The following is a 70,465-nucleotide window of genomic DNA, read 5'->3' on the forward strand; positions in this document are numbered from 1 at the left end:
ACAGAGACATGTCTCACCCGCTAACTCAGCAGCCCTGGGCCTGGCCCGGTAATACTGCCAGGCATTCCAACACCACAAGAAACACACTGTCTTAGCCTGGGAGGAGGGCAGTCCTTGAAATTCTATGTATCCCTTCCATTATCTGGGAAAGGGAGCCTTTGAAACTGTGCTTTCATCCCAAGGCTGGGATGAAAGAGGGCCCACAGCCCCCAAAGGGAAAAGACCCATAAAACAGCTTGGGTTCATTGCCTGCCTCTGGTCACTAACTATCTTACCTGGCTTACAAGGGAGTCCCTAACGTTTACAGCCAAGAGCCCGTAAGTAACTCTGGATAACTGCCCCAACTTGAATTAGCTGCCTCCTGCCGCCTATCTGTTTTACCACCAGATGAACAAATGGAGCCTGGAGCAAGATAAGGATGCAGGCTAGCAGACCCCCACATACACTGAAGTTTGGGTCGTCATGCCCCGCCCCCTCAAGAAAAGCTGGCTCCAGCTTTATCTCCCAATCAAAATGTAACTTCTTCACCCCTATCCCGCCAACTATATAAGTCCTCAGAACAAAGGACTCACTTGCTCTCTTGGCTCTCTGGCCCCCCCGCTAGGGTGAGTTGCCCCTCCAGCCTTTGGCTACCCTTGCTTTTGCTGTTCTGTTCACTAATAAACTTTGCTTGTACGCTAATAGATTTGCTGATCTTTAACTCTTTACATGTATCAGCAAGAAGAACCAAGTCTCTCCCGTTGACAGAATCACAATAACAATAAAAAAAGAAAATATTATCAATGCACAAAAAATATTGAGAAAGGAAAATTTGAATTTACTGTGTACCTCTGGGCTTTGCTCTGGAAGGCCCTGGAGGGTGTGGCTGAATCCCTGGATTGACAACTGTGTCCCTGGTTTAAGCCCCTTCGGGTTGTGGCACAGCGAGGCCTGGCCCAGTGGGTCCCATCCCCTGGCCCCGCTGCCTTTCTCCGGGCACTTTCTCACCAGCTGCTGTTCTTCTGTTCGGCTCACAGGCCGGGGAGGAAGAGACGCCGCAGCGTGGGAGTCAAGTTGGAGCTGTTTTCAGAATACCTCTGGCCTGCTTGCATTTCCTCACCTAATTTTCTCAAAATAGCTTGGGAAGTCTTGGGGCAAATCACTTAAAAATTTTGTGCCAGATTTAGCATACAGAGGCATTGTCCTCACCGTGAGCAAACGAGTCTCAGCAGGAGAATCATTTCCTTCTCTGGGGTTTGCCTCCAGTGAACATTAAACCAGCATCCACGAGTGGATGTCTTCAGAGGAAGGATAAGCCAAGACTTGGGCCAGGACCCTGCCTGAGTCCCATGTGATTCTTTCTGTCCTTTTCATTTATAATAATATCCTGTGGCTGCTGCTAACAAATCACTACAAAATGTATGGCTTAAAACAAGAGAAATGTATTCCCTTGCCATTCTGGAAGCCAGAAGTTTGGAATCCAGCTGTGGGTAGAGCCTCACTCCCTCCGAAGGCCCCAGGCAACTATCCTTCCTGCCTCCTCCGGCTCCAGGTGGTGCCAGTGTCCTTGACCTTCCTGGGCTTGTGGCTGCCTCACTCCAGCATCTGCCCTGTGTGTGTCTTCTGCCGCCTCCTACGGACTCTGGGCTCAGCCTGAACCAGGATGATCGCATCCTGCAGCTCCACCTTAATTACATCTGCAGAGGTCTTAATTCCACACAGTCACATTCTGAATTTCTGGGTGGACATGAATGGTGGGGAGACACTATTCAACCTACCACAACTACTAGTCTTGCTTGCATCTCTTTCTTCTCGGATGCCCCTGACTGGTTCCTTTGCTCTTCAGACACTCTTGGGACACTTACAGGAAGCAGTGGCCTCAGACGCTGAAGATATGGTTTCTCCCTAACTCATTCAGCAGATCCCCGAAGTGGAGCTGGAAATGCTGCATTGCCTTTTTTCTTTAGGGATGGAAAAATGTTCTCTGTGGCTCCACCGGCCCGGGAGACATTCCAAGCACTGTGTTGTGAGGCTGTCACGGGTCTGAATGCCCAGCCATGGTTCCCCCGTGGGTCCTCTTGCTTGCCAGGCACAGCCCCCCTGTAGCGTCCACCATACCCTGAGGCTCTCTCAATGTCAACTGCCTGGAAAATCAGACAGGCCAGCGATGAATGGAAAAGGTTCACTTGCCAGCCATGGTCTGCCCTGTGGCGTGATGCTCTGTCTTTTCTTGGTCAATGATTTGGAAAATGGTCCGAATTAGACGTGGCTGCTGCCCTCATAAGAGTGTTAAATATATAACATTAGATGTAAAAATACTCCCAAGACCAAGTGCGCCATTTCTCCCCTGGGACTACTTCCTCTCACTCTCGGATTCCCTTGCCAAGAAGTCAGCGGAGAAAGCTGCCAAGAAAGTAACTTTGCCCATTGGTGACCTCTGTGGGAAAGGGGATGCCACCACCTGAGCCATCAACACCAGAAAGAAGCATTTTCCTGATGGCTCGTGCATATTTTGGAAAGTGCAGCTGTCATTCTGTGAGGCTGGTGATTTACCCAAAAAATGAGGTGTCCTCAGGCAGGGGGCGGGGCAGGCTGGCAGTGGAGGCACTCGTCTGGGTACTTGGCTTGCAGAGGTCCTGATCCCACCGCTGCCATACGTATTGGGTCTGCTGCATGGGCAACAGCAGACCCTCCATATCACCCTGCCCAGGCTCTGTAGCTTCAGCTTCACTGGAGAGGACACTCCAGCGTCATCGCAAGATGTCGATTCAACACGGGAGGAGACAGATACCGTGTCACTCCCGAGTCGGACTGCACAGCCATTCTCGGCGGTGCAGATAGACTCTTAAGAAGCTACACCATCGTCTCTCGAGACGGACGGCTGCCGACGACGACGACGACATGCACGCGGCCTGCCCCAGGCCATTCAGACAACACGCACTTATTGAGCACCTCCTGTATGCCAGACACTGGGCTGGGTACCAGGAAGGACAGCTTAGTCATGATTCTTCCTGTTGTGTTGACCAGTGTCTATCAAGGAAGAGGATCCCTTTGCTTGAATGGATATAAAAAAATAAAGGGGCCAAAGAGGTCAGAGGGCAGAGGGACAGAGTTGGGTGAGGGCAGGGTGGCACAGGGATAAATTAGTATTTGAGCCAGGGCTGACTGGACCAGTATTTGTTTTGCTGTTGGTCCCATTCTGACCGATGGCCCTTGTGTTCTTCCTAAGCATTAACCTCTCAGACCAAGTCCAGTTGTGATACTTGACCTTGGCCTTTGACCTCAGGCTGGCTTGGACTCTGGGCCCAGCTCCTTTGCTCAGCTCAGCCTCTGTTTGTGTTCCGGTAGAGGTGGTCTGCTCAGGGCCTGCCCAGTCCACAATGGCCCTTAGCGTTACCCCTCTAGGGTCTGGAGTTGCAGGAGCTGAGGGTCTGTCTATTCACTCTCCGCTCAAGCCACCCACCTGGGGAGGACCCCTTGCTCTGAAGCTGTGACCTCAGACACAAAGGCTGGATGGGGTGTGGGTGGGGAGCCCCACCTGCCTCTGGCAGGGTCACCCAATGCCAGGTTTTCCTCGTCACAGAGCTCTAGATAAGGCATTCCAGCCCTTAACAGCCCTCATTATCTGACCCAAATACCTCCTGCTGCAATTGAAGTTGACCTCTGTGGACGCAGCCCAGGTGTAGGAGGTGACCAGGGCCCACTTTCACTGGCGCGCTGCCTTGATGCCCGCTTCAAGAAAGACTCAGCCCTCAGATAGCCTGCTGCCCTGAGCTGTGGCTGGAAGGATGGGGTGGGGCCACATCTTGCTCTCTCTGAGCCTCAGGATCCCTCCCCTCCATCAGTTTCTTGAGGAACCAAGCACCTGGCTCCAGTGCCCTCTCCTTTCAGGTCCCAGCTTTTATCCGTGGACCCTATTGTTAGAATCAGCTGTGAAATTACGTTTAATGCCTGTCTTCTCCGTTGCATTCTGTTAGATTTCTCGGGCCGCTGTAACCAAGTACCACAGACTGGCAGGCTTAAAACAACAGAAATTTGTTCTCTCACAGTCTGGAGGCCAGAAGTCTGAGATCCAGGGGTCAGCAGAGTCACTGTCCCTTCTGGGGTGGCCGGTACGACTTGGCAGCCCTTGCCTGGCACCTGTTAGCACTCCAATCTCTGTCTCACGTTCATATGGCCTTGTCTTTCAGTGTGTCTGCATCCAAACTTCCCTCTTATACGGAGCCAAGGCGTATTGGATTTGGGGCCAGGGTAACACATCCTGAGTGTGTCAACCTGCAAAGGCCCCGGGAGGCACATGTGAATGTGTTGGAGTAGACCCCTGAGCAGGCTGAGAGCCGACCCTGTCAACAGGTGGGAAAGGAAAAGACCCGACAGCCAAGAAAAGTCCGGGTTGTGCTGTTGACGTTTCTGTTTTCCTCTACTTTCTTGTGTGTTTTGATTCTTCTTCCTCAATGGTGAGGTCTCTGTGTTCTCCCCCCCTTCACCGCCCCTCCTCCACTCACTTCCTGTTTCCTGCCTCTCTTCTGAGCTGTTTCAGAAGTTGAAACCATCAGGGCTGCTCTTGCCAGCGAGAGGAGGCTCGCTTCTTCCGAAATAAGAAGCAGTGACGGGGCTTTCTCCTGTGCCCTGACCCCACACATGTCCCCAGCAGTTTCCCGTGTCATCCAGGGTCATCCTGGGGTATGGCCCTTGAACATTGCTTGCGGGGAGGTCTCCACGGGTATAACACAGAGAGAGCCACCTTGATCCTCAGAAGCCAGGCAGCCCTTCTCAGGCCCTGTTTTATTTCCATTTGCCTGCAGGGTGAAATCCCACACAGGCTCTTGCAAGGATGGCTCTGGCTTTGATCTTGGGCACTTTCTCCTTCCCCCAAGAGGCTCTGAGCTCATCTCTGACCTCGCCTCAGAAAACCAGAAGGACTGATAATGCTGGGTGCTCACTGCCACCAACTCCGAGTATACTAAGTACGTTGGGCCCGCCATGACCCAGTACCGACTACTGCACGACTTACAACAGAAACTTATTCCGTACAGTTCTAGAGGCTGGAAGTCCCAGATCAAGGTTTTAGTGTGGTCAGCTTGATGATGAGGGTTCTTCTTACCTTTCCAATGGTCATGTTACAGAAACAGGGGAGTCCAAAAACAAACCCCAGAGTTTGCCGCTGGGAGATAGGCAACAGGAAGCAGCTTTCAGGATGCCCTTGCATGCCTGGAGCTAGCGGCTGGAAACATTGTTGCAAAGATCCGCTTTACTTCCAAGACTCAGGAAGATGGGAGGGATCTTGGACTGTGGGCTGGTACGGAAGAAGCAGACAGAGCCTGCGTGGGTTCTGTGAATGGTCAGGACTGTTTGCAACACCCACTGCGTGAGATGACGCAGGGAGAGAGAGGAGGCAGGGAGGAAGAGAGAAGCAGCTGCGGACATTTTGGGCTGGCTCTGGCTCTAGGAGGCTCTCTCTCTCAGGCTCTCTCTGGCCCTCACGCCCTCACTCTCTGGCTCTTGTGGGCTCCCTCCATCTGGCTTGGAGCAGGGGTCTCCAGGCGGCTTTAAGAAGAGACTCTTGCCAGACTGCTTTGGGAAGGAGAGGAGATCCATGCGGTTTGCAGGAAGAAGGCAGTTTGCAAGGAGGCTGAGAATCCAGGCGGTCCTGCATTGAGAGCTGGAGGGCACCGCAGCACAGAAAGGACCTCCCCAATCAGAACTGAGTGATTGGCAGCTACTGGTAAAGCTGAACTGTGCCTAGGAAGTAGGGAAACGGTGTTTCTGACTTCGTAAGACTGGCCAGGTCTGGGAGGGGGAGGCAGAACTATGTGTAAATAAACAATCCTTTTCCTTTTCACCAAACTCTGGTATTCAGAGTTATGATTCTGGCGGCGGGCAGTCGGGCCCCTCACTAAACAGCCCGTGGGTTCTGTCTCCATCGGAGCAGCCCAGGGGTTCTGTTACAGTCACCTTCTTACTGAGTCCCCACATGGAGGAGAGAGAGCAAGAGAGCGACAGAAAGAGAGGGAGAGAAGGGGGGGTGCTCTGGTGTCTCCTCATATTAAGAGTACCAATCCTATGAGGTCAGGACTCCAACCTTATGACCTCATTTAACCTTAATAACTTCCTTATCCCTAATAGAACCCCACTGGGCGTGGGTAGAGTAGGGCTTTAGCTTAGGAGTTTAGAGAGGACACCAACATTCAGTCCAAAGCACACACACTAGTCTTTTTCAGGACAAATCTCCTTTTCTTGCGTGAAGCACGGAGAGAAATGCTCTGTGGACAGCAGGACAGGCAGAGGCAGAGGGGGCAGAGTTTGGGTTGGGGCCCTGGACACCCCGGTGCTGGGTGTTCCGGCACTTTCCCCCTCGGTCCTGCTAAGACTGGCGTGCTGGAGCCTGGAACTGTCTAGCCACAATAAAGAAAGCCCTCAGGACAGAAACAGAGCTCTCTGCAACCCACTCGCTGTGGACCGAAGAAGAAACAGAGAACGCGGGACAATTCTCGGGTGAAAGCGGGGGAAGTCTGCCAGGAATTCAGGCTGGGCTGTGCAGGCCAGCGGTCAGCAGACCGCGAGGGCAGCCACCAGATGTGGCAGAGGTACCACAGCCAACTCCCAGCACGGCTCCCTCTTGCCAGAGGAGGAAAAGCACCCCCCCTCCTTTTTTTAGTGGGACAAAGACATTACAGACCCATTAGGCCAAGGGCAGGATCTCCTAGGGCGGCTGGCAGAGAATGTGGGCTGGGCTGTGGACGAAAACGCCAAGACATCTGACTTCTCAGTTCCCAGTGGCGATGGCTCTGGAAGGCCTTCCTCGCTCCTGTTGTTACCGCGATTTGGTTCAGATACAGCTGTCTTTCCCCTTGGATCCTTCAGCTGCGAAGAGAGGGGGGGTCTGCTGCATGGGCAACAGCAGACCCTCCATATCACCCTGCCCAGGCTTTGTAGCTTCACTGGAGAGGACACTCCAGCGTCATCGCAAGATGTCGACTCAACACAGGAGGAGACAGATACCGGGTTGGTTCAGATGGAGGCTTATTTGTCCTCCGGAGAAAGCCATTTAGCTAACAGATGGTCACCCCCATTTCCAGAGTGAATTTAGGGTGAACATGTGTGACCCATGGTGCTGGCAAGTCCTCATACATGGGGGCTGGGTGTCATTTATCTGGAGAACCCAGATGTAAGGGGCCATGTCTGCTCGGTTATAGGAAAGGTGAGATCCTGTCTCTGCAAAGGCTAGAATGTGACTGCGAACTCTGGGCTGGGCACTATCCCAGCTGGCGTGCCTCAACAGGAGGGAGAAAGCCACCTTAATTTGGCCCAGCGTAACATGATCATCTTTAATATACAGTCCCAACTGCAAATTGTTTGTGATCTTGACCTACGTGGCTTGGAAGATACATACATGGCTTTCCCCAAAAACGTGTTATTGGAAGTGGCTACCACCTCGCTTCTGGCCAGTCCTGTTACTTAATGGTGCAAAGGCTGGGAGATCACCCATGAAGCTGTCAAGGATGGGTCCTTGGTGAACATGGAGACTTTGGTAGTGTGCCTGTGTGGCGTGGAGTCTCCCTAAAGACACTGTCCCCTGATTTAGGCACTGATGCATGCAGATAAGGAACAGGGGAAAGAGGTTCACAAACCGGTGGTTGACAGTGCTTGTGAGGTGATCTAACTGAAAGGCCACTGGACTCTCTGTGGCAGATGTAGCAGAAAGTATAATGAAGAATCTTAGGCAGGTGCATCCAGTTTCCACCAGGAGCAAGGGTCCCTATGGGATACAAGAAGACGACTTCCTTTGTTTCTTGCATCCTGGGACAGAATGGAATCTCAGAGGCTGTAAAGGTGGTCCTGACACCCGAGGAGGAGCCCCGTTTGAGGAAGAGAGCAGATACCCTTTGGGGGATCCAGAAGGAGCTGCAGTTGTAAAGTCTCCTAATGAACCACCTCAAACTGTCTGGGCTGCAACAGGATTTTAGTTGGAGTTGGTGCATCTTGTCCCTTTTTTCTGATCTGTGACTAAAAACATCAATTTCCTAAAGATAGACACTGTCATGGGCCATAAAACCCTGCGTCTGTTCCCTGATGCTGGATGGTACTTATCTTGTGGGGTCCTAACCTGGTCAGTGTGAAATAGTTCCACCTCCTCGAAGGCACTACTGCCACCATTGCACACACTACAGCCACCCTTCAAACTACACGTGTTCACTGTGTGTTACATAACCTGTGGTTCCTTTACCCAACGTGCCTAGGCCAACTTTTCTTTCTCCAATCACATCCTGGGACCCAATGTATAAGTCCAATATGGCATGTCTTGTGCATAACTATTCTCGAGGACCTTATTTTGTGTACCATATGAATCAGGTTAGGGTCGTTGCCATATCATGTAAAAAGAAAAGTCTACACAGAAATAATGCATCCAGCTATCCAAGTGTCACACCAACTAAAACACCAAATAGACCTTAAACAGTGAAAATAACATAAAATGAGTTATATCCTTTGATTTCACCTTCGTTTTTTATAGAAATGGTAATACATTATAGAAGCAAAAAATTCTAAGAGGTGATGCAATAGAATATCATAATACAGATTCATCTCACGTTGTTAAACATTCAGGTTTACCTAAATTATGTTTTCTGTTTACTCTGTCAGTGCTAATTAAATTTTATTTTCTTGAATATTATATTGTAGCTTTAAAATGTATTCTTTCCTTAGTGAAAAAAAAAAATCTTTTTTAACGTCCATTCTGGCATAGTCAGTGAGTTGATCCTGCTTTCCTAGGTCTCTAAAAAGGGCGCTGTCTTCTAGAAGATTCCTGCTGAGCCCCATAACTGCACGATTATTTATTTCTAGCTCTGTTTTTTTGGTATTTTTGTCCTAGCATGTGCCCTTTAGCCATTAACCAACCCTGCAAATGCAGCAGTTAATCATCGCAGAGGGTAATCCACTGGGAATAAAGGACATAGCAACGCTGTTGCGGGCGCTAGGCTATAAGCTCCCTCCTGGAAGAGCTGTTTAGTGTTTCAAACCCAAGGGACTTAGACTTCTGAACCATCAGCCACGATGGGTCTTTGTTGCCCCATTTAGAAGTTCTCTCAGCAGAATTCATAAGATGTTCATCTCGTGTTAAAAATTGTGCCTCTGTTTTCAGTACTGAGCATTGAAAGACAACCCGACAGGGGAATAAGAAGACAGCATCCACTAGACAGAATTTCATACAAAACTTTAAACTCCACCTTACATACAATATGACAGCTACTGAAATAACAGAAATCAGCTACCCCTGTGCTGGTTCTATTCCTGCGGCCTTCCAGGGTCATGCCCATTGTTACAGTCATACAGAGTCGTGGTCTTGATGCGGACAGAACTGTAGGAGCCACTGCTTTGGCTTGATTGTGAAGCTGGGTTTTCCTGCTGCTAGGAATCTTCAGGTGAGCCTGCTACTGCCTGCGGGATGCAACCGCCAGATGCTCCGCATAATTTACTTCCCCGTACTCCCGCGATGGCTCACTCGGGGCCTTTTCACTTTTAAGTCCCGACAGCCTATGAGCAGCTCTGGCAGATTCTCAGGAGCGATCACTGGGTTACGGTGTAGGGGACGTGTTTATGGCTTTTGATCTGCACTGTCCACTTGTGGGAAGGATGCTTTTCTGCATCTGATGGACCACTTTGATTTGACGCTGTTTTCTCCTGCCAGTTCACAACGATAAGGTTCAGAGAATACTTTGGACTGGATGGAGGGAGTCAGATTCGGGCCTGAAATGTGTTTTCTGCGTAAGAACGAGATGGGGCCCAGAGATGCAGCCTGGCGGCTGGGTACTCACCTTTCCTCAGAGATGCCATCTGCCTGGAGTGAGAATGGGCTGTGACATGCAGGTGCCCCCCGGGGACACGGCCGTGGCAGTGGCAGGTGTTAACGAGCAGGCATAAGGGACTGCTCCCTGAGAGCGTACCCTCTGAAGCCATTGCCACTGTCGGCGGCACAGGGAACAAACGGGAGGGCCCTTTCTCCTGCCCGGGCAGCCCAAGTCCCTTTGTGCTTCCGCTCAGGAGAGGCCCAGAGCTGCCACCACGGCCCAGCCATGCTCAGGACCCTCGGGCTGGCCCTGCTGCCTCTGCTCAGTGCGGTGGGCTCCAGCCAGGCCAGCGGCTTCACAGGTGAGGGGTCCGGGCCCAGTGTGGGTGACGCTGGGGGCGGGGGGCTTCCTAGGCGGTAGTCTCAGGGAGTAAGGGCAGCAGCCCTGCAGGCAAAGGCGCCTCTGCGCTGAGAGGCAGCATCTGTTCCTTCTGAGCAAACTTTCTTGTGACCACAAAAGACAGGGCGCGCGTGCTTCTGAATCACCTGGGGGGGTCTGTGGGGTTCAAATGCAAAGCCTGAGTCTACGTGTCTGTGTGGGGCCCGGAGCTGCGAGCATTGCTGCTGGTGGTGTGTGGGTGGTGCAGGTCCACAGGCCACACTGAGTAAATGCAGAATTGAGGTCTCCCAGACTTAGTGTCCTCAACTTAAAGAGAAGGAGACGCAGGCCCAGGTGGTCAGGAATGCGCCCAACGCCACACAGCCGGCTGAGGGCAGAGTTGCCACCAGCGCCACCCTGACAAGGAGGCTCTCTGTCCAGGTGCCCCTCCACCTGGGCTCTGCCAGTCCCCATTCCCTCAGCGGTAAATGAGGACAGAAGTGGTCGGGGGTGGGGGAGTGAGGGGCTGAGCAAGGGCACCTGTGCAAGGCCTTTTTGAGGCACATGGTCAGCTGCTAAAAAGATCACTGGGTTTCTGAATCCCCAGGTGTCCAGGGATTGAGATTGGAAAACTTTACATCATTTTTCTCCTGAAAGGTGTCTTATTCGGTCAGGAACTCGAACAGATCCATTCTGTTCTAATAATCAACTTCAGTTTTGTTCTGGATTAAAGGTTTTTCACCCGCAAGTAGGATCTTGGCTTAACTGTGATTGTTTCTACGTGCTTTTCCTTTGGAATGGGTGTGTGTGAAGCCCACAGCTCAGTCGCAGAACTGATGGGACCACCGTGAAGCTAGGGAGACCTTAGCCGATATTTCCTGGGCCCCTCCCTATACAGGCGAGGACACAGGGAACAGAAGCTTAGGGATGCTCGGGGTCACGCTCTTCTTCGGTCCTACGGGCTGGGCACTGCCTTTTTAGGCTTTATTTCGGTGAATCCCACGACCCAGGACATAGCTAGTATGTGCAAATGACAAGGCTGGGGCACTGCAGGGGCACGGAATGGGCTCAGAATAACACAGCTGGTGTTTGCGAAGCTGGTGTGAACTTGGGTCTTCCGACCCTAGGGCCCAGGTTTGCTATGAAGTGTGCCAATGTCCCACTTCTGAGACTGGAGCCCGGGACCCCCGACTCCCCCGCTGAGAGCTCTTGAAGGGGTTTATTGAATGGCAGGATCTGCTAAGAGGGTTGTACTCTGGCCTCTGCCAAGAAGCCAGGCTTGCAGAGAGGCCGGTGGCCTCTGGGACAATGTAAAAAACAAAACAAAACAAGTTGCTCCCAAATGCAATCTCACAGGAGATGTGTGGGGTGTGTGTGTTAATGATCACCTGGGACCTTGTCACAGTCAGATGGTGACCGGTGACTCTCTAGAGACAGGGACGTGTAACCTTCATTAGTGGTTGGCATCTCATCTTAGGTTAAGATGGAAAACAAAATCTAGGTCCACTTGGTAAAATTCTCCATGCGGGAAGTCCTTGCGCTTTGTCCTGTCAGCTGATCACTCAATTATTGACCACTTTCATGGTGGCCATTGTCCCTAGACCTCCATCCAAGTCACCTCTAAGCTCTGAGGCAAGTGACTCTGGTCATGGAGGCTGGTTTCTCCTGCCCCACCCACATAAGGAGGGGCCTCCCCTTCCTTCCCAAAGCTTATTGTCACCTGCCCCTTTGGTGGAGACGGACAGCAGGTGTCTCTGTTTCCAGAGGCCCTGCCACCCACAATGGTGATGGGGAGGCAGCCCGGTGGCTGTGGAGTGGGCTTGCTCTGGAGTGGGGTGGTTCTGCACTCTATTCATCCCAGAGAAAGGCTGCAGGCTTTCCTATTAGCCCTAGATTGAGGGCCAGCTCAGTCCATTTCTTCCTGGGGATCACTAGCCCCCATGAATCTCGCTTCCTGCACACTTGGGACCTGCTGTAAGGCCAAAGGAGAGGCTCTTCAGGGGGTCATGCCTGGTGCTGGGGACAAAGGTGATTTCTGCTGCCATCCCGGAGATCCTCTGCCCCAGAAGCCCAGCTTCTCACTATAAGTTATGCACTATAAATTGGGTGCCTACTCATTGGCTGTCCAGTCTCAAAGCTTGGAGCCTAGAGGTTGAGAATCTGAAGATGTGAAGTACGTTCAGACCATGCATTCATCCATCCTGCACCAAGAGCCCTGAGTTCAGAGGGCCTCATGCCAGCTGCGTGAGGTCCCTGGGGTCACCTGGACAAGTGTGACAAGCTGGGGGCTTACACAGCAGTGATTTATCCCCTTAAAGTTCTGGAGGCCAGAAGTCCAAGATCAAGGTGTCAGCAGGACTGGTTCCTCCTGACAGAGAGACTCTGTCCCGTCCTCTCCCCTAGCTCCTGCTGGCTTGCGGGCCATCTTAGGGTTTGCAGAAGTATCACCCCAAACTCTGCCTTCATCTTCACACGGCTTTCCCCCGGGGTACATTCCTGCCTCTGTGTCCAACTTCCTCCTTTTATAAGGACATTTGTCCTATTGGATGGGGGCCACCCTATAACCTCATCTTAGCTACTTACATCTGCAAAATCCCTATTTATGAATAAGCTCACATTCTAAGGTACTGGGAGTAAGGACTTCAACAGATGGATTTTGAGTGGGTGGGGGTCACAATTTAGCCCATAACAGTCCCTGCTACCTGAGACAACAGAAGCTCCCAGGCAGATGGGATGCCCCAGGGCCACAGGGTCCATGACAAAGAGGCACAGGGCTGGTGACGGCAGCGGGTATCACAGGAGCCTGCAGTGCCATCCTAGGCCCTCATCTCTCGATGGCGACAGTAAGAGCTGGACTGCATGTTACTATCCATGACCCCTCCTGGTTGCTTGAGATTTGTGTTTATTTACCTTCCATTCATTCCAGAAAGGGTGCCATTGCCACGGAGCCTGGCACACAGTAGGCCTGCAATATATAGTCATGTGGGCATTGTTCCTGATGCATTTCCCATGTGACAAACTGTGGCTCATGGAGATTAAGAGATGTGCACTCTGGCTGCAGAATCACAGAGCACGAAGCAGAAAACGGGGACCCGAGCCGCAGAAGTGTGACTCCTTGGTGTCTCCCTTCCGTGTACCACCCCCCCAAGGCGGGCGCTGTGGGCAGCGTGGCTTGGCCTGGTGGCAGCTCCGCGTTCCGTACAGGAGGGTTTCTTCATGGACAGGTCTCTGTGGGCACTTTTCCCTTCGAGCTTACATTGCTGCACTGACCTCTCAGTGGGCTGGTGGGCAGATTCTGCGGGACTGCCCCAGTGCAGGGGGCTTGCTTGGTTCCCGCGCTTCTGCAGAAGCGAAGAGAACCCTTCGCAGCCATTTGATTCTGGTGTTGGTTCTTTTCTTGGTTCCTCTGTCCTCTTCCTCCCTCCTAGAGAAGGGTCTGTCCTTGCTGAGTTACCAGCTGTGCAACTACAGCGTGACCCAAAATGTCCAGAAAGTGGAGACTGTCCGGGTGTCCCACGTGACCTACGCCCCCTGCGGCGGATGGATCCCGTGGAGGCGGTGCCCCAAGACCACGTACAGGACCCGGTACCTGGCAGTGGACGCCCCCGAGTCCAGGAACGTGACCGACTGCTGCGAGGGCTTCGAGCAGCTGGGCCTCTACTGCGTCCTGCGTGAGTCCGGGGCGGTGGGGAGTCTGTGGGGGGCCACTCCCCGATCTCCTCCCTGGGAGTCCTGATGAGGCTCAGGATAGTCACCGTTCACGCCTATTAGCTCTGAACTTACTAGATCCTTCTGGAATGCTGTTCTTAACCTTGAGCATCAGGATCATGTGGAGGACTTGTCTAAGCACAGATCATGCACCCCACCCCCAGACTTCAGATCCAGTGGGTCAAGGGTGACGTACAAGTTCCTACGTGGTGCTAATGCTGCTGGCCCCGGGGGGACCGACTGAGACCTAACCACACACCGCAGGCCCCTGAACAGCTTTAAAAACACTGATGCCCAGGTCCTGCCCTCCGATACTGCAATGGACTTGGTCTGGGGCATAGCTTGGGTGTTGGGGAACTTTTAAATCTCCCCAGGCCACTAACCCGTGGCTGCATTGGAGAACCGATGCTGCATCTCCTCTGCTGGCAGCCCCCCTTTTCTTTTTAAAAGTTGCTGTGGGTGCTTTCTTTATCCAAAATCCTAATCTGAGCTCCACTATGTGAAAGAAGTGGAAGGGGTCCCCTCCGTGCCCCCTCGCTGCCTAGAGGCCCTCCAGTCCTCTTATTTCCTCAGGTGGTTTGGAAGATGCTTGGGGCGGTTACCAGGGTGACTGGTGTGGCTGGGCGGGGCCAGTGTCTGAGGCTGTGCTGTGTGTGGGTTCAGGGCTCAGCCTCTCAAGGGGCAGAGAACTTTCCGGAAGACCTCTTCCAGGGAAAGGGTGAGCGTGTGTGGGTAGTGGTGATTGTTACATCTGAGTCAATACCAGATCTCAAATGAGTTTCTGAGCCGTCAGAAGGTCCCCCTGTCCCCACTCCGTCATGGAGGGGAAGTGGGAAGGGTGTGGCTCCAGTGAGTGTCAGCGGGTCACCCTGAGTTGTGAGAGCTGCTGCCTCCGGAGGGCAGAAGGCACCAGCCCAGGGGGCCAGGGGGGGACCCCACGTGACCCATACCTGGGGCCCGAGGCCCAGGTGTAGACATCGCACACCGGGGTGCTGACCTCCTTCCCGCACCCGCACCGAGGGCGACAGGATGTAGCCTTGTCCTGCAGACCCTGCAGGAGGCTGCGTGGGCTTGGCACACTGAGTCATCCCGAGCCTGCCTTCCTCAAGTCCCCCCAACGACTCAGCCACCAACGGCCTAAAACGGGAAGAGCATTACGAGAACACGTGCGATAGTGCTTTCAGTCTGAATGCCTTCTTCAATTTTTAAAAAAGTCAGCGTTTGGAATGCCATGGTAACTCATTACACATTATTTTACTTAACAAGGTACCTTTTTACTGTAATTCCAAATAGGAACACATGAGCCCTGCAGAAAATCTACAAGCTGAGCACACTCCCACAGAGGACAGGGACACCTGCCACTTCCCGTGGACCCCGTGCACAGGGCTGGGCACAGAGCTGTCCCGTTGGCTCAGGGTCCCCTATTAAAATGATACCATTAGCACTATCACCGCCCCCACCAATAAAAACCAGGGAGGGCCAGCTGTCTATCCCCGCTGGCTCTCTAAAGGGGCGCTTGAAGGGGGGCGCTGTCCTCTGGAGGGGCTGCCCAGGTGCAGGGTAAAAGGAGTCCCTTCCTGTGCTATAACAGCCCCCTCTCGGCTTTCCCCGTCTTCAAGGGCCACATGCGTGAAGGGGCGGCCACCTCAGCTGCTGCCCCTGCCCTGGGGGCACCTCTCTTCCAGAGGATCCAGGGTCCCATTGTTTGTGGGGACCTTGGGGGGCCCTTGGCACCTTGGTATGGAACACCAGAATCCAGTAAAAGAAGACAGGTGTGGCCCTGCTCCATTTGTCTTCACCTGTGAAGGCTACTCACGTGACCACCTGCTGGCTGTGGCCGGGGTTGGTGAGGCTGCAGGTCCAGCCGCCCGGAGCAGGAACCAGGACTGGCTGAGCCCCACCAGCCCCACCCATCAAAGGGTGACCTTTCAGCAAGGGCTGCTGACCTGCTGAGCCAAACAAGTCAAGTCCCTAAGGAGAGGTGGCAGGAGGGCTGGTGTCTCTTCCTTCCTGTCAAACCAATCTTTAAGAAACGCCTCTTTTAAAAGGGGTAGCAGTTTTAATTAGGAACTCACTGGGTAGGGAGAGGGCCAGAACATTCTAGTTAGAGTCCCGTGGGCAGGGCTGCGCTGGGGAGCTGCAGTGGGGGAGTGGCTGGAGTGGGAAGAGTGGGGACATGAGGGGAGCCCCTCTTCCCACCTCTGCATTCAGGGCCAGTGTGGCGGCAGCTGAAACTGCCCATGGTCGAAGCATTTGCACCACGGTCACTGGCAGCACAACCTTCTCCACGCCGGTGCTGCTCCTCCTTCAGGGTCTGACTGTTTGATCAGAGCTTGTCTAGAGAAGCCTGGTGACCCTCTGGCTCTCTGGGACCTGAAGAGAGACATCTCTGAAAGTGAGCCCCTGACCCGCTGGTCGTTTGGCACAGAATGGGATAGAGGCCACCCCCTGGATGTGGTAGCTACGGGGACAGCCTAGGACCCCGGGGAGGACAGGAAGGCCTTCAGGTACCCCTGGGCGTGGGGTGACTTGTGTCTCGGCAACTTGGTGCTCTCTGCTTGGAGGCCTCTTCTCCAGGCAGCAGCGAGACCTCAGATTAGCTTCTTCCTCCCCTCCCACTCAACAACTGATTAACTAAAAAGGGAAGAATGTCATGAGAACACAAGTGACATGCCCTTCAGTCTAAATGACTTTCAATTTCTAAATGTCCGGCATTTAGAACACCATAACTCATACGTGATTTCCTTTAAATGGATCTGTGTACTCTGATTACAAAAACAAATACACAAACCAGGCAAAAATCTGGAGACGCAGAAATGAACTCAGGAACATCACCCATAAACTGCCCCCCTGCCCCAAGCTTAGCCGTTGTGAACATTTTCTTCTAGCTTCATTCAGGGTAGGCGGTTTACAAAAGCATGGTCACCCTGTTCAAGAATTTTCTGTAGCGCGCTTTTACCACTTGGCAATGTATCTGGACCGCGTTTCATGCAATAAATATTGTCCTGCAGCGGGATTTCACGGCCACGTGGCATTAGCTCATATGGATGTATCAGCACGAAGGAATCTCCTACCATTTAACATCTAGTTGCCTCCAAGTGTTCATTTTTATACATAATGCTGTGAGGAGCGCCCTGTGGTACAAACCCTGCTATGCACAAGCGGGGTTATTTTCTCAGGAGGAATTCCTCGGGGTGGACCTAACTGAGCACCTTAGCTGACTCTCACAGGTGTGGTGACAGTGACTCCCTGGATTCCACTGAGCCCATCTTTGCCACAGGCCCATCATCATAGCAGAAGGACCCCACTGCACTCGGAGACTACCCCGAACTCCTCATTCCCCCCAGGTTGAGACCAGGGCCCCTTTGGGGAAGGAGGCAGGAGCAGGAATGCTATTCCAGAAGGATTCCTTTTCTGAGCCCGGGAGACCTCAGTGTTGCTGCTCACAGAAATCTCTGGTGGGTTGTCCGCTAGAATAGGGACTAACCTTGGGTTGCCAGGTACCGGACAGCCGTGTTTCGTTGTTTCTGTTGAGCTAGTGGAAGAAGCAGATCTCGGACTTTCTACCAAGTTGGAATTGTTGACTGTTCTCTTGGGCTCTTAGTGAGCGCCAGCCCTGAGGGAAGGAGTAGGGGACAAGGCAAGGGAGGGGGCTGCAGCAGTCATGTCAAGGTGAACTTGAATTTGAAAACATGTCTGTTGTGATTGACAACCATTTTTGGAAGCCGATTTTTCTTGGTGGCCTGCACTTTCTTTTCATTTAAATAAGCCTTTTAGTTTAGAATAGTTTAAACTGACAGACAAGTGGCAAAGATGGTAGAGGGAGTTCCCCCGTACCCTTCAACAGTGTCCCCCAGTTAGTGTCCTATGTCACCATGGTGCCCATGTCCCTACTGAAGAACCCATGTTGGTGCATTGCTGATAGTTCAACTGAACACTCTACTTGGATTTCACTTTTCTCCTAAAGTCACTTTTCTGTCCCAGGAGCCACCTCACCTTTACTCTCCTGTCTCCTTAACCCTGAGGGCATTGGTTTTTTGTTTTTGTTTTTTTGTGATGGGGGAGGAAACAAAGACCTTTGGATCTTTCTTTGCTTGGTGGCCCCACGGGCACTTTCTTCCCGGTGGTTCACCAGGCTGTACCACTCACCCATTTTTTTATGTCCCCAAAACCAGTTCCTGTATGGCAATTTCTCTAGGACATTGGGCACTGGAATGGTGCTGCTCAGGCCTGGCCATGGCCTTTGAGCGGCCACACTGCACACCCCCGGGGACCTGCAGGAGGAGTTGGCATCAGGAGGCATGCAGATGGGATGCTGAGCAGCTCACCCGGGTCTTTATTGCTAACATCACTAACTGCTTATGACTTCCCCCCAGCCCTGAATCGGTCTGAGGAGTTTGCATCAAGACCTGGGGTCTGCCCGAACGTGGGGCAGGAAGCATTCACCTCGCCCTGTACCCTGGACACTGACTGCCCGGGACTTCAGAAATGCTGTCCCTTATCGTGGGGCCACCGCTGTGTGGCTCCTGCACCCCAAGGTAGGACTGAGACCTGCAGCAAAGGAGGTGTCCAGTTAGGCAGCCATCTGTGGGCTGGAGTCCCACCCTGATCTGGTGGGGGAGGGAGATGGAGTGAGTTTCAGGAACCTCCACCAGTGTCACGATGTCATGGGGAGCCCAAAGCTGTGTGCAAAGCACATCTTGCTCAATACAGTGTCTCTGTCCAAGTCTGGCCACTGATGTCTCAGGGGGAGAGGAGTGCTCACAGGCACTGTGGGTGGGGAACATGTTCCTGGTGGAACGGTAACCCAACATTCCCAAGTTTGCGGGGGGACCCCTAGAGCTCTGGTTGGCGCTTGTTGGAAGCTGACCTGTCTCGTAGTCAGAAGGTGTTCAGCTGCTCCTGAAACACCACAGGGTCCCAAATCCTGCTCATGGCACCTACTTGGCAGGTCCGTGGCCCAGCCCTCAGGGCATGTCTGTCTGGCCTGGACGGTTCTGGTCTTGACCGTGGCTGTCCCAGGAAGAATGGGTTGGTCACAGTGTAGAGCCGTGGAAAAAAATATCATACATATGTATTATAATATATTCTAGTGTTATTATAAATAATGTAAAGTATTAGATATCACATATATTATGCAAGTTTACTATAAACAACACAGTATACATATTCTATAACATATATTACATACAATATTATCTAGTATACATTATTTACGGTACTATATAGCATATGAGAGGGAACCTCCCCAAAACGGAATTTATTTATAAAAAATTGTGTATTCTTGCCTGTTTAAACTTTAGTCACCTTCAAAGTACTCTTCATTTGATGCAATACACCTATTGAGACATTTTTTCCACTGCTCAAAACAGTTTTTGAACACATCGATTTTGATGCCTTTTACCGCTTCCACATCAGCAAAATGTTTCCCTTTGAGGACTTCTTTTTATCAGGGAAACAAAAGAATGTCACTCGGGGCGAGATGGCTGAACAGGGAGGTGGGGCATGGGGGTCATGCTCTTTTTGGTCAAAAACTGCTGAACACTCAGCACAGTGTGGGCAGGTGCGCTTGTAAATTATCTATCGTGAAATGGGCAAATGCACTGAAAGTCTCCAAAAAAATTCACTGAAGCTGAACACAGCCTCTCACAACAACACCAGCTGGTACACTGATACAGATGGGTCCGTAGAACACTCACCTGGCGTGAGAAGCCTGTACTACCAGGGGACCTTCCCTCCAGAAGACAATTCTGGGGTTTTTTTTGCCCACCCTTGTATAAAGAATTACATATATAATATTATAAGAGAAGTGTGGGACAGGAAGTGGGGGAGGTGTCTCACATGGGCCAGGCAGCAGCCCCTCTTATGTAGGAGGATAAATGCAGAAGGGCCAGCCATCTGCCTCCCAGGTCTCCTGTTCCCCTTCTCACCCCAGGGCCTCTGGTGGCCCCACCTGGTCCTGGGCCTGTAGCTCATCTGCATGTGCCCTCCTGCAGCCTTAGAGAGGACCTTAACCAGATCCTGGTACAACGTGACCGTCCTGGTGAAAATGGACTTCCGGGAACTCCAGCAAGTGGACCCCAGGCTCCTGAACCACATGCGACTTCTGCACTCGATGGTGGGTGAGGAGGGAGCGAGCCACAGGCCATACTGCTCGTGCACGGGGTGGGGCACAGCGGGAACGGGAGGTTGGGGAGGGGGTCCACAGGTGACTTTAGAATGCCTAACTCTGAAGCCAATGTGAATTCTTATTTTAAAAGAGGTATGATTTACATGCAAATAAAATTTACGCACGCAAGTGTGCAGTTTGGAGTTTGACGAACCCAGCGCTGTAAGCCCCACCCATCACAGTACAGAACAGGGAACCCCTAATCCTTCTACAGGGCCACCTCATGGGCGAGTGTCCTACGGAGTCACCCCAGGCTCAGAAGGGTCCCACACTTTATGTTCTGCTGTCGCCTCTTGAAATGCTTTATGCTTTTTAAATAAGGCCCCCCATTTTCCTTCTGTGCTGCGCTCCATACACAATGTGGCTGGGTCCCTTCTCCGCAGGACAAATGGCACACCTTGCTCCGGGCTGTGCACTAAAACAGCTTGAGAGACATTCCGAAAGGTCCCCGTCCCCTGGAAGCCCTCCTAGCTGCCCCAGCTGGAGATGATTTATCTCCTTTGAGCTTGTTGGGGGCAAAGGAAGATGGTCCAGTTGGCCAGTGAGAGCATGGCTTGGGAGCCAGACTGCCTGGGTTCAAATCTCAGTGCTGCCACTCATCAGTTGTGTGGCCTTTGGCAAGTTGCTTAACCTCTCTGTGCTTTAGATACCACTTCCATTAACTAGAAGCAGTTATAATCTTACTGGAGCCAGTGGCTATAAAGTTTAAACAGTCCATGAAAAGAACTTAAAGAGATAGTAGGCTGGAACAAAAAGGATTCATATGAAATGAGATAAGGGATCACTGAAGCTAAAAAAAATATCAGCTGTGCAACATGCGACCATGGCTTGATGTCTAGTTCTCTAATTTCTGATCTAATTCTGTTAAGAGCTGTGAGGGTGGGGACTCAGGGACCCAGAGGCTGACTGGTGTTTTTTCTGGGGGTGGCTGTGATAGCGCTGATAGCCTTAAAGAGCAGACAGATGTGTGCCCACAGGTCTGGGGGCCAAGGACCTGAGATCGAGGTGTGAGAAGCACTGCTCCTCTTCAGACTGTGAGGGAAGGGCCCCTGTGGGCCCCTGTCCTTGGCTTGTAGGTGGCTGTCTTCTCCCTGTGTCCCCACAGCATTTCCTTCTATCAGTGTCTGTCTCTGCGTCCAAATTTCTTCTTTGTGTAAGAACACCAATCAGACCAGGCAAAGGCCCATCCAAATGACCTCATTTTTTATTATATCTGCAACGACCCTCTTTCCAAATCTGGGCCCATTCTGAAGTCCTGGGGGTAGGACTTCAACGTAAGGATTTGGGGGGTGGACATTATTCTGCCCATGACAACTGGCGTTGCAGAAGTATTTGTCCTCTGGTTTGCAGGACTTGTCCTGGGGCAATGACTGAAATAAACTATCACCACGGTTCTAGCCTGCAGACTGGAATGGCGTGTTCGCAATTAACTCGCTAGTCCAGGCTCAGTCTCCCTGTCTGTCCGAGGGGGGTGCTTTCACTGAGTGAAGCTCTACCTCTGGCTTCACAGGTCACCAGTGCCCTGCAGCCGATGGACGCTGCTGTCTACCACCTTCGCTCGGCCTGTGGGGACACCTCGACCACTGTGTCAAGGCTGCTGCTGGGCCTGCCGCGGCTGGTGCCTGTGGCGAATGTCTCTGCGGTGCTGGACGGCATCGTGAAGCGTGTCTATGAAGTGATCAACATCCAGGTGCAAGGTGGTGCTTTCCCCTGGTCCTCTCCTTGGGGGGAGGGAGAAGGAGTGGAAAACCAGTCTGGCAGGGGAGGGGTGGCTGACCCATTTTAGCTCATTCTGGCCCAAACTGAATTTAACCTCCAAGTTCACACCCCCATGTCACCGCCACACCCCCACGCCTGGGTGTCTCCTCCCACGCAAGTGAGTGCCGGTGAACGGATCCCAGAACAACACAAGAATTTCTTTCTTCAGTTCTCAGTTCCTATATTTTCCTCATGCCTCCCTCCTGCCCCCACCAAGGACATCCTTGTACCTAGAAGGCTTTGTCAGCAGGATTTGTACAAAGATGAATTTGGTAAAGCACACAGATGGGGCCTTGTTTCTGGAAGAAATTACCTGGTCCATCTCGTCTTTTCTTTTGTCTTTTCTCTTTTCTTTTCTTTCCTTTTCTTTTCCTTCTCTCCTCTCTTCTCCTCTCCTCCTCCCTCCCCATGCATTCCCTTCCTTCCTTTCTTTCTCTATGTCAGGGGTCAGCAAACTTTTTCTAAAAAGTGTCAGACAGTAAATACTTCGGCTGTGGGCCCTGGCTGCCTAGTTCAGTTGTTCAAGTGTTGTCCCTGATACCCCAAGGTTGCGGGTTCGAGATCCCCAGTCAGGGAACATACAAGAAGCAACCAATGAATGCATAAATAAGTGGAACAACAAATCAATGTTTCTGTCTTCCTTATTCTCCTTTCTCTCTCAACTCAATAAATAAAAAAATATTTAAACTTACAAAAAACATGTTGGGCTGTGGGCCACGTAGCCTCTGTCTCAAGTGTGCAGCTGCTATGTGACATGGGAGGACCCCAGGATGTGGGACTGGAGCAGGCAGTTGGAGAGAATCTGTTATGGGATGTGGGCGTTGGGCAGCTTGGGGGCCGGGGAGCTCTGACCCAGGGCTTTGCTCTGGACTGGATGCTATTAGGAAGTGAAGCTTCTGTAATTGGGTCTCTCAAGAAATTTATTTATGGAGAAAGGCAAACTCACCTGAAGATAAGCTCTAATTAGTGAAACACCAAGTCACTCATTTTGCCCAAGGTGGGTGGTGATATTTTGTGGGTGACACAGGGGTCTTCTTTTCTGTCCGGCTTCTGTAAAATCGTGCAGTGGCACGGCTCTGTTTCACTTTGTCCCGGTTGGGGAGTCGCCTTGCATGCTCTGTGAGGCTGCTTCTGTGGGCAGGAGAGTGACAGGGCCCGGCTGTGAGTGACAGGCCACTTCTGAAGGTCCGGGGCTGCACTGCTCTCCCTCTCAGCCCAGAAAGATGCCCATCCACCAGATTAATTCTTGGTCAGGATGTTTGGACTCTCTCATTTCATGACCCTTCAGGCTCCATACAGCCCCCAAAACGACTGACTCGGGCAGCAGTGGCCACCGAAGAACATGCGACGGCTGTGGACAAGTGCCCCGTGGGCCTTGAGACGCGGACCCGGAGGCGGCCAGTGGGCCCGCGCGCAGTCTGAGTCAGGGCTTCGGGAGGCACCTGGGGACCGCTGCCAGTCCGCTCCCTCAGCTCACGGGACACACATTCGGAGGTTAATGAGAATGACCAGGGGGTTACAACTTACCTGTTCTTTGCAACAGACGCAAATGAATGTTCCCACGAGGAACTCAACGCCTGCTCTGAGAGGGAACTGTGCCGAAACGTGGAGGGCTCCTACCAGTGTGTCCGTCACCCGGAGTCGCCGGCCTCGTCTCCCCAGACGCTGAACTGCACGTGTGAAGGTAAGGTGGCCTAAGGGACCTTTTCAGGCTGGACAGCCCGTAGCCCGCAGAGACCCTCTCTTCTTGCAAAGAGGAAAGGGCTGGCTCGCGGGCAGAGAATAGTCACCTAGTTCTGTAGATGGTTCTCGATCTCATGCCGGACTCCTTTCGCCATCGTTCTTTGATTGAACCGATGTTGATTTACGTGCCGCCCACTGTGCAAGACGCTGGCGATAGCACGCATGGAAAGATCACCATCGCTGCTCTTGGAGAGCTCAGAAAACAGACTGATGGATGCTTATTAGGCTGATGTGTATATAAGTAAGGGGCCAGTGTAATCCATTACTTAAATCGGGAGACCTTTGAGAGTGAAAGGGGCCCGATGAACACTTACCTTGGGACCAGGACTAACCTGAACCGTCCCCAGGATGATTGGTTAATCAGACGCAAAAGAGAAAGAGGGAACTGAGGCAGCGTGCAGAGGTCATGGCCGAACAGTGGAATAGATGGTGATTCCTGAATGAGTGGGGGAGGACTAGGGTTGTTACGCTTTTTGAGAATAATAGTTTAAGTTGGAAAAGGGGTTGAAATGGCGCGGAGAGGCCAGGATGCTGACTGAGCTGGATATTGGGTGCTGGAGCAGATACCACTTATTCAATTTGGCCACTAAAAGTTTCTCCTGTCATTGCAGAATCTGCTTCATTACTTTAGCAGCGTTCTAACAACAGTGAAAAGATAAGTCACCCCGTTCTCAATGCACTGGCAACCTGCTTTCTGTTCCCCGTTCCCTTCCAGGTTTTCTACCCTGTTTTTAAAATCCCACCGTGCATGCAATTGTGTAGGCTGCTTTCTTTGCTCACCATTATGTCACCTAAAGGGTTCCAAGAAACAACCTGGTCTTCATAATTCCAGTTTTCGATGGTTGAGTAATAATGTTGTAGAGCAGTGATGTAATGTCTTAGCTATTTGCCTCATGGGGGGCATCGAGGGGGCTTGCAACAGTTTGCTACAAAAACTAGAACTTGTGTTAACATGGTGAGGTGCTTTCGGAGAGTTTTGTTAGAATCATATTTGATCAGTTATTTTAATTCACATGCCCTAGCTCCACTTTAAAGGAACTTCATAGTGAGGGCCCTCCCTTTGTTCCTAATAATACGGCCAAGAGCTGCTTAGCACTGAAGTCATCAGGCTGAGCAATAAGCACTTCTACAGTATCATCTATTTAATCCTGAGAACGACCCCCACACTGCGTCCCCCGGGGGCTGCCCCTTGTCACAGCGGGGTGCCCTTTCCTCCCCCACCCGTGAGAAGGATCAGGAGCTGGCCAGAGGTCTAGAGCCAAGGACTGTTTGCCTTGGTGATCCAGAGCTCAGCGGGATACTGAGTACAAGGTCCTTACCGATTCTTCTTGCTCTGCTGTGGGGGGCGAGGGTGGAGGCTGTGGGACGACCCTGGGGAGGAGCTGGGTCCCAGCACCACTTGAGGACTCGGAGGGGTCCGCGGTCAGCCTTCATCCACTGGAATGTTCTGCCTCCCTCAGCATGAAGCTCCACGGGGCAGGTCCCCCGGTCACTGCCGATGAGTCCCTGTACTTGGCAAATAAACACTCAACACGTACTTGATATCAGTGAATCAAAAGGGAGATTTGAGTGCGGCACCTACCAGCCCACCTCTACAACAAGACATTCTGCTAGGCAGCTCGTGGCTTTGAGGGTCTGTTTAGGACTGTGGCCACAAAGCTTTGCACAGACCCCCTTCCAGACCCCCCTTAGATCTCCTGTATTGTCGGCTCCTGGGGGAGAATCCTGTTCGCTACCAAGAATAGATTGGAATACAGTTATTGAAAACACTCTGCCCGGATACTACGAGGTTCCCTCCAGATAAAGGGCCATTCCACAGGTGAACATAGGGAAAGCTGCCCCACTGACTTCTCTCCTTCTAGGGCAGAAAAGGCAAATCCAATGTCACCAGCTCAGAAACTTAAGAGCGGGTCCCAGTCGTATATTGCTAAGGGGAGCAGCACATGTTTTGAATTTGGAAGCTAATATAAATGAGCAATCTGCTGGAATGGTTTAGAGGTACAAACCCGTGGAAAATACAGCACAAATTTCACATGCTTTTCTTGTGAAATTAGTCATTCAATTAATGACACACGGGGCAGCTCGATTCTTGCACAAAACAGAAACCATAAGAAATATTGCCCAGTTGGCATGTAGTGTTCCAGGAACATATTCTGCTTTTAGGACTGAGTGGCACTGCATTTAAGGGTCATCCTAACTCCTTCTGACATCGACCCCTTCCTTAGCTGGAACCAAATAGCTGTATAAAGAAACATCTCCTGAACTTGGGCTTGGCCAGGGCAGGGCTGCCCACTCGAGAGGCGGCCAGGCTGGCAGGAAGTGGCCTCTCAAGTTCCCCCGAGCCAAGACGCCTCATCCCTAACTGGATGCTCAGACTCTGGGCTCAAATCCTCGGCATTGCTACCTTTACAAGGGTCAGGTGTCAGGGTGACAGGCCCAAGGGAAAAGAAGAACAGCCTGACACAGGATATCCTGGGAAAGGCAGCTTCCCCAGCAGGTCCCTTCCTTCTTCACCAGAGACGGGACAGGGCCACCCAGAAGAAACAAAGCCCAGACCCACGGACACAGGGAACCCACTGTGCTGCACCGAGATAAAGGTCAAGTTCCTAAGCGAAGGATGGGGAGGGCCACATGACAGTGGTGTCCTCGGACCACAGAGCCAAGAATTGGGTGTTATTTCCTAGGAGGAAATTTTAAGAGGGCCATAAAAAAGCAAAAAGAGCCATGAGAGCAGGGTTTCCTGGCTAATACAGGAAGACTAAAATCCAAGTTCAGGTGTGAGGGGCAGAAGGACTGTTTCCAGTTGAAGATGTCTCAAGCTCTGCCCTCCAAAAGAGGGACTAGGCTTAGGGTGTCAGAAGCTGGCTGGTTTTGTGCCAATACGAAGAACTTCCCAAGTTGCTGTCTGGCCCACAGCTGCCTTGAAAACTACTTAAAGGACGCAGGGTGGTGGATTCATTTCCTATGGCTGCCCTGCACCTGGTGTAAAACAACAGGGGAAAAAAAAGTAAAAAGGTAAAAGAAAAAGATGATCAACTTAATTTTTTTAAAGAGAAGGGAAGGAGTCTGAAAAGGACAGATGTGTCTTTTTCAAATACGCTCTATGTCCCCATCCTGGGAGAGTTATCAGGAGCAGTGAGAATTTAGATGGCAGGGGTGGGAGGGCTGGGCTTCCTGTTCTCAGGAGCCTCCAGTCATTTACCTCCACCTGCTTGGAGGGGGTCCCACCAGGATTCACAGTAGGGAAGCATGCATACACAGGGCACCCCCATTTATAAAAGGCAGCTCAGGGCTCAGTGGGAGGAGGACACGGAAGGGCTGAGTAGCAGGACCAGGGGGAGGCACGGAACTTATTCTGAGCCTCTTGACAACCAAGGCAAAAAAGGAAATGGGTTGGGTCAGACAGGTTTTTATTTTGTTACTGAAAGGAAACATACACATTTGTCTGGAAGGATAGAATTTTTTCATGCTACTAGAAAACCTGTTTTATGAATTATTACATGAAGAGTTTTGGGAAACTTCAGACAGTTTTTAACTGCTTTTTGCTGTGGGTTTTGCAAAAAGATTTTTAAAAAATATCCTCATGGCTAGCCTTTTTATAGAACTCAAATTCTGATGTAAAAATTAGTATACCTGGAATGAGGGCCAACCTACTTTTTACATAATTCATATTACCCGGGTGCCTGTTGTATGCCAGAATTTTCTTTCCAAAAAGAGAGATTTAATTATACTTGAGTATTAAAATATAGATTAATTGTTGTATTAGAATATTATATACTAGAGTGGTCTATTGGAGTATTGCTCCCCAAGACATGGGTTTCAGTATGAAAACATAAGAAGCCGCCACCTATTACCTAACTTTAGCTTAGCTGTTCCCAATACTGTTTCCCAATACTGTCACACTCGGATGTACTGGGAGTGAAGACTTCCACCCATGAATATTGGGAGACAGAGGTTAGCCCCCGGCACCCCATGGCAGCCACAGCTGCAGAAATGACTTAGGTTGTTCCCACGTGTCTTGGCTGCTGTGAATAATGCAGCAGTGAACATGGAAGTGCAGAAATCACTTGGAGGCAGTGATTCCATTTCCTGCAGATGAATGCCCAGAAGTGGAATCGCTGGATCCTCTGGCAGCTCTAGTTTTCATTTTCTGGGGGACGTCCTTGCTGTTTTCCACAGTGACTGTGCTGACAGTGCCCAGGGCTTCCTCTTTCCCACGCCCTCACCGGTACTTGTCCCGTCTTATTGACAGCAGCCACTCTGACAGGTGTGAGGTGACACCTCGTTGTGGTTTGGTGATTAGTGATGTTGAGCATCTTTTCATGTGCTTGTTGGCCATCGGTACATCTTAGGCAAAACGTCAGTTGAATTATTTGGGGTTTTTTTTGCTATTGAGTTGTATGAGTCCCATACGTATTTTGGATACTAACCTCTTAGCAGGTATATGACCTGCAAATACCTTCTCCCACTCTGTAGGTTGCCTTTTCGCCTCGCTGGTGGTTCCCTTCGTCGCGCAGACGCTTTTTGATTTGTGGAGTGCCATTGTTGAGGCTTGCTTATGTTGCCTGTCTCCAATGCCCGCTGAACTGTCTCTTTCTGTGCATCCGCAGGCAGCCCTCCCATCAGAGACTACATGATCCTCAACGTCACCAGCAGCAGCTTCCAAGTGTCCTGGAGTTCAAATGCCACCCAGAACCGCACCTTCCACGTGCAGGTTTACAGAGGTGAGGAGCTGCTCAGGAGTGCCAGGACCCAGGGGATGACCCTGGAGGTGACTGGGCTGGAGGCTGGAGTGCTGTATGGAGTGAAGACCAGCTACCAGGCATGTGGGACCAACGTCACCGCCACACTGACCGTCAGAACCGGTAAGACACTCGTCTGAACGCTGCATGTTAGCTGTGAGCTGGTCTTTTTATTCTGGTTCTGCTGGCCCCAGATCCAAATTGTTGCTCTTATAACTGGGCAGGGGCAGCCGTGAACCTGCCTCCTCCCCGACCCCCCACACCCTAATGAGGTCGTGGGCTCTGTGTGTCCTCTGAGCAGTGTCATGGCCATCAGAGGCTCCCACGATCCTCTCCACTGCGTCCTGCTGGGGCCGAGTCAGACACCTGAGGGGCTGAGGGCTCCATGGGGACCCCACCCTTCTGCAGTTTGAAGGACTTGCAAAGCGGTCAGAGAGTGGGCAGCAAGGGTAATGAAGTAGAGGCTGGTGGCGATTTGCACACATTGGAAGACCTCTGTCACACTCAAGTCCGCAGGGCTGGGTGTGGTATAACCCCCAAACCAAGGCCTGAGCACCATGCCACATCTCAACGAAGCACGCTTCATTTCTCACACGTGTGCCGGACATGCTAAGGCCATGCCCACGTGTCAGTGCCATGAGGGAACTTTTCCCTGAGCAGACACCACATCGGAAGGAGCCGGGAGTCCTGGTGTCCAGAAGGCAGCTGGCGTGGCCCGCGTGACTGCGCCAGGCGGCCCGCTTTTGCCCTGCCCCATGGCTCCCGCTCCCCTTTGCCAGCTCACGGTGGCACCTGGGTTGTGCAGGCCTCCAGCTATTTCTTTAAACTTTCCCCTCAAAGAGTGGGCTTGAGGAAAAGCATTAACAGTAAATCGTGTGACGTGGGATCCCTGGATTTCAGCTAATCTGCGTGATTGTCTGTCTCAGATGCCCGCGTGTTTGAAGTCACGGTGAGGATCCTGAACCGCACTGTGAGTGGGTCACTGCTGGACCGCGGCAGCCCCGAGTACCGGGACTTTTCCCAGCAGCTGCTGCACGAGGTACAGCCGAGGGCGGGCGCAGTGCTTCCCCACCTCTGACTACGGGGAAATTAACCCAGATTTAAGGCCAAACCGTCTTGAAATATGTGTCTTTGATTCAAACGGCCTACGCCATTTGATCCTGTAGCCTGCTTTTCTGTTAAACTTCCATCCGGGGGGCTAGAGGGACCTAGAGGACTGGTCCTCCCACTTTGGAGCAGCTTTATTGAGGTAGTGCTTACCAGTGGGCGGGCGTCCATGCCTCCCTGTGGGTAAAGGGGGCCATCAGCATGCAACCTGGGAGAGCCAGGCTGGTGGCAAATATTACTATCCTCAGATGATAACTTGGAGAAAAAAGCGACTTGATAAACTGTCAAGCACCCTGAAAGGTCTAAGATTTTACCCTTCTTGCGAACTAATAAGTTAGCCTATTCCTGTTGCCTGGCTGCTGGTAGAAGACACGAAATGTCTGGATCAGAGACAAAGGACTTTATTCCAGCAGAGCAGGCAGCATGACCATCAGCGCCAGTCCCCCTTCTGGCCCCCAAGTCCCTCAGGGGTGGCTCAGAGGGGCCCAGGGGGGGCACTGCACACACAGTGGGTCTGCATCACAGCAGAGAATCCCCGGTCTTAGGGAACCCGAACCTTCGTAACGGGCTGTGAGCAAACCTGCCTAAACCTTCCTCATAAAGAGACATTATCTTTATTATGTCAGACAGTGAACATATCTGCCCTGTGCTCGGGAGGGGGCCGCAATCTCTCCCCCCCAAGGCTGTTCATCATACAGATGTCTTGGAAAGCTATTCTGGAACAAAAGAGTTGTTAGTCCTTCTACTTGCAAAATGTGTAGAAACGTGAGAGACAAAAAGAAGGTCATCTCTCTGCCTTCACTTACAGGGAAAACTGGTTTTTAAACTTTCGTAGAGACTCTCCTCTTCTTTTCCATGGTATTCATGAGTGTGCAGGAATGGCATGACAGGAATGTAGGGCAAGGTGGGTGTCTCCCTTGCTCCAGTAGAGCCAACCCTGAGCCTCTGGCTCTGCCCATGTGTTTCCTGGAGGGCACAGATCTGTAAGTGGGGGACCGCACCAAATAGCCACGAGATTGTTCCTCAGTGGCTCCTCTTGGACAATCCATCCATCTATCAGTCAATCCACCCGTCCCTTTGTCTCTCTCTCACACCAATGACCTTCACACCGATTTTCAAGGTACCCAAAGTGCATTGCAAATCTATCTCAGGCTGCGTGACAGGGCAGCTAACAGTGGTGGTCACTGTGCGTTCTCACAAACACCCAGTCTACTGTCCCGGGGAAGCCTGGCTGGGGAACAGTGAGCCGGGGGCATCTCTGCTTGCCCTAAGAGGCTAGTTGCTAGGTGCCTGTTCTTGGTCATGAAGGGGACATGTGGATTCTGTGCACCATCTGTCAGACACGTGTGGGGCCCTGTTTAATGGTTTTAAAGATGTTGATGGAAAATTGCCTCTAACGGGTGGCTGTTGCCTCTCCTTGGCCAGGTCGAAAGCGCCTTCCCGCCGGCTGTGTCTGACTTGTACAGAAGGGGAAAGCTGAGGCTGCAGATAGTGTCTCTCCAGGCAGGAAGCGTGGTCGTGAAGCTCAGAGTGACGGTGCAGGACCCCGAGTTCCCAGTGGGGGTCTCCACGCTGGCCCCCATGCTCCCGCAGCTCTGGGCGAGCAGAGTGTTCCAGATTGACCAGAAGGGGACGCTAGTGCAAGGTAGGTTGCCTCCCCACATCCCAAGTGTGCCGCCAACATGCTTTCTAACATCCCTGCCGCAATATGGGGGGTCAATATTGACTTTATTCAAAAAAAATGGGGCAAATGAAGTTCAAATCCTTATTCTGTATTATTCCACGGAAACTGGGACCTAGGACCGCAGCCCCCAAACCGTGAGCACCTCTGTCTTTCACACCTGCTGCTCCAAAAGGGGGAAGTGACCCAAAGGGTGCAGGGCACTTATCCCCGCAGAAGGTGTCCCTCGGTTGCCCCAGTCCTGGAGCTCGGGGCAGCGGGTGGGAGAGGATGAGAGCTCATTGCGTCTGTGTCGGGGCCCGAGCACCGCCTGGCCGCTGTGTGACCACTGTCACGGGGGTCTGTGTCATTAGGCCAAACCTTATGTAGTTTGCCATGGTGCTGCCTTAAGGCAGGAAGTCACAGGTCAGAGAGGAGGAAAAGAGACTAGCAGACAGAGAGAGAGATACAAAGCCATAGAAAAAGACAGAGAGATGAGGGGGGAGGGGGAGGTGCGAAAGAGAGAGAGGCAGAGTAAGGAAGGATTTGTCTTTCAAACACAGGGATAAAGTTCCCTCGTGCATCGAGGACGCCTGCAGTCTCTACATCAACGAGCATGTTTGGGGCTCAATCTGTGGAGTGGGCGTCCCTCTGACCCCTCAGTGGAGCGGGTCCAAGAATGAGCCCTGTCATCTTTGAGCTCTGTCCTGGGCTGGCTCTCTATCCCATCCTCCCCTCACCCAGGAATGCAGGGATGGCCACCTGTGTGCTACACCTGAGGTCAGACCTGCTGCTTAGCCTGGGGGTGGCCCTTGTCACTCAGCCCCCCAGGGATGGAGATCACAGTGGCTCTTTGCACCTGGCAGGCACTGGGTGTGCTGTGGGTGAGTCCTAGGCCTGTGACCCCGGGGCCCACCTGAGACCAAATAGGAGACCCCTGTAGGTGATCCAGCAGGGCTTCTGCCACCACTGCCCAGAGGTGGCCTCATTCCCCTGGGCTTGGGTTATTTCACATCTTTACCCAATGATGCAGCATGTTGAATGGTGGCCCCCCAAAGTTATGCCCCCACACAACTTCAGAATGGGCCCTTATTTGGAAGAAAGGTATTTGGATCAGGATGGGCCCTAAATCCAGTGACAAGTGTCCTTAGAAGAGACAGAAAAGGAGACACAGGGGTACAGGGAGGAGGCCACATGAAGATGGAGCGGTGTGCTCACAAACCGAGGAACCCGTGAACTCCCAGAGGAGGAGGAAAGACCCTCTCTGGAAGCCTTCCGGGGGCTTTCTGCCAGCACCTGGGATTTGGGCTGTGGCCTCCAGAGCTGTGAGCCATGATGTCATCATTGTCATTGTTGTTTAGAGAGAGGGGAAGGGAAGGAGAAACAGAGAGAGACATTGATGTGAGAGAGAAACATCGATCAGTTGCCTCTTGTACGCACCCTGACCAGGGACCAAACCTGCAACCCAGGCATGTGCCGTGACTGGGAATTAAACCGGTGGCCTTTAGTGCCCAACCCACTGAGCCACACCGGTCAGGGCTGAATTGTGTTGTTCCAAGCCAGCATAAAGCCTCAGAAAACTCCTACAGAGGAAGAAGAGGCACCTTGCTTTGCTGACATTCCAGGGGTCCCAGCAAATTGTTTAGAAGCCTCCTCATGGAATCGCAGAGGCTCCGCAGAAGCAAAGAGCCCAGAGAAGACTCGCCCTGCAGCATTCCTGACAAACAGTGGGCGCCTTGTGGAACGTTTTAGAGCTGACGGGAGGCTGGGGGAAGGCCCACCCCACGCCTGTGCAGGCAGCTGCCCTTGGCCCCGGACCAAGACGCCTTGGGCTGATGGGGGACTCATGTCCCAGAGCCCATCTTTCCCTCTCAGTGCAGGCAGAGGTTTTTTCTTACGAGGAGGAAGAGGGAAAGCAGAACAAAGAGATCAAGGGAGGGGGTTAAAAAGTCCTCTACATGCCGCTGAGCACAGTCCGTTCCGATAAGGACCTTGAAACTGGTTAAGCAGTTGCCTGGTGTGCATCATTCTGGTTTTACATCACCCTGGTTTTACAGTTGAAGGTCAGCAAATCCGCTGGAGCTGGGATGCCTGAAGGTCAGAGTCTGTGCTTTTGGGAGTTAGTTCCTAGGGTTTTTATACAAAAGTGCTATTGGTCCATCCATAAGCTCCACGTCAGAGTCAGCCCTTAACAGAAACAATGGCAAAAGAATGGTGGGCTGGGCTGCAATTTCTCACCATTACCCCCCCCCCCCCCATTACACAGACAGTTGGGGAGGCACAGGAGCAGGGGGAGCCTGGCCCTGAGACTGTCACTGTCTGCCTGGTCTGCTGGGTGGGCTTTCTGCCCTTACGTTCAATGGTGCTGCCTTTTGTCCAGGTCTGGGTGTGGTACCGTTAGAACCAGGTTTCTTTGTGCCCACATTTCCCCTCAAGTGTGCATCTGATGCTGGTCCCCAGGGGACACGAGGGTCTGGCCCACACTTCCCCTCCAGAGGGTACCTGGGCCCCGGTGTGAACCCTTGTGAGGAGCCTGCCCCCTCCAGGCCCCAGGGGCCTGGTTTTAGGCTCCCTGACTCATTCCTGGGTCAGAGGGCACCTGTATCAGGAGTTAAAGCTTTGAGGTGGCTGTCCCCCTCTTGTGGGAGGTGGGCCACACCCTTGTCCCAGCTTCAGGGCCCGCAGGAGCAGAGCACAGCTTCCTCCATGAGACTCCTGCCTGTGTCCTCATCTGCCCAGTCCAGGAGGGGCAGAGGCCACCTGGCAGCTCTGACTGCTCACAGACCCGCCGCCCCCCTCTCAAGCAGAGAACCGCCTGGCCTTGGGCTTTAATACAAGGCCAAATAAAGCTGCAGCTGCCTCGCTCAGGCTTGCTGGTGAGCTGTGTGCTGGGGGAGCCACCAGCACTAAAAATAGCCACGAGGTGCTCCAGCCAGTTTGAGCCCAGTGTGTGTGTGTGTGTGTGTGTGTGTGTGTGTGTGTGTGTATAAGTGTTGCATCAGCTGATGAGCGCTTGCCAGTCTCCGGGGAACTGCTTTCAATGATGAACGCATGAAGCAAGACTGAAAACTCTGCACTCAGCTGCAGAGTTTGCTCTGCATGGAACTGCACGTGTCCCTCATCTTGACTTGAATCCCAGCCAACCCTGGCTCCTCTGGCTCAGTGGGCATGGATCGGGCACGCTGCCCCAGGCTCCAGCGAGGCATGTGGAGTAAGACCTCCCAGCCCACCCCCACGCAGGGAATCCAGTCCCTTCCTGGGGCCCCAGTTTGATTCTGTTCAGAGTCACCTATTCCCCTGGGGTGTAGGGGAGGTGGGCCAGGTAGTGACCCAAAGAGCTGGGTCTGAGCTGAAGGATGAAATTCTAAGGGTTGGGAAAATTGGCCCCCATCCCAGCTCCTCCCAGCCTGACAGAGTTTGAGATGTTCCTTTAGGGTTATCATACTTATTTCATGTAGCACTTTATTCATTAGTCATAGGTCAAAATGCACAAGACCATCTGATTCTTTCTTAAAGCAGGTACAGAAGTAGGGGTGACTGTCCCAGGGGCCCAAAAGAGGGGAGAGGAGAGGGTGAGAGAAAGAGAAGGGAGTGGTGCCCGTGATGAATTTTGTTTCCCAGTTTGGTCTAATGCAAGACCTAGCTGCCTGCTGATTAAAATAGGCAGGGCTGGACTGGGTGCAGGTGGATGAGCCAAGGCTGGGGGGGTCCCTGGGGCATTTTACAGGGATGGGGGCTTATCTAACATTCTTCTTTGCCCACATCAGAAGGGTCAGGGCTTCCTGGTGACATGGAGTCTGTGGGACTTCACAGTCATTTCCCAGAGGAGGGGCTCAAGGACCACTCCTATCCATGTCACAGAAAGCTCATGTAGGGGACCACTCCTTGTGGTTTTGGGAATTGTAGCCCAAGCCATGAGCCAGGCCTCCTCGGGAGGCCTTTAAGTCTCAACAAAAAACCAGAAAGGCTAAGAGGCAGACAGGATCGAAGGCCACTCAGAGGGTTCCCATGGGAATTGGGTTTAAAGAATGCATATTATGCTTTGAAGCTTGCTCTGCTTTTCTTATCTCTCAGTTAACTATAAACAATCTGTAGCTAAAAATGTACGAAGCCTTGCACCTAATGCCAGTGTGGCGTCAAGATGTTTAATAGACCCTGACACAGACTGGTCACTGTATTTTCTATATTGATATCTGTAATCAGTAACTGTCAACTGTAACCCAAGTGCCTGAAAGCTTATTGAAGATTCATAAGTCTTGACCTTGTATCTCCCCAATCCCCTCCTCAATAAAAGGCATGGGAGATGGAAGTTCTGTGCTCTTCTCCCCTAGAGAGGTTAGTCACCTCCCATCCCTCCAGACAAAATAGTGTCCTGGATAAACCTGTTTCTCCATCGTGGTCCTGAAACCTCTGCGGGACAGGGAGTTTCCAACCGAGCCGGGGCGTTGGAGGCAGGGCAGCCTTAGCTCATGCTATACTTAACTGGACCCCTGGCTCAGTCATTTTCCTATTTTCTTTCTTGAAACACTCTATATTGGGGGCGTTGACACATCAGAAAGATGTGTGTCTTGGAACAAAGAATAAACTAGAGAGAAACATATTCACCTGTGGTGCTAATACCTCCAGAAGTAACCAACGTTCCCTAATCCTTACTCTCAAGTCAGCCAGCCGACGGTGAGGGCCAGCGCAGGCAGGTGCTTAGCTCATGGCCTTGGTTCTAGTTCACGCTTTTGCAGAAGGGTCTGACCATGGGCACTTCTCTCAGTCCTGGCCTCGTCCTCTGGGCCATTCGCTGCAAGGACAGGAAGAACTCTGCTCCATTCCCATGCATTTTCTGAGCAGCCTCTGGCCCTTGTCACTGGTTCCTGTCCCGTCTCTCTCCCCGCTGGCAGACTGGGACGAGTGTGAGGACAGCCGGGAGCATGACTGCTCTCCTGCTGCCCAGTGCCTGAACCTCGAGGGCTCCTACACTTGCCGGTGCCTGACGGCCAGGGACGCCAACCCCTCCCGCGCTGGCCGGGCCTGTGCAGGTGCGTCCTCCACCCCATCCCTGCCCCCAGCACTGGGCCGGGCCCTCACCCAGAGGACCTGCATGTCGGGTAGGGCCCACTTCTTCATCCGACACAAGAGGCACGGTGCCCGGGGCCCACCATACTGTTAGGAATCCGTGGAAATGTGTTTAATTTCTTTTAAAATCAAAGGAAAGAAATTAATAGAATAGTACTATCAATAACAAATCCAATCTTTACACCAATGCAGTTTTAAAAGATAATTTTTAATTTTATTTTTATGGATGAAAGGGATCACAAAAAGTCATCATGCAGCCCCCGGGAGGGGGTCCTCCCCAGGTGGCCTGGGGCCCGAGAGGCTGCAGAAGCCCAGGCAGGAGTGGAGAAGGCCCTGATGTGGGCCCCAAAAGCTCTGCCCTGAGTTTTTTGGGGGGCCAGTTCTGATCGGTTGGTGGGGCTACCTGGAGGGCTGAGGTGAGAGGCAGGGGGAGACCCATACAGACATGCCATGCTGGGATGGACCAGCCATGTCTGCTCTGGGCGCGGGGCGGGCTGCGGAGGCGCTCAGCTGGAAGCAGTGGCTGAGACTGGTTCCCTGGAAAGGACCCCTGCCGTGTACATGGTCCCGCCTCCTGACACCCGCAAAGCTTCTCTTCTCCCGTCTTCTGCTTAGTCATGTGATGTCCAGCAGGTAGATGACAGTGTCCAGCACCATGCCCCACTCTGAGCACACATTTGGGGACATTGCCCCATTTCCCAAAGGCTGGTTGGATTCACTCAAGGCCTGCAGGAACCAAGGCCTGCATCCCTGTCCTGGTTCTGCAGCCCCCTCAGGGGACCCCCACTCTTGAGGTCTCAGTGTCCTCATTTATTAAGTGGAGAGGCTCCTCCTCGTTCTCCACGAGAGTCACTTGGGTGACAGCCACACTAAACATTGATAGTCACCAACTGAGACAGCCTGTGTTCTCACTTGGGGCCCACCTGGGAGGCTCTTGCTTGTGGGTGGCACCCGGTGGGCTTTGCTCAGCTGTTTTTGGAAAAGACACCCCATCTGAGAGTGGATATGTCCCAGCAGGTGATGTGGTGAGCCCCATGGAGGGCGCACTGTCCCTGGGGACAGTGGCAACAGCCTCAGCTCTCAGCACAGAAACAGCAGCCCTTGGTGTGGAGACCCCTGCCTGGTCATCCAGCCCCGGGCTCCCGTCGGGCACCCCTGCAGCAGGCCAGGCCCAGACCCCAAGGCCTCTGCCCGGGAGATGGGACAGTGACCTGGTTGAGCAGGACAGAAACAACACGGGGCAAGGCATGGAGGAGAGAGTGCCCAGCAAGGCCCCAGGCCTGGGGACAAGCCAGTGGACGGCCAGCAGGTTACCCAGGCCAACCTACAGCTCCCTTCCCGGGGCCACGGATGGCCTATTGGACCCCGCTGGATGGCTGCTGAGAAACTCCACGACAGAGCCACACGCCTGGCCCACCCCTGCGGAGGGCCCCATGTGGGGCACGTCGCCAGCACCTCTAGACCCCACGTGGCCACAGAACGCAGACCCTGGACGCTCCCGCTCCCCAGACCTGGCCTTGGCCTCCACCCCTGTGCTTCTGAAGCCCCCGGCCTGTGGTAAGTGCCCGGGATCCTGGGGGTAAACGGGACTATGTGGTCAGCTTGAGTTCCAGGGGCAAAGACTTTTCAGGAATACTCAGGTGGATTTCTCATTTTAAGGCTCTGCAAACCAGGGTTCAGAGCAGCCCTGGCCCTGGGCGGCTGACTTCCGGTCTAGTTAGGAAGAGAACTCCGTCTGAATTCTTTCTAGCCCTTCTTCCCTGTTCAGAAGCCTCCGGTTTGCCAACCACTGGGGCAGGAATTCAGGCATCTGGAGGAGACTGTGGGGCACATGTGTCACCCTAAGCACTAGGACACATCCCGCAGCAGTGTTGGACCCCCCAACATTTCTGCACCTCTCCAGCCATGCCGCCCCCCATGGTGCTGATCCCAGCTGTGCTGTCCCCACTGGGCTGGCCCCAGTAGCTCCACATTATACATCACACATAGAAGGTTGAGCCATTGCCAAGGCCCCTGGGTGACAGCTCAGGAGACAGGTGACACCTCTCTGCAGGGGATGGCCCGGCCTCATCGGCTCCCACGGGGGAGGCTGCACTGGCATGTCTGTGAGCCCAGCACTGGGTGGCATCCCAGCGGAAGTAGCTGTTAAATGCATTTCCTCTGCTGAGCGGTGCAGGTTCCAAGACTGAATTGTTAAGCCTGCACACACCAGGGCTGTCGGGTGCCCTGGGGTCCCCTTGTAAGACTGGCTCTGTAACCAGCAATGGCTACTCTGCTGACTCCTCGGAGTCTGCCCAGGGGTTGAGGGGAACAACCTCTCTGGAAGAGCCGCCCACAACCTGCTCAAGAGGTCTTCGTTTTGGGAAATCCAGGGACCTCAGAGACAGACACCAAACCGAAAGCTTAGCGGTGCCGTCCAGGGGTTCTGCACTCAGATGCCCTGATTGCAGCAAGGAGACTGCACAGGACTCCTCTGGGCTGGTGTCCCCTGCCTGGTGCATTTGATTTAAGCACTGGGTGCAGCTTCTTCTTCCCTCTCTTCTCCAAATGTGTTTTTAATCTCAGCATTTATATCCACTTCTCAGTTCCTGCCCCCATCGGAAGGGTCACCGTCTCCAACGTGACCAGCACCAGCTTCCACATGGCGTGGGTGGCGGATCTCGCCCTGCGCCCCACTTTCCGGCTCACCCTGATGTCCCCGCGAAGCCCCACTGTGCACCTGGTGACCCAGAACACAAGTCTGCAGCTGCGGGGCCTGCAGCCTGGCGTCTTGCACCTGGTTGAGATAGCGGCCCAAGCATGTGGGAAGGAAAGCGCTGGGGCACACCTGAAAGTGAGGACAGGTAAAGGTTCTGGAAACGCTAATCGCCATTGGTTCTTAAAGGGAGGGAGAGTGCATGACACAGATTTCCGGTGGGTTAAGGTTGGAAAGAGCTGGATTTACTTGCAGGCTGCCAGGTGTCCATTGGCTCCTCTGCATAGACACATCTGGCTCAGGTTGTACTCGGCTGGCACGGGAGGGCCAGACAGAAGGTGGCTCATTTCAGGAAAAAGTGTGGGGTGAGGGTGGGCAAAGAGCTCCAGACTCTGTCCGCGAGGTTGTGTTCTCCATGTGGGAAGATGGGGGCGGTGCAGGTCTATGGAGCGTCACCCATTCCTTCGGGTCACTCACTCTCAGTGGACCCAGAATTGGTTTTCAGAAAGCCTGACAGTAGGCAGTTGGACCCACAGCGGATCTATGAGTGCCCTCCTGCCACCCCCTGAGCCCAGGGCTGCAGAGTAAGGGGCATGGGAATGGAACTGAGCAGATCACATGTGGACTCTGATGAGGAGCAGCTGATGGTTGACCATAGTTATATGTCCAGATAAAATTGCTCTTTTTTCCTCATTAACATTGGTCACCCAGGTATTTTCTTGAGTGTCTACCTTACCTGAACAGCCAAAGGGCGGGCCTGATGTTGCCAGTTAGTCCTCAAATCTGGGCAACTGTCTGGGAGTTGATGGCGGTGGTCTCCAAAGTGGGGTGCACACCCCTTGGGAGAGGCCTATGGGGACCTGTAAGGAAGCAGTCAGAAAAGTATAGAGTTCTTGTTTCTTAAAGTTCTGCTTAGCCATGACTGGGGAATAGAGAGAGGTGTTCTACGTGCTGTAGTGCACGTTTGTGGGAGCTGGAGAAGGGGGGGGCTGTGTTTGTGAGTGTCAGGTGCTGCTCCTTCTCAGTAGAGTCCAGGTCAGCCTCGGTTTGATGTCCTTCCTGGCAGCGTAAACCTACTATTATTAAGATAGACGTGATCATCTGTTCCCAATTCATTCCTGTTCCAAACGTGTGTGTTCTTCCTCCTGCAGCCGCCCAGAAGCTCAGCGGGAAAGTCAGGGTAGCCAACGTGAAGTATTCCGAATCCTTCCGCAATGTGAGCAGCAAGGAGTCCCAGGACTTCCTAGCGCTGTTCTTTAGGATGGTAAGTTGGTGAAATCGCCCTTATTTCCTTGCAGGATGTGAAGGAGGGAGGCAGGGGGGGTGGGTCCTGGCTGCAGCCGAGCAGGACTTAGACTGGAAGGTGCGGTGGACGCCTCTTTTCCGAAGGAAGCTGGGGCTTCTGGCTCTGCCGTGGTGCCTGGGTGTCCCTGGGTCTGCCGCTGGTGTCAGTAGATGGGGGACACGCCTTCCCTCTGCTGCATCCTTGCCTCACGTGGTTCCCTGTTCAGTGAAACACTATGGAGGTGGGGCCCCTTGAAGTAGGAAGCCCCGCCCCTGCCTTAAAAGAACACTTAAAAAAAAAATCGAGATTGATTTTACAAACCACAGAACTCAGTTTTGTATTCACAAAATGGTGCAACTGTCACCACCTTCTCATTCCAGAAAATTTCATCACCCCCCCAATATAACCCCTACCCATTGGTAGTTACTCTCCATTGCTGCTTCTCTCTGCCCCTGGCAACCACCAATGTGCTTTCTGTGACTCTGCCTGTTCTGGACATTTCCTAGGAATTAAATCACACAATATGTGATCTTTTGCGTCTGGATTTTTTTTTCACAGAGCATCATGTCCCCAAGGTGTATCCCCACCGTAGCAGTATCAGAACCTCATTCCTTTTAGTGGCTGAATAGTAGTCCATCCTTTCACTCATTGATGGACACTCGGGTTGTCTCCAGTTCGGGGCTGTTGTGAATAGTGCTGCCATAATCCCTTGCCTAAAAAAGCTACTTCTCCTACTCTTCCTTGTGCTGTCCTCTGCCATTCCTTTAGCATTCTTTGGGGTGGTGTCTTGCTACGATTTAGTCAGGATAACAATCTCAATATTCTTTTTGATGGAGGTTAGATTTGGATGAATTGAGAACATACCGGTCATGACCTAGTGATCTTATGTGCACGGGGGAGATCTCACGTGTTTTAGCCTCTCCTTATTCTGGGAGTTCACGCCACAGAGGGGAGAGAGTTTGGCAGCACTGTGTAGTGGTGGAATGCCATGACATGAGACGCCTTAGCAATGCAGGTGGCCCCACTGTTGGCTCTGTTCACCCCTGCCTGCATTCCTGAGTAATGAAACAGTCACACTGCCTCCAGGGACTGTCCCCTTGGGACCTGGGATTCCACATGATTTGTCCTGGCCCAGTGCATGGGTTCCAGAGTTGCAAATGGTTGGATACCCTCACGTATCCATCTTCTTCAGGTTAAATGATGGTGACACATAATATTAAGCAAACACTGAAATCAGTCCTCACCGCTCTAGCAGTCCCATGGCAGAGCTCCGTTTCCACCCTGGGTTTCCTGATTAATCTTTCCTCTTTAAACCATTTCCGCTTTTGCCTATTTTTGGGGACAGTTTTTTTTGGGGGGGGTTGTTTGTCTGTCTAGAATTTCAGGATAGCGAGTAACTAGGCCACTTATATGCAGGATTTGAAGGCAAATTTTGAGAAGTTGGGGCTTAATTCAGCGCCTTGTTCTTTGTAGGTTCCTAGCAAGGAGCCTGGAACTTGGTTTGAGATTGGTTTGGAAAGCTAAAGGTGACATTAATCTAAGACTGTGACAGATTGCTCTTAGGAAGTCCCAGAAGAGCAAAAGAGACACAGAGGGAGGGAGGGAAGGAGAGATCGGTGATAGGTAAGAGCTGACTGTTCAAAATGGTAATAACGTCAGCCACAGGACTGCAGGCAGCTCCTGTGGGCCTCTGCAGCCTTTCATGGGTGACAATAGACTTGCTTGGGCTGACCGTCCCAAGGCTGTGCCTTAAGCACTTCCCACAGTGCAGAGGAGGCTAAGGTTTTCTCTCTGAAGGCAGAACTTGGAGGTGCACTTTCCCATGGGAGGTTTCCATCACACAGGCTCCTGATAGCACATGCCCGTATTGTGTGCCTCTGGGGCACCTCGGCCATGATGGTCTAGACTGGAGTGATATTCGGGGGGTGTCAGGCGCTGCCCAAAGTGACAGAATGTAAAGCAAGCCGTTAGGAGGCAGCAACAGCCTGTCCCAAAAGGGTGCTCATGGGGGAGCAGTTTTTGGAAATACAGAGAGGAAGAATAGAGGGGGAATGTTCTAGACCAGCGGTTCTCAACCTGTGGGTCGTGACCCCTTTGGGGGTTGAATGACCCTTTCACGGGGTCGCCTAAGACCATCGGAAAACACATATGTAATTACATATTATTTTTGTGATTAATCACTGTGCTTTAATTATGTTCAATTTGTAACAATGAAAATACATCCTGCCTATCAGATATTTACATTACGATTCATAACAGTAGCAAAATTACAGTTATGAAGTAGCAACAAAAATAATTTTATGGTAGGGAGTCACCACAACATGAGGAGCTGTATTAAAGGGTCACGGCATGAGGAAGGTTGAGAACCACTGTTCTAGATTGTTCTACAAAAGACAAAGTGAGAGAGGTGGTGTTCCTCCCTCGACTGCTCATTCAGCTCCCTGTCCCCCATGACTCTGAGCTGATGGCAGCAGATCCTAAGTGCCTGTTGGGGACCCCCGACCCGCAGAGATCCCCTGGTGTTGCAGATGAAATGAAGACTTCCCAGGCAGCCTGTGCTAGGGGAGAGAAGGCCTGCAAACGTTGGAGAGACAAATTCCTCCATTGCCTTCCTCCAAGGTCTTTTATGAGTGCAGTCAGCTTAAGGGCATATAGCAGGTATGTAAAGCTCATCAGTCAATGCTAAACAGTGCTGACTACAGAAATACTTTTCAAGGATAACTATTGAAGGAATGTAGAGATCTCCCTCAGGCCAGGGTGTGCGGGACACCAAGACTCCAGATGGCCATAAAATACGGTGGGTGAGTTCTTTTTGAGTTAAAGTTAACATCTCTGCTGCTGGTACAATAAAAGGATTAAGCGAGGTAAAAGAGCAAGGCAAGCTTCAAAGGACATAAAGCATTTTCTCATGGCCCGGTTCCCATGGGGCCCACTGGCCATAGCATCGAGGCACGTATGCACCCAGCTTTCCCGGTTTTCTGGTCAGGTTTTATAGGCTTTGTTTCCTTCACCTGGCCTGCGCGAGGCTCCAAGTCTCAATACTTTCCCAGGGGGACCCCGACAAGTGCCATTGTGAACCCCCCAACTCAGTGACAGACCCCCAGGGTAGGGCTTTTGCACCCAGCCCCATAGCAACTGGCTGGTTACGGGCCAATAGGTTCTTCTCAGTATATCAGACCCTGCAGGCACTGGGAACTGGGCCCAGAACCGACCCGTGGCTTTGACCTTTTTGCCAAGGCCAGCCCTGCTGCTGGCTGAAATCCCAGGAAGAGCCACCTTAGGACAAGTGCCCTGCTTCCTCTCAGGCAGCCCTTCGCATTGGCTCTGTTTCTCCAAAGGTGCGGGATTCCCTGTCGCCCACCATGCGTCAGCACCTGGACACCGGCGGGCTGCAGGTGGAAGTGATCCGCATCTCCAATGGCAGTGTCGTGGTGGAGTTTAACCTGCTGATCATCGCAGACTTGGATGTCCAGGAAGCATCTGCTGCGTTCCTTGCCGCCTTTCATAACGCCTCTCTGCTGGAGGTGGTCAGGGGGGACAGCTTCCTATGGGGTACGTGGAGGTCCAGCCTGGTGGCAGCTCACTGGGTCTGGAATGAGAGGCAGCAAAAACCCAGCCTTTGTTTCTGGAAGGTTTCCTTCCATGTGCCTCCTCTTAAGGGCTTCCCTGCCTTAGATGAACTTGGGAAACAGAGAAGACCCTGGTCTCAGTTATTGCTACTATAGTTTTTTTTAAATGTTTTAAAAATTTAAGGGTTGAGAACACCTTCTGGCGACCCAGCAAAGATTCCCAGGGTGCTGCTCCCTGGTCGCAGGCTGTGTCCTGCCCCCATCCCTCCTCCGCTGCCCATTTCCATGGGCCAAGGGCAGATGCGTCCTTTTCTGCAGCCAGACTCCCTCCCAAGCACAGTTGCCAAGGAGATCCTAGTGAAAATCATTGAAAGGAAAAGCAGGAAGAAATGGCAGTGGAGGATCTTTTTTAACCAGTCTGAGTCAACTCAGGCTGTCATAACAAAATAACACAGCCTGGTGGCTTAAACCACAGAGGTTTATCTCATTGATCCTTAGGCTGGAAGTCCAAGATCAAGGTGTCAGCTGATCTGGTTTCTGATGAGGGTCCTCTTTCTGACATAGGTCCGCAGAAGGAGAGCGCCTTGGTGTCTCTTTTTATAAGGACATCGATCCCATCAGATCAGGGCCCCCACCATCATGGCCTCATTAAACCGTAACTGCCTCCTCAAGGCCCGCTGTCTCCAAACACTGCCACACTGTGGGTTAGGTCTTCCACACACAAACTTGGAGGGGCAAAATTCACTCCACAGCATCCATCCTACTTGAAAATAAGTGATTAGCCCTGGCTGGTGTGGCTCAGAGGATTGAGCACTGGCCTGCCAGCTAGGAGGTCACCACTTTGATTCCCAGTCAAGGCACATGCTGGGTCCCCTGTTTGGGGATGTGTGTGAGTCACCCACACATGGATGTTTCTCTCCCTCTCTTTCTCCCTCACTTTCCCTCTCTCTAAAAATAAATAAATAAAATCTTAAATAGAAAGAAAGAAAAGAAGTGATAAAAGGCTTCTAGTTACATGCATAAAAAAATCAAAGACAAGATGCATGAATATTTTCCTAATTTTTTGAAATGAGGAGGGTTTTCCAAGTTTCAAAGCACAAGGAAAACAAGCCCATGGAAGAAAAAATGGAATATTTGACTCCATACAAGTGTATATTTTTTTATGTCAAAATGAAGGCACTATTATAAAGGAAGTAATGAACCAAAATATAATTTCAATAATTTGATGAAGAATTATACCTTAAGTACATGGAGAGATCACATGCATGGATAATAAAATATTAAGAACCTGATAGATAAATGCAGAAAAGTCTCAACTGGACAATAGATGAAAGAAGAAACACAAATTAAAACACAAATGAGTAACAAAGATGTAATAACCAAAGGCATCCCGCTAAAAGGAGTGGCTTTCTTTCCTGTCTAAGAGCCATTTTTTCTAATGATAATGCTGATGAACGTGTCGTGAAGGTGGGACTAGAACAAGCTCGTGCTCCCTGGAAATCAATTTGACAATATTCGAGAGCTTTAAGAATGTCCCTCCACTTTGACTTTGGGATGTCATTTCTAGGACCCCATCCTAAGGAAATAGGTCACAGGCGAGACCAAAGATATTCACCTTCAGTGTTTCTTCCAAAGGCAGGAAATCACCCATCGTCCCCCCGTAGGGAAAAGGTAAAGTAAACCTTGGCAGGTCTGCACCACGGGCTGGAATACAGTGATTACACATGAGGTTTGCTGAGGCAGAAAGTGTTCCTGATGAAGGGATTCAGGACGAGAGCCAGATTCACGTTTGCGGACAGGGCACGGTCTCAGCCGTGCCGTGGTCTGTCCTCTATTAAGGGACCTGGACGAAACACGCAGCCGTGCGAACACCATTACGTTTGGGAGGGGATCCCAGGGGTGGGTTTGGTGCTCTTTGCTGAGCTGTTCAGGCTCATTACCATTTTCTTCAGCAAACCTGCATGACTGTTAGCCGTGAAGTGTCTGAGCCTGGGGAGCAATGGCAGGTGGGCGGAGAGCTTTCCATCCGGACTGTCTGGCTGTCAGGGTCCCTCTGCCCGAGACCGGGAGGTGGGTGGGGACCTGCTCACCTCCTGGCTGCTGCTCTGAGGTGGCACGACTCCGCCCAGCGTCCCCTCCCAGCCCCAGGACCAGGAATCCTCCTTCCAGAATAGCCTTCCTAACACCTGCCGCTCCCCCACCCCCCCACCTGTCTCCAGAACTCTCCAGAACTGGCTATCTTTGTTGTCATTTGATACTTTTAAACTTTCTCCGAGACGCACTTTCCAGAAGGCTGTCTGTAAACAGCTGGCCGATACCCTTCTCCCACGGTGACCTCCAGCCCCCTGAGAAGTTCCCCTGCTTTGTTCTCTCAATGTCGCACAGATTACGATGAGTGTGAGAGGAAGGAGGACGACTGTGAACCGGGCACATCTTGCCGCAACACCCTTGGGTCTTTCACTTGCAGCTGTGTGGGCGGGGCCTCCGACTTCCCTGTAGAATATTCTGGAAGACCCTGTGAAGGTAATATCCTTATAGCGCCTTCTACTGTTGGATAATCTGTTCTTTTAAAAGAAGCGAAGTGCTTCTTTTTCAAGTGAGATCAGTCTATTTTTCTATCCTTGACAAGTTTCCTTATGTGTGTGTGTGTGCGTACATATGCATGTACCCATGTGAGTGGATATGCATACATGCATGTGTGCATGCATGGAGTGTGCATGCATGCATGTATTACACATGTGGGTGGATGTGCTGTCCCTTCACATTCTCCCATATAGCTCCAGCCTTCTGGGTGGTGCCTCATATTTTCATATGCTTCTTCTGATGACCAGGATGAGAAGACACACACATGACCTGAGGTGTGTTCTCTCAAATGCTAGAAGATGATCCTGCAAAATGTACAGCTCAGTGAGAAAAGCAACATGTGGAAAACGTTTCTACTCAGCCCCTCTTCCCACCCAGCACTTTCTCCATTCCATGGGGCCTTAGTGAATTCAGCATTGACTCAGAGATGATGCCTGCCACCCAGGGATCTGTGGTCAACTAGAGGGAGACAGATGTTTATACAAGTAAACAGTGTCACAGGGAATATGGAATGCGCACCACTTGAAGTAGAAGCAGGAGGCCCAGAGGAGACTAAGTTGTTTCAGCTCCATGTATGTGGTCAGGGAGGGCTTCCTGGAAGAGGTGTCTTAGAGCTGGTCTTAAAGGATGGCTAAGACAGCACTAGGCAGAGGGGGCTGCGGTGGGGCAGGCCATGGTGGGTAGGGGCAATGGTGAGAACAGAGCTGTTGAAGGTGAGCATGGCCCAGGCACACAGCTGGGCTGGCTGCAGAGCAGGTGCCCACAGAAGACGTTTGGGAGAGAGTGGGAGGCAGGCTGCCAAGAGCGGTGGGTGAGGTGCAGCGATTTGGACTGCATCCTGGAGGCAGGGGGAGCTAGGTGAGGCAGCAGAGTGATGGAGTGATGGGTGAGTTCTCTATCTTGAGACAAGAGAAAGCAGGTGCCAGGGTGGCAGACAATGGAGCCAGGCTATGGAGGAGGGCCCAAGGGCCAGGCCAAGACACTTCCTGCGTCTGCTTCATGCAGACGAGGGAGGGAGCCCAGGGAGAATGGTGGGCGCCCTTCGGGAGCCTCTTCATCCTCCTAGGGGTGAAACCAAGTGTGCTTTGGGGGAAGCAGAAAGCTGGAGCAGGGGTGAGGGATTCGAGGATCCTGGGAGTAAACTTCATTAACTCACCTTAGAGACAGGACTCGGGGTCTCCTGAGGGTAGATGGCTTGTCCCAAGTCCACAGGCTTGGCACATGCCCAGTGTCAGCCTGGGAGAGGCTGGGAAGGCAGAGGGTCTCCGTTTCCGGGGCAACAGGGGCCCATAGGGGCCCATGGGGAGTCAAGCCACACCTAGCTGCCTGGGCTGGCAGAAACATGCAACACGTGTGTGCATGTGGCCGTGGCTGGAACATGCAGTCCCCAGGTGTGTGCTCCTGCAGGGCGCAGGTGGTCCCCATCTGCTCTTCACCTCTTGCCCCTCTGTGCTGGCCTCACTGTCCAGGCTCACGTAAAAGTCCCCAGACACAGACCCACACTTCACTTTTGTCTCCTCGTGCCTTGCAGGCGATTCTTCGGGCAACACAACCCAGGCCCCTGATTCTTCTCTGGGCCCTGGCCTAGAGCAGCCCCCCACTGCAGCAGATACTAGGGCTGCCTCCGGGCAGGGTGGCAGCCCCGCCCCCCAGGGCCCGCCCCAGCGGCTGAACCTGACTGGTGCGGTCAGGGTGCTCTGTGAGATCGAGAAGGTGGCCATCGCCATCGAGAAGCGCTTCCTGCAGCAGGAGTCCATCCCTGAGTCCTCCCTGTACCTGGGACACCCATCCTGCAACGTGAGTGACAGCAACAGCACACACGTGTTCCTGGTGGCCGGATGGAGTGAGTGCGGCACCCTCGTGCAAAGCGTAAGTCCTGGTGCAGCAAAGGGACCTGGGGACCAGGGAAGACTCTGCACCCCGAGGTCTCTGGCTCTAGGCAAGGGACCCAGCAAAGGAGTCAGGATAGGGCCACATTCTCACTGGAGACTGGACTACACCCTAGAACCAGGAGGGACCCAAGAGCCCGGCCCTGCAGGATTCTGGTGCCAAAGGCCTGGGGTAGGCCTGAGAATCAGGGTTCGAGATATCCTCTCAGTGATTCTGATGCACAGGCAGTGCCAGTGGGCGAGGAAAAGGGACAGAAAAGCCGGAGCCCATGTGTGAATGTGAGTGCCCATGTGTGCATGTGTGAGTGTGTGTGTGTAAATACGGTTGTGTGTGTGTGTATTTGGGGGGGGGTGTGGGCACAGGCTGGGCATGGCAGGGCTGTCCACCTCCTGCCTGGGTTGTTCCTGCAGGCTGTCCCCAAGGGTGAGTGCCCCTGAGGTGGGTGAGGGGACCCAGAGTCGAGGCTGCAGATGCCAGCTCATGTCCTTTGTTTTTCTGAGCTTGACCAACACCTGGTTTAGCAGGTCCATTCAGTCGGGTTCACTAACTAATCATAGCAAACGGAAATGTGTCCCTCATGAGTCATGCCAGCCCTGGAGTCCACAGAGGGTCTTGACAGTCTCTGACATTTGTCAGCAACTAACTGTACCTTGAAGACTTACTTGTACGAACACAATAGATTGCAAAGAGTTAGCAGGATCCACCTCCCTTTTTCATTGTGAAGCAGTTTAAATTTTACTGACCTCCAGGTTTAAAACAGAAGTTAAATTGAAGGTCCCATCTCTATGTTTGATTACTATAAACAGATCATGCAGCTAGGATACGAAGAGATAGAAATTCGTCCCTGCCCCCAAAGTTTCACTAGAGGACAGAATCATCTTCATAAATCAATATAAAATTCTTATGAAGATAGGAAGGGACTCTGCAGTTCTTCTGAGACACTTTGCAAAATGACTCAAGGCACACACCGGGCACCATCGTGAAGACACAGTCCAGACCTGGCGTGTCTGCTACAGCCCATCAAGGACTTGGCTTCGCGACTGTTATAAAACTAACGAGCGGAATGAGAGTCTGCTCCTTGGCTGAGAAACCACAGGGCCCGACCATGACTCCAGAGCACGGAGATGCAAATATAAGCCATTTCTTAAAAGAAGCAAATGCAAAAGATAGGTGTAAATTCAAAAGTGTTAAAAGGCTTCTGTGGGGATCAAGTTAAGGACTAGACAAGTTTGTTTGCAGAAGCTAACGCATCACTAATCTCTACTAAGGAAAATGAATTCTAAAAATTAGCATGGATAGGCCCTGGTCAGAGGGCTCAGTTGGTTGGAGTGTTTTCCCATGCACCAAAAGGTTGCAGGTTCGATCCCCGGTCAGGGCTCGTACCTAGGTTGTGGTGTACAGGTGGCAGCCCATTAATGTTTCTCTCTCACATCAACGTTTCTCTCTCTCTGTCTCCCCCTTCCTTTATCTAAAATCAATTTAAAAACATAAAAATTAGCATGGTTTTCAATAATTAAAAGGTTGCTATTTATATGAAAACCTAGACCAATAATATCTAATTGCTTCCAAAACTAAGCTAATGGCTCTGATGTAATCAACTTTACCGACGTTTGTCCAGGTCTGTTTAATACACAAGGAGAATACATTTCTTCTATAATTTTATATAAAATAACAAGCAAAGGAGCAGAAGGGGAGACTCCAGAACACCCTCCTCAGCGGCTTCCCCTTCAGAACTGCCAAAAGCAGCCAGTGCCCCTCCCATTCCTGCAAGCGTTGCCCTCTATGCAACGTTTTGTTCCCAAACCCTCCCACGTTGGTGTCTGTTTGGCCATTGGATTCCTTGTCTATCAAATTCATGGTCCCATTAGTCACGGAATTTTTATTTTCAGCGAACACTGAACTGACAACCTTATCACGCAATCTGCCTTGCTCTCCTCCTCTGCGAGGTCCAGCAGCTTCTGCTGCCCTTGACTTGTCCTGTCAAAGACTCAACTCCAACTCCTTCACTCTCATCCATTTTCAGCCCTGCCCCTCGCTTCCTCCTCATTCCGTGGCTCTGGCTTACTGACGTCCCACAGAATTTCCCTTATGTGATTCTCTAGGACCGAGGCCGGCGAGGGAACGGCAGAGCAGTGCCCACTGCTAATTGTCACCCGCTGGGTGTCCACACTGCGGGGAACCCAGAGCTATCCTTGCCGGGCCTTGTGCTCTGTGCTGGTGACAGATGAGGAGCTATCAGGAAAGGGGCATTGGAAAGTCCACCACCATGACAGTCAGACTCCACGCCACTCCCCAGCAAAGTGCTTCAAACGAACAGCTAGAACTTCAAGCATTTGTCAAATAAAAGCCCTTCCGTGGAACCACAACAATTTTCACAGAAGGACCTGTCTTCTCCTGCAGCCTTTCCACCGAAGCATGCTGTGACGCGGCCCGTCTCGGGGTCCCCGTCTGTGGTTTTGCCTGTTTCAGCAGGTCTCCTAGGAAAGCCTGGTCCTGCTGTCTGGAACCTTCTCTCCTTTCTGCTAAACTTCCACGTCCCCAGCACCCAGACCTACTACCAGCTGACCTTGGGATCTCTGACCTTGATGCTCGAAGCCAGTGTGCTCTGCGCCTTTGTTACGGGCGTCACTTCAGTATCCTGAACGGGCTTCGCGTGATTCCCCGGAGACCCACGCGAACAGCGTTAGCTGCGGTTCCCTCTCACACCCGAGCCGCTCCAGGGTCCCACTCCCTTCCTGGAGGTTGTCTTTGAATCCTGGCTTCCTTGTTATTTCCCCAGGCTGGAGAACTTACAAGTGGGGCTGGTTTGCTTCCTCGCAGACCTTTGCCAGTTGAACCCCCAATCCCTCCGGTGAGGGCCTTGCACCCTCGTTTTCAGAAATGCACGTAGGAACCCCCTGATCGAGGCTGCCTCTGCTTCTCTTCCAGTGAAGAAACCAGCACAGGGAACAGGCTACGGTGGCATCAGGACTTGACCCTCTTTTTGACAATTTATGGTAGAAAAAAAAAAAAAAAAGACAACATTAGGGTTTTCATATTTTGGGGGTAAATCTTGCAAAAAGTCCCCTCCTCAGCACCCATAGCTGTGGTCCACAGCTGTGCCGGGGTCCTGCTAGGGCCCGGGAGCTCGCTCACGCTCCGTTTGGTTTGTGTTCAGAACATGACGAGTACCGTGGTGAGGACCACACTGAGGAACGACCTGTCCCCAGAGGGTATCATCCACCACCTGAAGATCCTGAGCCCCATCCACTGTGCCTTCCAGAATGACCTGCTGACATCATCAGGCTACACCCCGGAGTGGGGGTGAGTAGAGAGCTCCCTCCGCATCCCCCCTCCAGTTCACGATCCTCAGGAGCGTCCTTGCTGCGCATTTCTTTAGGGTTCCAGTCCCCTCAGGATCCACCTGAGAGGTTGAATCTACAAACAGATGGTGGCCAGGACTTGATTAAATAACTGATAGCTTCCCTAATTTTTGTTCCCACTTCCAACTCAGGGCCAAAGCAGAGAAGGCCACATATGTTTCCCTAACAGCCACATAGACACCCCACTTCTAGTGAGCCCGCCCACAGCTTCCCCAGGAAGACCCCCCGCAGGGCACACCCGAGACTTCCCTTTCCAGGAGGAAGCTGCCTCTTCTCCTCCGCCTGCCTCTGAGTCTCCTCCAATGCAGGTGACAGGGCCTGAGCCCCTGCTCCTGCCAGCTGGGAACAAACAGCCTTTCTTGGCTTGTGCTCACTGGGGTACCCTTTCGTTACTTCCACACTTCTTTGTGGAGAGGAAGGGGAACGAGAGGGGTCATAGGAGAGAACCTCCTGCAAAAACTGCTCCCTCTTGCAGGGTTTATACCATCATCGAGGACCTGCATGGCGCTGGAAATTTTGTCACAGAAATGCAGTTATTTATTGGAGACTCTCCTATACCTCAAAATTATAGCGTGTCTGCCAGCGATGATGTCAAGATCGAAGTGGGGCTTTATAAACAGAAAAGCAACCTCAAGGTGGTCCTGACCGAGTGCTGGGCCACGCCGTCCAGCAACGCCCGGGACCCCATCATGTTTGGTTTCATTAACAACAGGTAGGGGCTTGGGTGGGCCCCGGGCCCCGCTGTCACCCTGGCTGGCGGCCTGCTTCAGGCCTGCTGAATTTCCAGACTCGTTCAGGTCTGGAGCAGCATTTCAGGTAACACCGCACAGGAGACGCTCTCCTCTCAGGAACTGGTGAGCTAGCCACCCTTGCCTTCCACAGAGCCTGGTGGGGATGCTCCATGTGCAGTCAGGTGCATTATAACTTCGTCATCTGGGAACAAGGACAGGAGGGCCGGTTTACAACTAATGAGTCACCTTTGCTCTCCTCCCAGCTGCCCCATCCCCAACACACATACCAACGTGATTGAGAACGGGGACTCCAACAGGGCCCAGTTTAAGCTGAAAATCTTTTCCTTCATCAACAACTCCATAGTCTATCTGCACTGCAAACTTCGCATCTGCATGGAGACCCCAGGAACCACGTGCAAAATCGTAGGTGTTGGGTGTTTGAAGCTTCAGTCTGGGTGCTCCCTTCTTGCTGTTATGAGGAGGTTTGCTCTGTTATCAAAAGCCCAGCGCGTGGGTGGCTCTGGGGCCCGACTTGTGGGACGAGATGCTGGGTTCTGCAGCCACGGCCCCCAAAAGGCGAGAAATGAGATTTCAACAGTGGGCAGCCTTTGGGTGGAGGACCCCTATAGTTGGAAGGTTATCTAATCCCTTCTTGAGGCCATACCACCTGCTAGAGGTCACGTCAAAGCTTCCTTGTCGTGATGCTATTGTACTTCTCCTCAAGGTGGCTTCCTGCATATTTAGGTGGAAAAATGCTATTTTAATTTAATGCTATTTTTAGCTACATCGATGGAACACGGCTGAATCATAGCCACTGTGATATTTAATCAGGTTTTTTTCTTCCCCTATGTGTGCCACCCATGCTGGGGATTATGAATAATTTTACATTCTCATTTCCTTAGACCTTTGAATTCAAAGTAGGCTTTACAGTCCTGAGATTCGAAAGTTCTCCTTCATACCAGTGACAAGCATGAGAAGTGACTGTCACATGTTGTCTGTGGCCAAGGACAGCGTGGAGGGTTCTGCTGGTTGTTGGTTCAGCCCCTGCATGCCTTTCTGTCCTTTGGGGGTGGGATAAGCTTGTCCCTCTGCTCCTTGTGAACTCCTGAGACCTTTCCTGGGTGGTCGGCCTTCCAGTGTCAGTAGGTCATAGGTGAGAGAGACCCAATGACAGCCGGTTTTGCTGATGTCACTTTTGCTCAAACAGTAGATCTTATGGAACAACAGGAGGAAAGGGACACAGAGTCCTGATGACTGCCAGCCAAGGGCACAGAGGAGCCGGTTCCCAAGTTCCTTACAATAGGAGCTCCACGCACTTCTTTCCACGTTCCCTTTGGAGGCGTGTTGTAGTGCTTTCCTGTGGCTTCTGTAACACGCACCGCAGTAGGAGGCGGACTCTACCCTAGAAACGTGTTCTCTCACAGTCTGGGGGCTGCAAGTCTAAATCCAGGATGTTGGCAGGATTGGTTCCTCCTGAGGCTGCGAGGGAGAATCTGTTCTGGGCTGGTCTCCTTGGCTGGTAGATGCCCATCTGCTCCCTGAGTCTTCACAAGGCTTGTGCCTCTGCCTGTTTGTGTCTGTGTTCAGGGGTCCCCTTTGTGTCAGGACGTAGTCATATGGGATTCGGACCCACCCTAGCAAGCGCATCTTAACTTGAACATCTGCAAAGACCCTATCTCCAAAGAAGTTCCCATGCACAAATTCTGGGAGTTAGGGCTTTGACGTCCTTCTGGGGAAGAAGCAACCCGGAGCAGGTGTATAGGAAGCAGGTGCCATCACGTCACTGAACCTTCCTGTGAGGCAAAGGCACACAAGGAGCAGGTGGCGCCAGCAGGTGGTGGAAAAGGCAGAGGCAACTCTGAGAAAAGCTCCTCCCCCCCCCACCAACCTAAGGGGCAAAGGGACCAGTGTTGGGACCTGGAGGCAGCTCAGGGGGCCGCTGCCTCTCACTGCTGTGGGTATCTGCTTGCCCCATCCCTCCCTCCCACTACGGTCCAGGGAAGTGGTCCAGGCCTCTGCAGCCCCCTTATTCCTATCAGAGCTCATCTATCACAATTTCATGTCTCCAGCAAGAAAAAAGAAATCCATGAATCAGAGTAGCATCCCCGAGAGTGGGTACATTTCTCATAAACATTCGTCAACTAATTTGAAGTTTCTCTCCGTTAAAAAAAAAAAAACCCACAGAATTGCAATGACTTTCGGTCGCTGAGAAGTGGTGACCCATCTGAAACACACCAGATGTCCTGGGGACCCCTCATTCGGTCTGACGGTGAGTTGCTGACTTGCTTTAGACAGTTAAAGGAAAGGTGCAGCCACTTCCATTTCACCAGCATGTAAACCAAAAAGCAATGTCTTGGAACATGGAGCTTTTAAGAGTTTCCCAAAAGACTCATAATAGCAGTAATAATGCCCGCGAACACGCATGGAGAGGCCCGACTTTCCAGCACTGTGTTAGGTTCTTCTGTGAGGTCAGATCTCTTCTTAGCAGATGACAGGACCGAGGCTTCAGGAGGTGGGGAGGTTTAAATGATGCATATTTGAGCTGGATAAGCAGGTAAGTTTCCTGACCCCGGATAAGCATCCAGTGGGTTGTATGAGGAGGAAACTCAGGCTACAGACACGTCAGATTCTGTGTGTGTGTGTATGCGCGCGCGCGCGTGCGCACAGGCACACATGTGCCCATGTATGTGAATGGGGAAGCTGTTGTATTTCAGGAGTGGCTAAATCCCAAGATGCAAAACGGAAAAGTGGCACTGTGATTCTCTCTCAGTATAAAACTTCCATCAGCCAATGACATTCTCTGTATTTTTGAAACTCGCTGTTAGTTTTTCCAGGAAAATGTTTTCTTTTCTTTGTGATCTATTTTTGAAAAATAGTTTGGGGAAGTTGTGTGCTTTGGGTTATTAAGACAAAAACTGCTAACTGTTCCCCAATATTGGTTCTCCTCTCCTTCCATAGAAACAGAACCCCCAATTTTTAGCCTGGAACAAAAAGCTATAATTTTTTAAATATATACCCGACCTGGCAGCGACGCGTGGCCCTATGAGTAAGTGCTGGCCAATGAAATGCAGATGGGAATGTCCGTGACAAGTTCCAGGGCCGCCCTCCATAGAAACATCCTGCGCCCACGCTTCCCCCCAGCTCAGCTCCATTTTCCTTTCCCTGTCCTGCCTCCTGTCATGCCTAGGAGATGGCTGCTGCCAGCCGCCATCCCAGACCGGGAGGACCACAGGGACAGGTGCTGGAAGAGCTGGGTTCCGAGGATACCGCAGAGCAAAGCTGCCAGGCCAGGCCTGGGCTGTGGCTTAACCAATTTTTATGCAAGAAATAAATAAATGTCCATGCTCCTCATCACTGCTATTCTGGGGTTTCCTCCTTTTCTGCAGCTGCACCTCATCCTCCTTGCTTTTCCTTTTTATTGTTTTTCTTTCTCACTTGGAGGGCTCTCCTTCCTCTTGATATTTTCTGATACAAGAACGTCTGTGTCTCAGATGCAGGTTCTGAGCCAGGATGTGAGTGCTGGTCAGAACCTGGGTAGGGAGGGCTTCTTGGCTAGGGATTCTCAGCAGCTGGTTCTCATCCAAAGCGTCTGGGAAACGTAAACCTTCACAGGCCCCAGACCATGCCCTGGCCCAATGCAGTCTCCGGAGCTGGGCACCTGGCCCTGGTGTTTGCTGGTCCTCAGGCAATTGTAGGTCTGCGTCCTAGGACCAATGCTTTTCTTACTCTCTGCACTTTCTTAAATTGCTGAGGAGAACTGGGGCCTTAATATGAACTAGAACAGGTGAGTCGAATGTCCATTTCTAGGTGCACACCTTCTATTTATTCATAGATATTTCAGTGGAAAAACCAGGGTGGAAAAAGCAATGAGTTTGGAGTTAGGAGACCTCACTTTGAATATAGGCTCTCATGCTTAGGAGCTACGTGGTCTTAGGAAACTCACTGAATCTTCTGAATTGTATCCATCCACTCATCCATCCATCCATCTGTTCATTCACCCATCCATCTAGTATCCTTCCATTCATTTGCTCACCCACTCATCCACTCATCCTTCAACCTGCCCATCCATCCATCCCTCATTTCTTCATGCATCTACTCATCCGTCTGCTCATCCATTCATCCACTCACCCACCCACACACCCTCCCACTTACTCATTATTTCATCTACCATATGCCAGGCGCACTGCTTTTTCTTGAGCGCATGGGTGTGCCACATCGTACTTCATTTTTATCCATTCATCCTTTGGTGGACACTTGGGTTGTTTCCATCTTTGGCTGTTGTGAATAGTGCTGCTATGAACATGGATTTACGAGTATTTATTTGAGCCCCTGTTGTCAACCTTTGTGGTTCACACTCTCCTGTGTTTCTTTTATTGCCCCTCCCTGGGTCTGTGGCAGCCTGTGCTCCTCTGTGCTGTGGAGTGTGTGAGCCCCGCGTGTCTCCATGTGGGTGGTCCCTCTGAGCTGTCTGCCTCCACCGGAGGGCCTGTTGCTCCCACCAGGGCCGGTGCTTATCCTGAATGGTGGGCAGGCTGAACTATCGTGGCTGCTCTGCTCTGCCCACCTTGGGACACCATCCTGGTCACCTTTGGGGACCCACAGATACATGGGCACACACCTCATGGCCACAGTGCCTCAGATGACTCGCTTTCCAGTGATAATGCTTTACACCAGCTGACACACGTGGGAGCCCACTCTAACCAGGCTCAGTCCTGAGCCCTCCCTCGACGCTCACAACCATGTCTCAGGGCCCACGCAGGTGCTCTCCCCCTCTTACCTTATACCTGTCCCGTCTCCTGCAGGGGAGTCTGCAGGTGTGAAGCCAGGCCTGAGACCCAGCTACATCGTCCTCATTGTGGTGGCTGTCTTTGCCGTGGTGACCGGGGCAGCTGCCCTTCTCATTCTGCGCTACCAGAGAATGACCGGAAAGTACACCTTCAAAACACAGCCAGACAACTTCAGCTACCAGGCGTTCCGCGACTGACTGGCCGCTCCCAGCTGCCTGGGAGGTGGGTGCAGAGCGAGGCACGAGACACGTCCCATATGTGTGTCCTGCCTTTGCCTCCGATGGAGGCCACCTAGTGTGTCTCAGTGGCTTTGGCAAAAGGTAGATTGGTGGGTGTCAGCATTTTGTGCCCATGATTTATGATGAAAAAAATGGATATTTGGTCTTTGTTCATTGTTCCTGGCTCGGAGCTCCTAAAGCCCTTGGATTCCTAAGCGATTGGAGCAGGAAAGGTGTGTTCTGTTATGAGGCAACTTTTGGAAAGCACCCAAGGATGGGGCAGGTCGCTAGGAGAACCAACCATGGGATTGGGGGTTGGAAATGTTGGCCCCGCCCCCTGACCTCTGGAGAAGGGAGGAGGGACTGGAAGTTGAATCAATCACGATTGGCCAATGATTTAATCAAACAAGCCCTTGTAATGAAGACTCCATAAAAAAAATAATGGGGTTCTGGGAGCAATTATCTAAGATATCCACAATGCTCACAGTGGGGTACCAGGTGTTAGGGTCAGGAAGAAAGAGCTTTCCTGGGGTCCCTGAAGCCTTCTGCTAATTGGGGTCCTCTGTCACCCCTGAGAGTCCCAAATAGGGGAGTGAATGGCAACAAATTCCAGTTCATCTTGACACTTTAATCATAAAGAAATGACCTGCCTCAGTGTGGCGTCTTCGTCTCTCGTTTGGGGACCACAACTCTACCACTTACTGACCCTTTCCTGTCCTGTCCCCTGTCAGGGGTACTGTCACGTGCACATGTCCCACTGCCCCTATTTCCTCAGTGGGGTCGGCAGCTTCCCCAGCCAAGGACACTTTCCCCGTGTTTGGCTCCTTATTCTCTTGAGGTAACAGATTTTCAGAACAACTCAGCAAAGTGTGATAGATACTGGCCGCATCCTCGAAAGGAGGAGATCGGTCCCAGAGAGTTCAAGGGACTCCCCCAAGGTCACACAGCAGGGGCGGATCACAGCGCACTTCACCACCAGCTCACATCCTTGCCCGGGTCACTTCCCTTCAACCAGAGATGAAGGAGCTGTTCAAGGAGCTGGTTCTGCAGACTCTGGAGAGATCCTGCCTCTGCTTCGCCGAGCCCCCTTTGCTCGGAGGACCCCTGGCAGCTACGGACCCATTATTCGGGGTCCTAGCACCCTTGCAGCCCAGAGTGGGTGGGAGGGCTAGACCAGGCCCAGCACTCCAGGTCAGTCACTTCCCTGGAGAGACTTACAAAGGAATTTTACTTAATATTTAAAATGGGAATCCCAACCGTGGGGCCAATGCTTGTCCTGACTAAGGACCTCGGGTGTGCTGGTGTCAAGGCTGTGCTGCTGTTCCCTGAAATGAAGACAGCAGAGGGAAAGTTGGCCCCTCTTCTTTTTTTGTTCTCCTGGGGCTTCTGTCCCTCACAGGGAAAACTGTCTATAACTGGGGTTCAGGTTCCTGCAGAACTGTGCTCTTGGAAACACGTTAAAGAAACAACCATCCCTCTACACCGCAGGCTGGTACTCAGCACAGGGCCCTGTATCTGCAGGGGGTTCCCCACAGATAACACAAAGACACAAGGGCCCCGAGGACGTGGTTGTCCAGCTCAGGTGTGCGCGGGACATGGGGAGTGTCACTCACCAGAGGCCAGGCCCCGAGCACCGCAGTCCTGTCTCCTCTGTGCCTCCCAGGAGCCACTGTCCTTTTATTTGAGCACAATCTCTCCCCCTGTGCAGCCAGCACACAAGCCGTGTCCTCGGGGCTGGCGGTAGCCCTCACCAACCCCCGTACTGCAGGGGGAGCCTCTCCTTCTCTGCATGCAAGCTGACCCGGGTCCTCCCTTCCTGTGCAGGTGGCCCTGAAGCAAGCTTGGTTCCTAAGTCCTCCGGCATCGACAGAAGCCTACTCTGCCCCCCATCCAGGCCTCGGAGGAGCCCCGGAGATGATGAAAATATTACCTCTGCCTGCTCCCAGGAAGCCTGGCGACTCTGTAGGTCCCAGACAAGTAGGCAGGTGACAGGAGCTGTTGGAGAAGTGGGCAGAAGTGGGCTGGGGACGCCTGGAGCTCCAGACACAGGGATCTTCAAACCGAGTGTGGACCCAGCTCTGCCATCACCCAGCTCATCCCCTCAACCCCAGAGCTCCCAGGCCCTTTACCATCCAGTTTGGTCCAAGTGGCCCTTCCTGGTTTTGCTCACCATTGACATCCATCCACCCATCTATCCATCCATCCATCCATCCATCCATCATCCGTATCCAGCCAGCATGCCATTCGGCACTCTTCGTCAAATACATGATATTCTTAATTTTCAAAGATTTCTGACAGTGCACTTGAAGTTCTTAACAATACGTCAGTAATAAGAATGTTGTTGATGTTATGTTTAGTAGATGTGTACGCTCTTTAATTTTTCTCCTGCTTTAATATGAAAATCTTCATAAGTAGCAATAACATAACATATATGACTATTTTATATTTCTCCAAACACTTCACAGCCAATTTAAATTTCATCTGACCACAGCAGGAGGTTCCATGTAACCATTATACAATGGGACAGCAGAGAAGAAACGCATGAGTTACTCACTGAAGGTCACAAAATGAATTAATGAGGAAATGGGTCTAGAACCTAAATATTTTGGTTTAGCATTTTCCCCATTATGCCATGCTAACAGACGATGCTTCTTACTGCATTTAAAATAAATGGAATTGTATTTGATAGCTAACATTTGAAAGTATAGCGCTTTTTTCCTTGATGAACTTAGAATTATAATATGATCTTCAGTTTTTAATTTTAGAGATTAATTTTGTTGAATATAATCAACTAGTACTAATACACTCATTTGGGAAAAGTGAGGTTTTTCATTCATTGGATACTCTCGGAGTCAGTAAAGGGTTACAATATGTAGAATTGCGGATGACTGACTTGGAACAAGTAGAATAAATTGCATGTGACTCTGAAACATGACCGTGTTGGCTGCTCTGTTTGGTTCAGACGCTCAGCTCGCATCTGCCAAGGGCCCAGTGTTGTGCTGGGCAGTCTGGGGAGACTGGGAGCATGTCTCTGGCTCCTCCCGAGCTGCATCCGTTTGTTCTGACACCAGCTCAGGAGCTGACATGCCTTTCCTGAAGACAATAAACATGCAACAGCCCAGGCTCTGAGCCCCATGACTGTGTGGCATTTGGATTGCACAGCTGATATGCATTTTAAAACTCCACCTTTAAAACATCACCTACAGTCTTTATGCCATCTCAAGAACATGCTACCTTCATTTAGTGGTGGTTTCTATAATAATGAAAATTTTGTCTCCCCTCTCCTTCCCTCATCGACTCCAATCTCTTCTCTGACAGATATTTCCTGAACGCACACTATGCTCCAGGTCTCGGGCCCAGAGCTGCTCATGAAATTGTGAGGGAGCAGGCTGAGCCCTGCCCTCACGGAGCATGTGGTCTTGTTGGGGGCAGGGGAGCCACTCAAATCAGTAGATGGTGACCACCAGGACAAGTGCTGAGAGGGACAAATGCGTGTGTACTATGAGGTGCCCCTGACCTGGCCCATCTATCCACTCACCTAACAACTCACTGTTCTCTTCCCCACCCCTACATCCATCCACTCGACCATCCGTCCATCATGCATCCATCTACCCAGGTACCTCCTCACTCACCCATCCATCCATCCATCGCCCGTCCGCCTACCCACCTACGCATCCACTCATCCATCCATCCATCCATCCGCTCATCCATTCATCTAAGAAAGTAATGTTTACTGAGTTCCAGTTCTTACACTGAGGTTAGGAAGACTAAGGAATGAGGTAAAGTCCTTGCCCTTAGGGAGTCAAAGACCATCTGCAGAAAAGCCCCTGTGCCAGTCAGGGAGGCTGAGAGGGAAGGAGAGAAGAAACAGAATAAGGCGCGTGTGGACACACACACTCACGTCACTCCTACAGGAGGGTCCTGGGAGGCGGCTGTGTCAAGGCTGCTGTGGAGAAACACACTGAGTCTGCGTACTGCTTACAGTTGAAATCGTCTAACCCACGTCTCTTCCTTCTGGCGTGGCTCAAGAAACTAAATCCAAAGCTTACTGAAGCAGAAGGAGGAAGGGAGGGGATCCCGGGTGGCCCTTGACAGGTGGAGAGGTTGTTCATTGCTCCTGCTCTTCAGTGCAGCTGCCACCTGCAGGGCTGTGCAGTGCACAGCCTGTAAGGCCAGCCTGGGAAGTCTTGGGGGAGCCCGTCACAGACTGAGGGGGCTCTGCGTCCTCCTGCTCATGGGGGGGGGGGGGTGATTTTGTAGGAGTGATGCATGGACTCCGCAGCTATTACCTTAGTCAAAACTCATTATAAGCCTCCATGTATAAATATTCTCACTTTACAGTTGAGGAATGGAAACATGCAACCTTCCCACAGCCAAACAGCTGGGAAGCGGAGGAGCTGGCAGGAAAGCCGCTGGTGGAGAAGCCCATGCGGCCGTGGGACAGTGAAGGTGACCAAGACGGCCCTCCCCTCCCTCGCCTGATCGTTGCAACAACCTTAGGAGTTAGAAGTTGCTGATCCCACTTTACAGACAAGCAGACTGAGGCCAAAAGTTTAAATTATCGGTCTGAACAGCTCAGAATGGTAACTGATAACACCTTCCTCCTTGTTCAGGCCGTTCTTGCTCCTCCAGAGAGGCCCTAGTTGTTTTACTGGCAAAGAATGGGAGGGAGGGCCTTTGAGGACTCAGAGCTCAGAATGCCTCCGAGACATGGAGAGATAGTCCATGGGGTTCCCTGAGGCAGCATGACCTCGGGTGGCTGAGTGGGCTGGCTGGGTGTCTGGGTCCCAGGCTTGCCCTCAGACACCACCACCTGGGTCCCGGAGTCTTCCTCCGCCCAGGGGCCCAGGCTGTCTTCTGACCCAGGCTGCACCACCCCTTTCTGACCACTAGATGGTGGCGCAGACCAGGGCGGCTGGTCCCCCTGGTTCTGTAGCCTCCACAGCTGTTTCTCTGGTTTTGTTTCCTTTTGCCCGATTTGACCTCTTGCTGGCAATCAAAGGGGAATTTGAAATCATTCCACATGACTCTGGGGTCCTAGGGCACCTGTCTGGGGGGCGGGGCCCTGAGTGCTGGGCATTCAGGGCGGACAGACCTGGCGATTTCAGAACAGGGCGTGTTTGGATGCTCTGGCCAGTGCCACCGGCCACGTGGGCAAAGCTGGTGTGGACTCCGCTTTCCCACCTGACCGCCCAATGGAGGGAGTTGCCTTCTTCCCCTCCCTCTCTGCTTCTGGGAGGAAAAGGGCAGCCCTACCAGAAAACAGTGTCTGGGGGCAATAGATAGAACCCTACAATGAACGAGTGTGGCCGCTTCCCTGAGTGAGGACTCTGGGAAGGGACCATGGTGGCTGCCTGCAGCAGGTCCTCGGGTTTGAGCAAAGCTGACAATTTGACTGACGACGTGAGCAGGCAGTGTCTGTGTCAGAACAGAAGTTATTCTGGCCTGGACTTGACTTGGACTCTGCTGGGAAGTGACGGTGACACAGGAAGGGAGGTTGCAGGGCGTGGGGGGGAGCCCTGGCCCCAGCAGGCGCCCCTTCAACGCCAGACATTGAGCCTTGACTGAGCAGAAAGGTCCTTCTCACCATCAGGGACTACGGAGTTCACTTTGGAGACCCTGGACACCAAAGTAATTCTGATGGAAAGAAATCGACATAAAGGGCTTCGCTCGGGGGTTCCTTACTATTTAGAGTTTGCACCCCACGATGTGGCGTGTGATTGTGGGAGTTGGGGTGGTGCTGAGATTCAAGGCACCAGCTCTTTCACATGGGGCACCTAACCTCTCCGAGCCTCAGCTTCCCTGCCGGTGAGAGGGAGACAGTACTTGCATGAACTGGGGAACTTCGGGCTACAAGTGACAGAAACATTGACTCCAACGGGCTTTAACAAACAATGAAGAAAAACGCTGGCCTCTTGTAAATGAAAAGCCCAAGGCGGGGCGGGCGTTAGGCAAGGTTTGAACCTGCAGCTCTCAACGACCTTGGTTTTGTCCATCCTTTGCTCTCCTTCCATAGTTTCAGCTTCAACCAAAAGTTCCCTCCTGGCCCCCAAATAGCTAGGAGCCGCCATCTGGACTAAAGGCTCCTTCATCCACATCTAGAAGAAGAAAGACAATGTTTCCCCCAACTATTGATGGAAGGGGCTACGACTGTCTCTCGATTAAAACATGCTGGGGCCTGTTCCCAGCCCTGAGCCGATCGCTCTGGCCAGGAGGATATCCTGTGTTGATTGCTGTCTGGCTCAGAGCCACTTCCATGTGGGGGGTGGGGGGAAGGCATCGTGCCCATCAGCCACAGGAAATGAATACACTCAGGAGAGAGAGGGGCTCCCACTCCTGATTCCCGCCGCCCAGGCTTGGCTCCTGAACGAAGAGGACAGGACTCCAGGCGATCTTGAACACGTTTGTATCGATGTTCACCTCTCCGCCTCACTCTGGGGCGCTGTGGGCTCCGCTCCCCCTCAATGTTCTCTGGGAACCAGTCTTGTCAAATGACCCTTCAAGGGCGCTCTTAGTGGACGACTGATGTCTTCTGATTGGATTGTTTGTGCTTCAGTTCCCACTTAGCAGCTGTTTGCAGGGATGGGGCGGGGGGAGGGTGGTTGTGGGGTATACGTGAGGGGCTCTTGGGGAGTCTGGGTCGGCTACTGGAGTTCTCCTTGGAGCTCTGCTTTTGAGAGCCAGGAAAGACACCGAGAACTCACCTACCCTTCAGAGTCGGGGCTCTGAGGCTCGTTCTCCAAGTCAGGGGATGATGATGCTTGTACAACGCTCACTGTGAGCCCCTGAGGGCTGGGGGCTGGGCACACATCACTCATTTCTCGGTGCCACCGTCTTGGGCGACGAGACCGTAGGACGGGAACAGAGGCCTAAGGCATTAGTAACGTCCTCCGATACAAGGTAAGTGCCTCCTCTGGCCGTGGCTACCTCACCGTTCCCCAAAGTGTGGCCTGCAAAATACCAGTCCCACAGGTGCCACTGGGTGTTCAAGGAGGAAAGGGTTTCAATCCAAACAGATATGAGAGACTGGCTAAACAAGGTCGCCCAGGTATGCTGTCACAGGCCCTCTCAGCCACCTCCGTGGGTGGTGGACTGGCCTCCACCCCAGGCCTGGCCATGGAGTAGCCTTGACCTTTACTCTCCATCTCCGGACACAGATGTTTCAACGACTCAGAGTGACACTGGAGAACAGTAGACATGACACAAGGTGAGCATGATACTCAGCTCCCCCCATGGAGATGTGTCAAGTTAGCCTCTTGCTGTCCTTGCCCTGGGACCCTGCTTCCCAAAGTGGGTGGGGGTCAGCGCCTGGCATGACCCCACAAGGGCTGGGATGGAAACCTCCCAACAGCAATCCCTGGTCTCTCTCAATGACTGTCAGAGGCCATCCCTGCTGGGGGCTTCATTTTCTGGGGCCTCCAGTCACCCAGCCAAGGTGGGGAGCCCTGGTCGGGGAGGTGGGTGGCCCAGGGAGGGAGGCAGCCTTCGAGCCTGAGCTGAAGGTGGAGGGGCACCTCACTGCTCATGCCTTCCACAGAGCCATTTGGTGTGGTGGCTGACATGGCCTCTGTCTCCTGCCAGCCACCCCGCCCCATCCCCCACCCCCTGTGCTCTGGAGCTGCCTCACCCCACCCCCAACTGGCCCGCTGGCCTGCCCTCTGGGAAGGAATTGGCTCACTCAGCACCCATGAGTATACGGGCCTTGCTGGGGGCAGGTCAGTTCCTTGTCCAAGGCAGGAGTCTTCCTGCTTCTTTCCCCTTCACGTGAGTGGGGCCACAGTGGTCTCACATCCTGCAGGTGGGCTTCCCCACTTGTGTCAGAATCCAGTCTCTTCAGGGGCCTGGCCCGCTTGTGACAAGAAGTCAGAACCAGTGGACACCACGTTCCTTTCTCTTTCCCAGGAAGGCCCGCAGTGCTGACCACATGCTCCCCGGCACGGCAGCACCCACACCCCCGGGGGCCTTCTCGCAGCTGGTGCACACGGAAGCTGAGCCTTCTGCTTCCTCCTCCCTGCAGGCGGCCCGGGTGCCCACACGGCCTGGCTTTTCAAGTCCGCACAGAACTCTCTCCCACGTCCCACCCCACGTCCCACCCCACGTCCCAAAGGAGGCAGGCGCTGGGTGTGGAATGAGGGCAAGGCCTCCAAACCAGCAGGTGCTCTCCGCCAGGTGCCTCTCTACCAGGTGCCTCCCTCACCTGCGGGCCTGCGGCCAGGTCACTCCTGTGGAGGGAAGGGAACGAGATGGAGGCTGCAGAGGAGGCGGCCTCAGGTTCAAGGCCGCTGCCCTAGGCTTGCCCACTGTCCACTCTGGCCCTGGCCTTCTCGGCCTTCAGCTCCTGGGGCTTCCTGGCTCTGCATCTGAAACTGGACACGTGGCCTGGGACACAGGTCCTGTGTCTGGGTGACTCTTACAAAAGGTGTCATCAGTGGCCTGATAGAACCACCCAGAACATCTGTCATCCCAGGTCTCAAATCCAGACCAAAACCACATTCTGAGAAGGTAATCCTGTTCTTGCTTGGGGGGCGGGGGAGGGAATTGTTTTGTAGCGAGAAGCCCCTATTAATTCCAAGAATGTTTAGAATCAGACGCAGATGATAAATCCAGCCCATCCTGTTACGGCTTTCCCATTAGATTCCGGGACAGTCTGGGGGTGCGCGTCACAGCGTTCACGGCGTTGGGAGACGAAGACATGCCGGAGGCTCCCACAGCTTAGCTTTTTAGAGTTTATCCCTCAGAAGGACTGACTCTGGTGTAAGATGTGCCACTCCTACTGGGCCATTGCATCCGTGTTGAAAGGCGTAAGAGAAACAAACTAAATGTGTAAACAGATTGTTCACCAGAGCCCAAGAGCGGCCGTGTTTCCACGTTCCGCGGCTGACTTCACTCGGGTTCTGTGAAGCACCATCCATCCCCACGCCGCCCAGGCCCCTTCCCAATGAAATCAAATACGCTAGACTCGTAAATACCGTTTAAAATGCACCAGGAACTTGAACCGAGGGGGTGGGTTGGTGGGTGGGTGGGTTACGAGGGTTTTCATCATCGGGGTGCATCAAACTCAAAAGGCTCCCTTGAAAGATTGTTAACAGTTCCCAGGTGTATGCGAAATACAGATAACTCAGTGAGATTCACAGGCTGAGTTTACTTAAGGGAGATACACTGTCTTTGAAAAATTAGCCTCCATAAATTACAAATTACATTGTCAGTTGCTGGGAAGGTGTTTTCTGTGCCCAGTAGCCCCCTGGGACATCGAGGTGCCCAGATGGATGATCAGTCGGGGCCCTGGTGTGCGGAGATGCTCTTCTAAGGTAGCACAGCCCCGGGAGCCATGGAGACCCAGGGCTTTTTGGGAAGGCGCAGGGTCTGGACAGCCCAGCCCCGCTGAGTTAACCCTTTACTGCGCAGGGACTTGTGGGAGGGAGCAAGCGTCTAAGGGTTCCCGTGGGCCCTCTGAGTACCAAATCCACATAAAGAGGCACCCTGGCTGCTGGGAGGCCAGCCCCAGCCTGCTTCCAGCTCCAATGTCCTTACAGAGCAGGGAAGTCACCCTGAGATCCAAGCGGAGCTGGGCTGAGGGGGCAGGGGCTCAGCTTGGGTCTCCTCAACCACAGCTGTGCAAAGCGACCTGACAAGAGCGGGCAGTTGGGAAGAGGGGCCCTCAGTCATTGAGGCTGCATCACATTTTACACATCTCTCCAAGTGTTTATAGATATTCTTTTTTAAAGTTTATTTATTTACTTATTTTTAGAGAGAGGGGAAGAGAGGGAGGAAGAGAGGGAGAGAAACATCAATGTGTGGTTGCCTCCTGCGCGCCCCCCTACTGGGGACCTGGCCCACAACCCAGGCATGTGCCCTGACTGGGAAAGGAACCAGCGACCTTTTGGTTCGTAGGCGGGCACTCAGTCCATTGAGCCACACCAGCCAGGGCTATAAGATACACTTTTTTGAGTAGCTGAAGTCACTACCAGCTCAGCGCAGCAAACATGCAGGTAACCATGGAGACGTAAGCATTTCAGCACTGGGCAGAAACAGCCTCGGGCGGACAAAGCTTTAATGCGTTTACTCAGGGTTTGATGCAAAGTGATAAATCAGATTGAAAACCTTCCTTCTCTTGTGAGCTGTATCTCTCATCTTTCTGTAGGTGTCTGTCCCCATTTCACAACCCCTGAAGCCCAACAAGGAGTCATGGTCACTGTTGGCACCCAGGCCAGGCTCCGAGGCCACTTTTAGCTGCCTGGTCTGGGACAACACCCATCGACCAGGCTTCCTTCCCAAAGCCCAGACCCACCATATCTGGATTTCTTTTTCACAAAGTTGGTACTCAAGTATTGCAAAATTCACCAGCTAATGCCAGTCTTCTGTCTGTGGATTTTGTGATTTAGAAAAAGAGAGAGAAAGAAAATAACAGCAAACTCCCAAGGAACAGAGTGAGAGGAAATTAGCACACAGAACTTCCAATGAAAAATTAAGCGTAATTCCCCCACATCATGCACCTCCAACCACTTTGGAGCTGCGTTTACAACCGTCAGGAAGGCTATGAATGGGCCCCAGCCATATGCCTGCAAGGTTAGGAAAGAGGGGTACGGGCAGTGCCTCTGCCGAGACTGAGATTGGGGGGCCCCTGTCAACGCTAAGACGCAGTGCTGAGTCCTCTGCATCCGGCCACAGGAGATCAATGCAGGAATGGGTTCAAAGGCAGAGGGACAGGGAAGCCATGGGACAAACACCGCTGAGGCAGGAGGGAACCCCCTCCCCCAGGGCAGCGAGGGACTGTGGCCCTGGGAGGAGAGAGGCTCCCAGGGCACAGCCAATGACCTGTCAGAGGGTCCAAGTCCACGCATGTGCATGCTGTCTGCGTGAGCTTCGCTGGGGTTAGTAGCATTAAAAGAAATGCTTTGTAAAAACCACCTAAGGATGTTTAGGAAATTCAGACAAGGGCCCACATCCTCCTTCCTGTGCCTTTGCCCTTCTCTTCTGATGGAGTCCAGAAATGAGAGGCTGCCGGTGTCCCGAGGCTTGTGGATGGACGCTGTGCTAGGGTCCTGCCAACACGCCTCAAACGCCGTCCCAAACTTCCGACAGTCCAGGACCTCAAACAGTGCTGCGCAGCCGTGGCTGCCAGGGTCTGATGCGTGCACGTGAACCCTCCAGGTGGCCTCCGTGGTAGAGCCTCTTCTCCCTGCGGCCTGAACTTCCCTGGACAGAGCCAATCCCCTGGGTGGCTGGCATGGGGCCAGCGGTCCCAGAACCCCAGCCCCTCGCCCTCGGGCCTCCCACCTGGGTCTGCCCAGACGCTGCTGGGACTGGAGAGGGGGAGGCAGTGGGTGGAGGCACCAGACCAGGCGGGGGGAGGGGGCAGGAGGCACCGGCAGAAAGGGGAGCCTGGCACTCCGCTGCCTGCCCACTTTGCCCTCAGCCTGCCCTGAAGCGCGAGTCTGTTCTGGGACTTTTCCAGACTCCGTGCCCACACCTTTGAACCTGGAAACCTGGGTGGTGAAGGATAAAGCCTGTCGAGGCAGGTGTGGGGGAACCTCGAAACCGTGAAACAGTCTTGCACTTTGACCTTTATCCCTCATTGTCTCAGCAGGCGCATCTGTGAACATGATCTGCTGATCTAAGCCCCAGTCTCTGATGGCACTTCCACCTGCCCCTTCGCCCTCCACCTTGTCTCAGGTGAGAACGCTGTAGGGCTAGAGGCAGGCACCTCCACATGAGCGCTCCACTGGAAACCCAGGATGCGGGCCTCAAAGGCGGGGGGTGGGGCCTGGTACCCACAGCGATAGTGGAGAAAAGGGGCATTTTCTGCTTTGCTGATCTATTTGAAGGGCATAATGCCCAAAAGATGGCTTCCTCCCAAATCATTAAAGGACAAAGCAGATCAACACACCATGCTCGCTGGCCCGGGGCCATGCCGCGGTCAGGAATTAGATTCTGCAGCCACATCTGTTGTAAAACAATGTACAGCAGTCCTTGTCCTGAGGACCAGGCTGGCTTCCAACCACTGTTGCTTCTGGAGAAAGAGAGCCCAGTCTTCCCAGAGAAGTGGGCTTAATAAGGACTCAGCCCCTCCTGCCTCTGGTCCTGCAGCGGCCCTGCAGCGGTAAAGACAGCAGAGGCTCATGGCCAGCAGAGTTCCACTGGGCATTCATAATCATTCTAATCCTATTAAGTCCTTGCACAGCCGGGAGGTCAGTGTCCTTTTTGCTCTTCAGTGAAGCTAAGTGACAGCCCGAGGCCCTGGCTGTTGCCCCTCGGGGCTAGGTATGCACTGGTAGCCACTGTACCATATTACCAGACCCGTAGTTGTTTAAAACAATACAGTTGCATTTTCTCACGTGGAGGCCAGAAGCCTGACCCGTGTTCCACTGGGCTAACATCAGGGAGTCAGCAGGGCTGGTCCCGCCTGGAGGGTTTGGGGAGGCTTTGTTTCTGTCTGTCCCGCTCCCAGAGGTGACCTCATTTCTGGGTTCATGGCCCCTCCTCCACCCTCAAAGGCAGAAGGGCGGGTGGAGTCTGCCTCACTCTTACTTCACAGCTCTCTGCGGTGTCCGCCCCCGTCTGCCCCGTCTGCCCCGTCTCAGGATCCTGCCAATGGCTCTGGGCCCTCCCGGATGACCAGGCTAATCTTCCTAGTGTCAGGCCAGCGGATAAGCAGCTTCAGCACCACCTGCTACCTTAATCCCTTGACCTGCAGATAATATATTCACAGGTTCCAGGATCAGGGGCTGGAGAGGGTTTTAGCTGGGGTCACTTCAGATCTGTGCCCCCCACCCCCGGTCCCCCTTTCACTCTGTAACATGGGCTGGGCATCCCACCAAGGCCCAGTCTCTACCTGTGGCAGGTGCTGGGGCTGGCTTCTCTGGGCTTTTGGGAGCCAAGTGGTAAATAGCTGTTAGTAAAAAGTTATACAGACACAAATAAATTATATTAAAACAAAGGTAACAAATGCTCCAAGTTATCATGTCCTAATCATTTTACTACCTGATACTATCACCTAGATTCTGGTGGTTGTTTGCCTCTATTACCTCTGAATGGCAGAGGTTCTAACACCCCACATCTCCTTCCAAATCTGTGTTCTGTGACGTCATGGGGGCAGCTCGAAATTGGCCACGAAGGGAGTATTTACACCATCTCAATGAACAAACACTGCAAATCAGGGCTTGATTTATTTTGATTTGTCCTGATTATTGATACTTGAAGTAATGGAGAAAATATTGATAATGCAGATAAACTGGAAAGTTTGTCATGT

General features: G+C 52.4%; 1 protein-coding gene across 2 annotated transcripts; it reads left to right on the forward strand.

The window, feature by feature from the left end:
• Positions 1-10,049: 10,049 nt before the first annotated feature.
• Positions 10,050-57,195, forward strand: UMODL1 (uromodulin like 1). 2 transcript variants are annotated; one of them, XM_090267976.1, is made up of 21 exons: positions 10,050-10,125; positions 13,571-13,813; positions 18,227-18,388; positions 19,847-19,968; positions 21,530-21,716; positions 23,321-23,461; positions 28,131-28,385; positions 29,189-29,301; positions 30,795-31,014; positions 35,922-36,059; positions 37,111-37,653; positions 38,682-38,939; positions 39,943-40,055; positions 43,415-43,628; positions 46,031-46,168; positions 47,760-48,097; positions 51,276-51,421; positions 51,956-52,192; positions 52,475-52,634; positions 54,396-54,480; positions 57,014-57,195. In XM_090267976.1, exons 1-21 carry the CDS (start codon positions 10,050-10,052, stop codon positions 57,193-57,195), a joined length of 4,071 nt encoding a protein of 1,356 aa, XP_090124102.1. The 2 variants fall into 2 exon arrangements, with proteins under 2 accessions (XP_090124102.1, XP_090124407.1); XM_090268281.1 differs by having other exon boundaries at positions 37,114-37,653.
• The last annotated feature ends 13,270 nt before the right edge of the window (positions 57,196-70,465 follow it).

The sequence above is a fragment of the Furipterus horrens genome, unplaced genomic scaffold (assembly GCF_987537825.1).
Source record: "Furipterus horrens unplaced genomic scaffold, mFurHor1.1.pri manual_scaffold_1, whole genome shotgun sequence".
NCBI classification, from domain to species: domain Eukaryota; kingdom Metazoa; phylum Chordata; class Mammalia; order Chiroptera; family Furipteridae; genus Furipterus; species Furipterus horrens.

Excerpts from the sequence above, each read along its gene's own strand:
- UMODL1 (XM_090267976.1), top strand. The coding sequence starts at position 10,050 with ATGCTCAGGACCCTCGGGCTGGCCCTGCTGCCTCTGCTCAGTGCGGTG. Across the intron at positions 23,462-28,130 it reads GCTGAACTGCACGTGTGAAG|GCAGCCCTCCCATCAGAGAC; the intron begins GTAAGGTGGCCT and ends GTGCATCCGCAG. Across the intron at positions 28,386-29,188 it reads CACACTGACCGTCAGAACCG|ATGCCCGCGTGTTTGAAGTC; the intron begins GTAAGACACTCG and ends TGTCTGTCTCAG.